The 67,924-nt window shown below is 41.8% G+C and overlaps 3 protein-coding genes across 5 annotated transcripts in view; 2 read left to right on the top strand and 1 right to left on the bottom strand.

Moving 5' to 3' along the window:
• The first annotated feature begins 8,610 nt into the window (after positions 1-8,610).
• On the top strand, positions 8,611-49,043 carry slc4a3 (solute carrier family 4 member 3). The gene is made up of 22 exons (XM_084023402.1): positions 8,611-8,763; positions 15,761-15,935; positions 17,594-17,844; positions 17,988-18,166; positions 20,213-20,439; positions 27,250-27,395; positions 28,390-28,570; positions 28,692-28,827; positions 33,495-33,678; positions 34,410-34,515; positions 34,997-35,181; positions 35,375-35,594; positions 35,991-36,206; positions 36,298-36,446; positions 36,525-36,719; positions 36,923-37,108; positions 37,764-37,853; positions 37,948-38,114; positions 38,201-38,454; positions 39,601-39,770; positions 41,546-41,719; positions 42,863-49,043. The coding sequence occupies exons 1-22, from the start codon at positions 8,710-8,712 to the stop codon at positions 42,938-42,940; spliced, it is 3,723 nt and encodes a 1,240-aa protein (XP_083879528.1). The 5' UTR covers positions 8,611-8,709; the 3' UTR covers positions 42,941-49,043.
• Positions 49,044-49,424: 381 nt separating this feature from the next.
• Positions 49,425-53,226, bottom strand: LOC311022229 (receptor activity-modifying protein 1). Its single transcript, XM_084023336.1, has 4 exons — positions 52,994-53,226; positions 52,130-52,176; positions 51,154-51,292; positions 49,425-50,064 (listed from the first exon to the last, which is right to left on the bottom strand). The coding sequence occupies exons 2-4, from the start codon at positions 52,173-52,175 to the stop codon at positions 49,809-49,811; spliced, it is 441 nt and encodes a 146-aa protein (XP_083879462.1). The 5' UTR covers position 52,176; positions 52,994-53,226; the 3' UTR covers positions 49,425-49,808.
• Positions 53,227-59,689: 6,463 nt separating this feature from the next.
• Positions 59,690-67,924, top strand: part of igfbp2b (insulin-like growth factor binding protein 2b) — a 16,972-nt gene continuing 8,737 nt past the window's right edge. The window contains exons 1-2 of one of the 3 annotated variants that reach the window (XM_084023335.1): positions 59,690-59,706; positions 60,000-60,331. In XM_084023335.1, coding sequence (XP_083879461.1) covers positions 59,705-59,706; positions 60,000-60,331 — 334 coding nt within the window. In that variant the 5' untranslated portion in view covers positions 59,690-59,704. Of the gene's footprint in view, positions 59,707-59,848; positions 60,332-67,924 lie in introns of those variants that run through there. The other 2 variants (XM_084023334.1, XM_084023333.1) reach the window with 2 other exon arrangements.

The following is a 67,924-nucleotide window of genomic DNA, read 5'->3' as shown; positions in this document are numbered from 1 at the left end:
TAACTTTTATATCATGCTGAGATCCTGTACATCTTACACAACTATTATCATTTTGATGTTTGAAGTTAGGGCACCTCCTAGTGGAGTGAACTCATGTTGCATATTTCTTGAATGTGATAATCAGGAATCAATTAAAGGGAGGAAAATTAATTATTTTTCTGCCAAAACTTAATTAGTGTCAAAACAAGAGGGAAGAGAGATGGAAATCTGCTTTAGTTGATTAATTGAGAACACTGAAAATGTGTGTAAACAAACAAAAGAAAAGGTTTACTGAACAAAGGGCAAAAAATAAAACCCAGGGATACTAACGCAGCTAAATTAAATTACAGCGGAAAAGCAACACGTTGAACAGCCTCACAGCCAAACAGGCAACTCCTCCTCTTTCCCCCCTTTTGCAGCCTCACCTCTCTGGAACGTACCACCTGCCCAGGTAAGTAGGGGGAGCTACATACAGAAGGCACACACAACAATTAACATGCACCTTCATTCAAGATCATTAAGTAATATCTGACATCTCTATGTATGTTTAGGCAACCATCTCTACAAAAGAACACGTCAAAATAATGTAGAGTCTCATTTCCTGCAGAACTATCTCACCTATCGTCCTCTATCTATACAACACCCAGTGATTCCCTGCTGAGATGAGATAATGAGACACACCTGGTCTCACTCTGCTTGATTGAGCTGCTGGTCAGCTGATCCATCACCTCCAGGAGAGCAACATAGAAATCCCATGAGTCCACAGAACACTAAACAAGTTTGTGTGGTCTATTCATTCCAATAGGTGTCAAATAAACCAAAACACCGGACTGATGAGAACAGGTTTTTAAACTGTATTCTACAAATTACAATATTAGGAAATAACAAAGCTGTCACGTAGGCTGAAATGAAAGCATTCTAGTGAACACTAATTATGTGACACAGTGAACTTAAGCCTTTAGTGGCCCCTGGGGGTCTTGGCCCTCAAAGCAATTTTCTGCTTTGCCTGCTTGATAATCCATCCTTATGTGTCTGTTCATATGCACTTCATATCTGAAGCGTTGCTGCCACACAGTGGACACTTGCCTGAAGCTCTACTACTACTACTACTACGACGACGACGACAACAACAACTACTACTACTACTACTTTAACCTTTGTGTCATGTATTAACCATATAATTTCAAATTATAATAATTCAACCAGCTCCTTCATTCTTCACTTTAAACATTAAAAGGCTTGAAGCCATTTTCCCATTAAATAAAATATGCAGCTCTATACTACTACTACTACTACTCCTACTTTTTTCATGCATGCAACAAGGCAGCAACCTCCGATTCTGAAAAGTGAAGCCAAAGCTGAAGTGCCTTTGACTTGCATTCTATCCGCTGGCCAGCAGGTGGCGATTCCTCTGGTTGCAAAATGAAGTCTGATTGCTTGGAAGTCTGAGAAAATGACTATTCTCCCCTGATTTATTACCTCAGTGCAAATACTTTGTTATTGTAGTCAAGTAGAATATTTATTTTTCTGACAGCTTTGAACTTTTATTCCCTTCCTTTTAAAACAAATATGTGTGCTTTTTACTCCTTAAATTTTCATAAAGGCACGTGCATTGCAGGGGAATTATCCCTATTAATAGCCTACAGTATATCCCTATTGGTATAGGCTATAGTACATTTCAGGGGTACTTTTTCAGTTTTACTTGAGTAAAGAAGGTGACTCAGTACTTCTACTTTTACCAATCTTCTACTTGAGTAGCCTATAGCATATCTGTACTTTTGACACCTCTGATTATTATTATTATTATTATTATTATTATTATTATTATTATTATTACTACTACTACTAATGATGGGTTGCTTCATATGACCTCCCCTACCTGACAGAACAACAAAGTGTTGAGGCAGCGTGTTATTGTTGTCCGTCCATCAGTGGGCTTCACATTGGCAGGTTTGTCCTCCAGAGTCACGTGGTCGCGCTGAGCATCCTCGCGCGGATCCGGCAGGCTGCGTGGCGCTTCTTCAATAGTAGCTCGCGGCATGGACCAGGATCGCTGCAGCCGCGTATAGTCGCAGCATCTCCCCGCGTGTCGTTCTCCTCCCGCTGGACAGTCCTCTCAAACCGCAGGTAAGGCGACGCACGCGGCGCTTTGCACATGCAAATGTTGATTGACTTTCCCGGTGGGCAACTACGCACTGGCGTCAGGAGGATGCTGCTCGCTGCCCGGGCACTTGGTATGCAACAAAGACGCGCATGTGCCACAGCAAAGGACATGACAGGATGATATTTTAGGAGCTTTTTTTTGTGTGCGTTGCAAAGACTGAAATCGATGCTGGAGGGTCTGTATTTGCAGGTGTAGTGTTCCCTTTGGGTGCAGAGCTGCACTGGGAAGCAGTGTGCATCTCATTGTGTGCAGCAGCAGCGCTCCGGAGGCGGTGGCTTACTGATGCCTGTGTGTTGATACTCGCTGTTGTGCTGCAGTGTTTTTTTTTTTTCGACTGTGCAATAGAAAGTGCATTGGCTTCTTGCTGCTAAAAAAACAAAACAATTTTTTTTTGTCATCACATGTTTGTTTGCAGGTCATCTGCAGCCATGTGAAATAGTCTGAGCTTCAAGTTCAAGCTGGAGCTGGAGGTGGATGAGGTCACATAGTAATGACTCAGCAACTATCGGTCTGCTGAGGAAACTCGACTCATGGTGCTTCGCAGTATTTCCTCAAATTGGAGACTTACAGCAGGTGGCTGTGTGGAAGCCAGATAACCGTGGTAACCTAACCTCCACAGCTCCAGTGTTTTAGAAATAAGCAGCTGGAGAATTGAGTGCACACATCGATTATTGTAGCACTTATGTTGTGAGCAAGAAAGCAGCAGAGAGCTGTTCACACTACAGTAGGGGATGGAGGGGTCATCAGGAAGAGAGTCAACTGAAGCCAAATCTTTAACTGTCATCAGACAAACATGAGTATTATTACACGTTTTACACAACGAACTCAGATAAAACCTGATGATTGGCGCTCAAAGGGTCAGATCTCCGATAGCCGCCATAATAAAGACATTTTCTCACCATACTAGTGGTACGCTGTGTCATGACGCAGTCGTATTGGTTTTAATAGTCCATGAGTCATCTGTACAATGGAGGTGACTTGAATTGTACGGCACAGCAATGAGATGTGTGGCTCAAAACACGCTCTCCTTTGAGCTACATGCTAATATCAACATGATAACAGTGATGATGCTAATATATTCCTTTTTGTTTAATTGTTTATTGTATACTTTGGCCTTGAAGTATAATTTGGGGCCTCAAGTGGCCTTGCTGGCCCCCCATTGGTGCACTTCTCTCCAACATCACAGCGTTGAAATTCGGAGCCTTTTGTAGGACTCAAGTCCCAGCCGTTGCTGCCCACTTGTCTCCAAATATAGATCTTATACATCAAGAACGTCTGGAGTGGCTTGATCTCCACGTAGTGATGGTTACCGGGCAAAGACCTGTTAATGAGGACACTGCCGGTGGCCCCCGTCCAACATTGCTGGCCAACGTGATTGCATTGTTTGCACAGATGGCATTGTTGGCAGTGCTGGCCGTCAGTTGCTAAAAGCTGTGCATATAAGGCTACGTTAAGTGCTGAGTCGTGTTAGCCTCGCTGAAGAACGCGTGCGAGTTTAACAGGTTTACTGTGGTTTTGCAGTGACTTGTGATCTGACACTCTTTCCCTCTGCACCGAATGCGAAGTCCTTCTTCCGTGTTTGTCATCGTGTACCGCGAAACTCGGCAAGATGTCCCTGCACCGATGCCAAGAGTCATTCTTGTTCAGCTTTAATCAAAGATATTCACTCTCTGGTTTCTGCAGCGCCATTATTATGCCCGGATAATATGATTGAACAACGTGAAACACGCAATCAAAGAATGGGTTGTGAATCTAGGGCAGTTGGTGAAACATATAAAGGTTGTCCTCACCACCTGAGATTTTGAAAAGTCAAAGTAAAATTTGCATTCTTTTATTATTTTCCTGACTTAATCCCTTCATCGGCGACGTCTTTAGTGTGAAGAGTTTCGGTTGAGATTGAGGATCAGCTGCTTAGTGTGCTTCCCTCTCGCCCCGTATGATCAATCATTTGGGCCATTATTTCTTTCCTGCAGTGAAACACGTGGCGGATCATTTTGAGGGGGTCTGTCCTGACTGAGTCACCCTCATCATCTGTACTGTAGCCCTGCCATTCACCGGAGGTCCGTTGGCATTCCTCGGCGGCTGTCACCCCCCCCCACCACCACCACCACCACAACGCCATCAGTGTCAGTCACTCACATACGTCAGCATCCCCTTCACGCACTCAAAGGGCGAGCTATTCAGAGCTCTCTGATTACACAGCTGGTAAGGAGAGGGCGGGACATTTGATATTACTGTAGCAGCCGGTTTGGTGGTGGTGGGCAGGAGCTGTGGCCAAGGTCACTACATGCTCCACCAGGAGCCAATCAGGATGAGACACTGGGCCCTCCGACACAGTCTAAGGCAGGGATATTTCCTCATAAATCCAAAGGCTGGTTGGAGCTGCTGAACAAATGAGGCTGCACAGGCTGTTTACTGATCCGGCGTTCAGGGTCATAATGCCACACCGTGCACTACAACGAGCTTATCTCATACTTTTTATTTGTGCAGCGCCTTGTGCATAATGGGAGCTATGAGCCAGCTGCAAATGTCTCGGAGGGAGTGAGTCAGCTGAATAAAACGGAGACAGATGTAGAGTCTCTGGTTGTGACAGTGGGGGGTGAACAGCAGCTCCCAAACAGGGCGACTTGCTGGGGATTTAACCGCTACATTCCATCAATTCCCATGACTTCTTTATATCTATGTAGGCTGGATTCATGTGGTTTTGCTTTGTCTGAGTCTCGGTTTGCCCCTCGCAACAGAATTGCAAATCTTTGGTTGTTGATTTTTTTTAATAATTGTAATGAGGAAACGGTCTAATGCATTGAAACTAAGATAGCTAAGATATTAAAATGTTATCTAACCTTTAATAACAAAGCGGATGCTTGTTGACTTTCTTAACACGCCTCTGTGAGCTTCTAAAACCTCCGTTTGAGGCCGCCTAGCCCTGAGAGACTAGATCTGTAAATGGTCCATGGTCCATGGTCTGGCTTGCCCCCAGAACCATTGCAGACTAACAATCCTGGCATGTTGACATGGATGAGAGGCACCTGTTTTCCTCCATGTGAAAACCAAAATAATCGGCTCTTTTGGCATCATCGGGATAATGAGGCGTCCCCAGTGGGCCTTTTTGTGTTCGTTCCAAATGAAGACTGTTTAATGAGAATTTAGATAAGTGAGCCGAGGCCTGTAGCAGGATATGTTACTGAAAATAAACGTGTGATTTGATCTCTGGGTCACCACAAGAAACGCCTTGCACATCTTTATAATCAGTCAGTCAATCTGACGCTAGTAAGTCACTATAATTTCATATTTGTGTGTCATAGTGAGGCGACCGCACAGGGGATTATCACCCCCTCGGCAGTATGGAGTATTTCAGCCTCTTTAACAACGTGACACCCACTTTTCCACTTGGAGCAGGCAGATACAGATCAGATAAATCCACTACACTATGCACTCTATATCAGACAGATCGTTACCAAATGAAGTACCTGGTAAATTTAGTCCTGGGACTACTTTTAAAAAGGAATTTAAAGGTTCCTTCAGGCCATTTATGTCTGCATTCAGCCACAGTCTTGTGCTGCAAACACCACCCCAGAAGTTTGTGTACATTCAGACAGTACTACCTCCCAACCAGGGCCTTTATTCCAGGTTAAATGTCCTCGGAAAATGTCCCTGCAACTTCATGTTGACCCTGTTCCCTGCAGACCAAACGCATGACTTCCTCCAAAGGTTCCAGCCTGGGGAAAGTTCACGCAGTCGAGAAGAGGCATCAGCTGGTGAACATTTCCCAGAGGAATTGGCTGAGACCAAAACAGAGCTAAAAGGACGGTGATATTGGCCATAACTGTATAGTTTAGTGGCCAAAGAATGAAATCATGCTGCTTTAACCTTTCTGTCGTGTTCGGGTCAAATCTGACCGATTTCCTTCTTTCATCAATCATAAATATTGTGTTTTACATTTTATTGTCTCAAGGCCTTATGATATCCTCCACACTAGGCATTTGAACATATACAATTGATGCTCACCACTTTCGTTGAATTTTGAGTGGTTAAATCAACTTTGTAACACCTGTGGTGTTCCCGGTCAAAAATGACCGCCATAGGAAATGAATGGGTGACCCTAGTTTGTGTTCATCCATCAGATAGTATACAACCACAAATCCACCACCGCCACTACACACACACACACAGACACACACACACACACACACACACACACACACAAACAGAGACACACACACACACACACACACACACACACACAAACACACACACACACTACACCCCACGTGAACCCCTTTCAGACTGAATAATTAGGTGTCTCCTCTTCTCACCTCTTTCCTGCGCTTATGTGCCTCTCCCCTACGTGAACCACACTTTTTGATACAAAATATATCATATCTTCACACAGACCACCTATATAAAGCTTTATTTGTGTACTGCTGTCATTTCACTCTGAACACAATGAGTAGGCGCCTGATAAGACGATTTTCTGCCAGAGAGGCTTTTGACCCTTTTTTTTCAAACTGATGAAGAAGGGATTGAAGTTGAACCGGAAATAGAGGAGGATGTCTCAGAAATAGAAGACAACATCGATCCTGATTTTGACCCAGACCATTGTGAGACCGACCAGTCAACAGATGGTGAGGAAGAGGCACCTGAGGAAGAGACAGCTGAGGAAGACACACCTGGGGAAGAGGCACCTGAGATGACATTCCAGTCCAGGGATGGCAACTTGCTCTGGTATTCATCCACCCAGGACCGAGGAGGCAGAGCAAGAGTTTAGGATATTGTTAGGATGACGCCAGGGCCAACACGGAACACAACATCTCATGTGGATGACATCAAGTCCAGCTTCCAACTCTTTTTACCAGAATCCATTATAGAAATTATACTGATGACAAACCTGGAGGGGAGGCGTGTGTTTGCAGACACATGGAAAGCATTGAACCAGGTATACCTCCAAGCCTACATGGGTCTGTTGATTTTAGCAGGAGTATATCGGTCCAACAATGGGGCTACAGAAAGTCTGTGGGATGCGGAGTCAGGGAGGCCTATATTCTGGTCAACTATGTCCCTGCAACAGTTTCATGTCCACTCACGAGTAATCTGATTTGATGACAAAACTTCACAACCTTTCCGACCTTGCCTACGTTTGCAAGGCGCATTCCGACCTGATTGCAAAATGCCAATCCTGTGTGTGAAAACACACACACACACACACACACACACACACACACACACACACACCCATCCACACACACACACACACACACACACACACACACACACACACACACACACACATTCACACATGGATGATGTGTTCATGCTGATGATGTTTTGTGAATTTGGTCTCTGTTTGGATTTTTTTTTTTTTTACAATACACGCGAATTTTGGAATAAAGTGTACAATTTCAATATTCACTGCAGTAATTCATGTAAACCAGTAGTCTGAGACATTGTTAACAGCTTAAAGGGGAGTAAAATAAAATTTGGTGATGATCAGTGTTTTTTGTGTTAATCTAAGAGCAGTTAAAACAGGCCGGTCAAATTTGACCGGGAACACTAAAGTAAGGGGGGGAGAACGAACACGACACAAAGGTTAAACTATTTGTAGATTGATAATCAGGATATAGTTACTCTAAAAACAAGGATTCTGACTTTGTGTAGCTCACAGGGATTTTTGTGTTCTGGTTCTGTTTGTTCGAGAGTTGATTAATGTTTGGCTTTCACTGTCTGAATCCAAGAAGTATGACAGCAGAGACATCGGGGAATGGGATGAAATGTCACATATTGTAAGAGGATCCCCTGGTGCGGGTAATACTCGTGGGGATGTAAAGTGGTAAATAAGTGTTATTCAGATCAATGCACAGTGTCTCACCTTTTAGACCACTGAGACAGGGATGACAACACCCTGTCCGTCGCCATGGCAGCTGATAATAACACCACAGGCAACCATAAAAATCATAAGAAATGACTTTATTCATTAAAAACTAAAATACCATCATGTGGGTGGGAAGCAGCAAAGCAATTCCATGATCTAATATATCAAAGCCGAGGTGCATTATTATATTCACACAGTTTGTTTGCATGGAATTTTACAAATTTGCAAGTAAGTCAATTTATTAGGACAACTATTAATTTGAATGTCATTATTTATTAGTCTATTTCTCAGTGATCATGTGCAGTGTTTTTTTTTTGTAAATGTGTGCTTGGTTGCTGTGCAATCTATCAATCTTGCCTCTCCTGTCCTCTCTCCTGCAGGTTATGCCACCCCAAAGGCTTCCTGGATCCCCAGCCGTGAAAGAGAAGGGCTGATCCCTGTCCTTCCTGCTGCTTTGCACCCCATCCTTCCCTCCTTCCCTCTCCGGCCTAGTCCCCTCTCCCAGCCGCACATAACCCCACACCTGACCCTGCCACCCCCGTCATCCTTTACCTTCGAGACTATTCATCCAGACCCATCCCACGCTGCTCCATACCCAGCCACCCAGGTTTCCTCCGGCCACGCCAGCTGTCTTTCCTGCAGGGCCCTGCCCTCATCATAGAGCTGTCGTTCACCCACTTGCTGCACGCCAGGCCCCATGGCTACAGGAGGTCATGTCCCAGAGATAGATGTGTTGATCAACCTACAACAGGTAAGGATGGCTTTCTCGGTTTCTCCTTCATCCCGTTGGGAATCACCAACATGTGACGTTGGCTGTTGGTTGCGTTGTCATTAAAACCTCACATTTTATGAGATAGCCACACTCTTTTGTTTTAACCCAGAGCTTGTCGGTTGTGAACTGGAGGGATTCTGTTGCCCTTCTGGCCAGCGGCCCTCTGAGGAGGAGGTGAACGATCCAGCCAGGTGTTTGAATGCCATAAACTTGGGGAAAAGCCATCAGATTTTAGACGCAGGATCTCTCTCCCAAGCAACTCAGTGATTAAGAGCACTGGAGCGTCCATGTGGCAAGTAAAGGAAAATTTGGCTCTTGAAATTTGAACACATGATGAAAAGAATTCCAGAAATAACAGACATTTTTGTCACAATATATCCTTCATTTTATTACACAGTGACAAACAAATGCATAAATGATAAAGTTGCAGCATAAAATGAGGCTTTTCTACATCCATGATCCAGAGCACGGATCCTATCAGTACGACATAGACAGACAAGACGGAGCAGCAGTAAGTTATTAAGACCATCAGAGTGAAAGTGAGACACAAATCTATTAAATTGTAAAATATGAGCAGAGTCATCTCAGTCAGCATCTCTACCTCTTCCTCTTACACCGTGTGCCCACGTGCAGGAATGACAGTTCGTTACTATGGTTACCTGCACGCTCTGCATCTCTATCGCTGCTATGTCCTATTAAATTGACTTACTTGCAGTATACCATTCTTGATGCGTAGTTGGTTTTTATAGCACCCTCAATCTAATTGTTTCTGCAGTTTCTTGACTTCATCCAAAAGTTTAAATGCTTTTCAGGAACATTGTTTTAAATTACTATATTTTTTCAGTATCCCTCCTTTTTTATACCCATTTTTAAATCATAACCAGGAAACCAGTAAGGAGAATAGATCTGTGTTATCCTACGATTTGAAGAATATGTGTAATATCTGGAGTGTGGGTCAGAAATTGTACCAAATAAACACAAATTAGCAAAAAGACAAAATGGTGTTAATACATGAGGCAAGAATAAGGGTTGAGTGTTTGAGGGAAAATGTCCTTTAGCTTTCTGAAAATTTGACCCTCTGAACAGTAAAGCTGAATAGAGACAACGCTAAATGGAAGTGCATTATTTGTTTAAATCCAAGAGGTAATTAGCTTAGCTTAGCACTTAGCTTAGCTTAACACTGAAACAATGACCTCTCCAAATTATTATGGTCTTTTTTTTTTTGCATTTTCCAAGAAGAAGAATTTGATGCCTTCTTCTTTGTGAGAATTGTACAGCAGGACAATTTCGATGCAAAACCAGACAAATAATTTGATTTGTCCTTTTCATCTGGCAGGGCTGATTTAGTTTACGAAGAAATAAGGGAAGTGAAGTAGACAGTAAATAGTTTATTTTGGAAAGCAACTGGCATCTTAAAGATGGTAAAAATGGATATGCAAATGACTGCTGAGAACTGGAGGAGAGTTTGTGGGAATGTATCTATATCTGAGGCTTGTACAATGAAGTCACTCTCAGCGAGCCAGAAAAATAGTCCCGAGAAGGTGGTCTTTTCAGTGGGAACATTAAGTCTGGCCGTGAGGCAGAAAGCTTGACATTGTGTAGTGGAGTGAGGAAAAAAGACTTCATGAGATTGACAGATAGCTATGAGTGTGTTATTTCTTAGCTGCAAAACACTTTTTCACATTTTCACATCAATCAGCTGCCAAGTAGCTTGTCTACTGAGGGCCAGGGAGCAATGCTGAAGCACCAAATATTAATTGGACTCAGTGTTTCTACTATTTCTCCTACTGGATCTGGTATTTCTAAAAGAGGCCGTTCTCTCACCCTCAGGCCAGCGCTGCCCTTTGAAACCGTGCATCGTGAATGTCACACCAATGAATGTTTAAGTTCTTTCAAATGGCACTTTTGATATTATTGCAATATATTGTAAATAAAAAAAGAAAATTTGAACTTGAGTAACCTTATGCCAGATCTCTGCCTATTGTTTGAACATTACTTTGACATTTATTGACAAGAAGTAATTGAGCTTTCCCAGATATTCCTCGGGCAGTGTAGCAGGAGGATTCCAGACTCAGAAACATTGTTCATGTCTTCCTGGGGTACATTGAGACGTATCCAGGCCACACCAGACGTATGATCTCTGCAGTGTTCTGGGTCTTCTTCTTACCAGTTGGATATACAGGAGCCTAACGCCCAAAACACCTCAGCTGGCCACTTCCTACGCGAAGGAGCAATCTCAACTGGGCCGGATCAGTAAAACCATTTTCATTATAATACAAATAACAACACCTCCAACCTTCCAACACCTTACTTATATAGTAATGAAGTACAAGTATATTCTGATGATGTTCACAATTAATTCACTTTGTGAATAATAAAGAGTATCTTGATCGGAAGAAGTGCTGAAATGCCTACAAAATGCAATTATTCCCTCAACACATGGAGGGGATTGTGGAAAATGCTCAAGTCCTGAAGAAGAATGCTTTCTGTTCTCAGGGAGAAAAAGCTGCGCCAACTACGTTGCTGATGTGTCATTACGCACAGCGGGGAACATGTCATCTACTGTTCATAGCATATTGTGACACTGGTTTGAAGGAAATAATAGGCTGAATGCTTGGCTACATAAGGGGAACCTTCAATTTCCTACCATCAATTACTTGTGCACACACACACACACACACACACACACACACACACACACACACACACACACACACACACACACACACACAGCATTTTGGTCGTTACCTCTCATAATAGACCACCATTGGCATGCAGATTAATGGTACAATAAGTCTGCAAAATATTTTTTATGGAAATGTCAAAGCTTGTCATCCACGTACCCATTTACCTCTTTCAGCCATTTGCAGTTGCATGGCCTGTAATTTAATGATTGATATTTTTTTTTCCCATTCTGCAAAGACTCGCCCTCCTCTGCCTCTGATTGGCTAATGCTTGTTGTGTTATTTGCATATATATTTTAATGTTCATTGCTCATCAACAGAAAGAAGAAGGCTGGTAAGTTTAATGAATTCAAGTCCAACGTGGATGATTTCATAAGGATGGCAGCCTTCTTCTATAGTGCTCGCATAATTCCCATGTAGGACTGGAGTACAGGAGGAAATGGGTTGTTTTTATGTTGCTATGCACGTTGCCTATATGGATGGAATACAATCACAGATGTGTTGGAGATTACACTGCTGCTTTGATGTCATAATTAAACTTAATGTCAACTTCAATTTTGATTAAATATACAATTTTTAAAAAGGCACTTCATATGAAAAAAGGTTGCTGTCCCCGCTGTTGACCTTTGACCTTTAAGGCTGTGTGAGGTTATGTGTGCATGGAGGACTTTAAAGCAAGCAGCATGCGGTCCAGCTGCGCGTGGGTTGCCACAGAAACATCACCAGCTGCAGCCGGCTTATGTGAGCCGTAGGTTTTTGAAGATATACCCCGCGTGGCGTTGGAGGCTTTGGTCATTGTGTGCTTGTGTTAAGATTAGGTGGTAAATCATGCCGCTGTAATAAATGTAAATGTGTGAATATTGAGTGTTAACATCATGACGCTTCTGTGAAGAAACATACAGAATAATGTATTATTCCCCGCTTTTATGTGCATTCTATGTGTATTTGCACTCCTTGTTAAGGACGTCTTCTTCTTAGTATTATTATTATCATTACTAGTTTTAAAAGTCTGTTTCTGCTCTGCTGAATCTGGCTTCTCTGTTTTGCTGCTGCTGTTTAATATCGCCAGATAAGGAGAGCCAAAGGATGTAACAAATATTTGTGTTAGTCATGTTTTTGTGCATGATTGGACCATATTTAAGGACAACTTGCAAACAATCCCATTCAGTAAGGCAAACATTTCCAAGTAATGGCTCGAAAACATCAGCTGTGCAGCGAAACACTGACGCTGATATTTATGTTGGTTGTGATTTGTTTGTCTGGGATGTGCGCCAGCTCCACCAATCAAAGAGGCGAAGAGATGAAGGGATCAAGGGAGTGGGAAGCCGTTTTAAACGCTGCTAAATAACAAGTGAAGGAACCGGCATAATCTGCAGAGGCGGACGCTGATTGCATATTCTTATCAGCCGGAATTTTAATAAGTGACAGTACTTACGCAATTCTCTGTGCCTGGGCCTGGAATTTAAAATATACAATGTCTGCCTGAAGAACAACAAGCATACAGTATACTACTAGGATGCTACACTGTATAGTGTGTACTACTATAGTGTAGCATCCAAGAGCCTGGTGTCGACTGTGGACTCAGCATAAAGACTCGGTCACATGCATGCATCCTTGAGTGAGTGAGTGAGTGAACACCTTTTAATTGCTTCGTTCAGAGATCTTCAACCTGGGGTCCGGGACCCCTAGGGGGTCCGCAGTGTTACTGCCGGGGGTCCCCGAAATAATTTTCTTCCAAAATGTTTAATTTGTCCAAAAATACACCTTAACGTGAAAAAAACTATTTTAAGCAAATATAAATATTCCTGTAAGTTTCATATTATTTTGAGAAATTGTAATAGAAAATAGAATTTAAATATGAATCTGAAACAATTATTATTTGAATGGCTTTGCATATGTACATCATTACAAAGTACTGTTATACCTGGCATTATAGGCTGAACTACACATTATTATTGACCCAGTTTAATAAGGAACACTATTTTATACAATATGTAACAGGGGGTCACTCCTCCAGGTCACTGTAAGCCTTGGGGGTCCTTGGCCTGAAAACGACCTCTGGCTTACTTTTATACTGCCATTGAATGCCTGCCGACTCTTCTTACACCACTCCTAGCTGAGTGATAACACAACCGTGTCCATCTTTTCAGATGAATAATTGATATATGGAAGTATGAGTGAGGTTTCGGGGTTACTTGCTCAGCATGTGTTTTTAATGATGGACCTCCAGAAGAGGCTGGTTGGTCAGATGGTCTTATGGTCTTATGTGTATGTTACACTGTGTGCAGGTTCAATATTCACACAGTAGGAAAATAGCTACTATGATTGTTGAATTCCTCTGTTTGATTGTTGAATTTAATTTCTCTTGCATTCATTTTGAGCCTATTTTGATCCCTAACTTTGATATCAAACCTGTAACACACTGTTGGCTCTAGACCTGATGTCTTGGACACACATAAGTCAAATATGCCTTCACCTCGGAGGCTTTCCTGGGAATTTGATCCTGACAAACACATAAAAGACACACCCTCCTCCATATTAGTCAGCAGCTGATGAATATTTCAGCATTCCATTAAATATGAAATATTGATGTTTGCAGTAGAGGATGGGCAGTCGGTCCGCGAGAAAAGGTTACGACATGGTTTCAACTGAACAGTGGCTTTGCTCAGATGATCAGACCTCATTGAAGCTTCTCGTCGTCTTAATTGGTTTGAAGTGTCCAAACTAGCAGCGTAGTTGGGCTTTTAATGCGTCAAATATTGTGTAATTAAAGATGGTAACCCACGGTGCTAACACTCGATATGTTCAATGTACTTCATTACAACTGTATTAATATGAGGCCATTTCCATCTCCATGTCGGAAACACAGCTGCCTGAAAATGGATTATAGAAATCCTTTGTGCATCGTACGAAATGTCAAAGAATCTGATGACTTTTGATTTGATTTCCTTCAATTAATTAGGAACCATTTGGACCGTAAGAGTAAAAAAGAATCCAAAGTGACATCATCAAATGCCGTTTTATGTCCAAGATAAATACATATTCATATTTCAACATTTTCTTTCTTTTAGGCATTTCTGCTTAAGAAGATTTAATGATTTACTCATCAATGAATACAATTGTGAAAATAACATTTGTTTACTAGTTTACTACAACTACTGTATTTGCAAGAAAACTATTCATTTTGTTGAGAACACTGGAATTAAAGCAGCCAGTTCTTAAACTTCTGCCTCGGCCTACTTTGGATAAAATATGACCTACTGTATTTTAAATCCCTGTAGTCCATTGTTGGTGATCGAAATGAGACTCTAGTGTCTCCCTACAAACCGGGCATAGGTGGCTGGGTGTCCCTCCTCCTGTGTCCCTCCAACCCCAAATTACTTCAAAGCTGACATGAAAGAGTTTTTAGGCGTTTGCACTGATGGAGCTTGAGCAAAAGCAAAAGCTGGTTTAGAGGAAATCCCCTTACTGTAATATCTGCCACAGCCGAGACCATTATTCCCTCATGCATTACATTGGGACTATTAAATTCAGAGTCTTACGCTGATAAACACTGCTTATCAGCAAGGTAAGGAGGGGAGAATGTTAGAGAGGTTGAAATTAAAGTGGAATCAGTTTGCAGGAATAAAGAGCACCTAAACTAATGAGCAAAATTAAGCCGAGCCATCCTACGAAAACAAGGCTTTTAGCGCTCACGCAATTTAAAATTCTCACTTTTATATTCCGTCCAGCTTCGTCTGCCTCGGCCTTGTGTAGATTGGTAGCTCAGATCATTAAACGTATCCTGTCCCTTCGTCCCACTGGCAATTAGGAAGTAATGGAGCCCAGGCTCGGAGAAACGGGAGACCACAGAGCAGTAGCCAGAGTGCTAACAGTGCCAGCATCAATCAGAAGCAGAGGACGCGGCCCTGGCCCAGCGATTGCACCTATCAGAGGCAGCGGACGCCTCCAGCCTCCTCTGTCTCCGGGGGATATCTAGTGCATTAGCTCTTTGCTGCTTAGCACTTTGTTGTATTGATTTGATGCCCTCCGTACATGATGTGAAAGGTGTACGGACATTATGAGCCTATTGTCCTGAAACAGAGTGTATGTTTACAATACACCACTTAGTTTTCTCTCGTGATGAATACAAAGAAAAAACAGGGGTTTTGGGGCCAACCATGGTGGGTTTGAGCTAAAATCAGTAACAATGAAAAGTTGTGCTGGCAGCAGATTTGTTTTCACTGTTTACTTACAGGGTGTTGAGGTGTTTCCAATACTGTATAATTGGTGTTGGAACTCTTTTTCTCCAGGGGAAGGTGGAGGAGGAAGATGAGGAAGGATCAGTGGAGGAACTGGACGGAGAAGAGGAGGAGGAGAACTGGGAGAAAGCGCTGTCTGTGGAGCGCTTCGGAGACATCATCAGTGACTCCGCTTCCACCAGCGGAGGAAGGATGGGCCGGCACTACACTGAGAAAGACTTTGAAAGTAAGCAGAGCTACCGTGAACTATCGATCCTCATTACTATCACAAAGCAAGCTACTCAGAGGAAGAGTGAGAACTCCTTGTACGATTTACAATTTAGTGGACTAAAATCCATCACTTTGGTCTGAAATATTTCAGCTATTAGATGGATTACCCTGAGACATTCATGATCCCATGAGGATGAATCCTACTCACTTTGATGATACCTTGAATTTTCTTCTAGCGCCATCATTAGGTTTTTGTTTTTTTATATTTTTATAACTTATTGGATAGATTTCCTTGACATTTGGTGTAGCAATACATAATACCCAGAGGATGAACCCTAATTCATTTTCCACAGACTTTTCCTTTGACAACAGGTCAGAAGTCAGAGGTTTCCACTTATCCAGTCAAGTTTCTTTGCAACTAATCAAACTGGATGACCATGAACCTTTCTACAGATATCCATGGTCTCAAGAGGGTGAACCCTTGTGACCTTATGATGATTAATTACTTTTTTCTCTACAGTCACCAGACATTGATTTTTGTTTTTAGTGAAATGTCTCCACTGCAATTGGATGGACTGCCATGAGATTTGGTATAGGCGTTCATGTCCCCCTCAGGATATATTGTAATAACGTCAGTGATCAACTTTTTATCTTGCAGGTCATCATTTCATACTTTAGTTTAGGATCAAATACATGCAAGTATTCGACTAATGATATTCCGATCAGACTCGGCTCTACTCAGTGTGTAAGCCTAATTACAAATGTTACTAACACACCTAGCGAACATAATGAGCATGTGTAATATAATTCCTGCTAAACATCAGCATGCTGTAATTAGCATATAGCACAGCTGGGCCTAAATGCAAGGCTCACATAGCTACTAGCGTGAAAATATTCCTATTAATTGTATTCCTATTATCCACTTAAATATAAAGGTGTTTATGTGTGTATTAATACACAAATCCCATCATGACCTTGTCTATCAGAGTTTGGCTTGTGTTAATATTAAAATCAGATTTAGAGCACCAGATACTGTGTAAGTATATCAGTGGATTATTATTATTTAACAGATGTGATACCACATGCTCTGGCAGGCGATTATAATGGCTAAGATTAGATAGCGCAGATTTCTTTTGATGTGTATTAAACAGTGAATTTCTCAATTATGACATGTTAATTAAAATTTAAGCCTTTGTTTGTGTTGTGTCTTTCAAGTGCTTAATAGGGAATTAGAGGGAGAGAGAGAGAGAGAGCATGCCTTCTGAGAATAGCACTTGTTTTTTTCCTTTGCATGTTCTTCTTAATGAAATCAAAAGCTAAGAAATTGATATTTGCTCCTGTCATAACAATAAGGTGATTGATGGTGTGACCTCTTCCTGTTAGTCTTGATTGGAATACATGTCATGACGACAATGCTCCTGCGTTAGAGCTCAAATTGGATAGATTGAATTACAGTGTTTGGGGAGAAATCACCAGTAGGCCCAGGAGCATTGTGTGACGGGCTGAAATGTGCGAAGTAGCTCAGAATAATAACCTCCCATGGCGATGCTACCGATGCCATCATGAGGAGCAATCACAACAGAACACAAACGCAAATCTGTTTACAGAAATATCAAAGTACATACTTCCCTCATGATGTACGTCTGATTGTATTCCGAATGTCGTTGAACACAGATCACAGACACACTTTTCACCATACGCACCACCCCTTATCCACCCACCTGCCCCTGCCCCAGCGGTTACGCAAGAGGGTGCACAGCATGGACAGGAGGCGCAAAAAGAAACGGAAGAAAAAAAAGACCTCTCTGCCTCCTTCCGACGTGACCCCCACCATCCACGAGGTAGACGAGGAAGAGGCCGAGTCCGAGACGGACGGCCAGGGAGTGGCGGCCACGCCCACGGAGCTACCTGATATTCAACCACAGGTAAACTAGGTCTGAGGAACCGCGGGGGCCGCTAGTGTGAAGGTGGTGAGAACATTCATACACCTCATTTCTTCAGGAGTGATTAGATCATAAGCACGTTAGCCACATGCTTCCCCTCTCACGAATCTTCCTCTTCCTCTCAGTTTAGTTTGGGGAGCCAAGAGGACTTGGTGGAACCCCATCCGCTCACTACTTTCTACACGGAAGATGAAGAACATCCACAAGCCTCGGCCACACTGATAAAGAAGGAGACTCGTAACGGGGCGATTGCTGTTCTTGGAGAGAATGAGGAGGTGCTCGGAGAGGAAGCTGCCTGCAACAGGTAAACTCAAGCTTGTTCTGTTAGTAATTCATAATTATCAACATTTTCACATATTAGTCAAATGACTATTTGCAATGGTGTCCCCAAACAGACACAGTCCGTCAAAGCAAAATGCCGAAGTGAGAAAGTGTTTGTCGGATGGGCTCCACACTGTACTATTTTCTTCCTCAGCCCATGCCACAGCCTTCCACCAGGTTTCATGTTGTTTCCAAAATGCTGCTGACAACCTGAAATTGGAAAATGTAACCTCCTTGGCCGATGTGTTATCACCTGACTCTGCAGTTCGTCTCGCCTCTGATCCTCCCTCGTCTGAGATTCATTCAGCTAATTGCTTTTTCTGGCTGCACATTTAATACCTTGTTCACTTTGTTTTCAGCAGCAGGAGTTATTTTCAGCCAGGAAAACTAGCTGCTAACAGCTAAATAGACAGATATTTCCCCTAAGATTTGGTGGAAACATGACTCAAGACTAGTGCTAAACCTGTCTGCTGGGTGTACACTTTTATCATGCAACCATTTTTTAACTAGTTTTCCACAAGAATTATTACATTTTTGTTGTGTTATTTGGCTGCCCCCATGTGGCTCAAACCATAGCAAGGCAATATATCCGCTGTGAATGCTGTAATCTACATAGGAGGCTATATTGCATTATCCTCAACCACTTACGTTCCAAAACATTTAAATGGGAAATGAATACGACTATTGAAACATATCCTAAAGCTAGATAAGTTGCAAACACAAGATTGATAAGTTGTTAGCACACACGTTAGCAAACGGTTGCCTATTTACACATCCAGTGGAACTGGAGCAGCATTAGCATCATTTGGATTCGTGTTTCTGTCCCGCTGATTCATGCAAGTCTAATATTTACTCTCCTTTTCGATCAGTTTTAGTCTCCACCAACGCATTATAATTGTCACATACTCCACAGCGTTTCACCAGCTAGTCGCTAACCTTCTGTGTCTGCCGTTTGGTTTATCAAGGCGTTTTGATGATAGCAATGGGAATGAAATGAAGCTGTGGGCCATACAACTTAAACAATTAGCTGAATTAGGAGCTGAAGGGAATAGAAGAGTTGGGTGATAATTCTGTTTGGGCCATTTAACATTACGCGCCGTTTTTTTATCCACTGTGATTGGATTTCCATTAAAGACCATCTCACAGGAGATTTTGTGCTGGTGATGTAAGATGAAACGTGCGTTGTGCAGAAGTCCAGTGCGTTGCTATGGTTACCTGCAGTTTTATAAACCTTGTGGACTGGTTTACTGTCGACTGGTAAAATTCACATACGAACAATGTTGGTGGTGCACTGTTTTCCAAATGTAGCAGCCAGCCAGCCAGCCAATAATTAGTATTATGTCGACCATGGCATAAGAGAGGATGCCAAAGCTGGATTAAAGAGGATTTAATTAACATTCAAAGGTTTATTTGCTTTCTAAATGTTGAACTGACCTCCTGCACCAAATGCTTCAGGTACAACAAGGATACACGCAGCACAAAGCACAATAGAGCAACACACAAGCACATAGTTGTTTCCACTCTCATTGCATGCATTTTCATTTTGCAGCGTAAATGTTTGAGAAGACCATCTAGCCTGCACACATGCATCAGAATTAATATATTTTTTATGACTTTAATTCTAAAATAATATATGGATTTTGCTCCTCGGAGGTCAGGGGCTCCATGGTGATTCAGGTATTTGTCTGTGCTTATTCCTGGTTGGATGAAAGCCCAGACGCCCCACCACGCCTGTGCCATGCAAGATTGTGTTGCTGTGTTTGAGTGAACACAGCCGAGGATGACTCAGAGGGTTGATGAGGCGATCCTGGCCTGCTGCTGTGCTGGGAAGCCCTCTACTGGTGAAGGGACAGCAATGCAACCAAAGGAGAACCACACGGCATTTTAGCAGCAGCAACATTTGAATTGATTTTTTTTTAAATGTAAACAAATCTAAATGTAAACGATTTCTACAACATGATGTTCTAATGTGACTCCGAGCTCATCGTGGCAACATTTGATAATCTTTGATCTACTGCTTTTTCCCCAGTGTCCCCTCGGGATCAGATCCCTTAAGTTCAACCACAACCCGCGGCTGGTTCCGCAGGAAGCCCGTCCATCACCGGCTGGCGGCCGCCCAGCGGAGCAACTATGACCTGCGGGAGCGGATCTGCATCGGCAGCATGACAGCGCTGGAGACGGCCGTCTACCAGCAGGTGCCCACGGATGAGGCTGAGGCCCAGATGTTGGCCAGCGCCGACCTGGACGACATGAAAAGTAAGGGAGATGTAATCCAGGGCTCTTGGGAGACGGTGGCTCCAGCTATAATTAACGTTACACAGCGGTACTGTTGCTATGGCTGCTGTATCTATTGCACAGTAAATGCCACAAAGCAGGTTGTACAATTTATTAGCATACACCAGTATACTAAAATGTTACCCATTTTCACTCACTTTTCTTCTCTGCTATGTTGTGGCACATTCTGGCCCACAAAGTCATGATACAGTTTGACCGATTTGGTAAACAGAAAACAAATCTTTGTTATTCTCTTATTGCTGTTGAGAAGTAAATACCATGGAGCAGAGGAATGGGGATGTTTCCTCTGCTGCTGAATGTCTGAGATGACTCAGCTTTACTTTTCACCCACGCTACGACGACGTGGCGGGGGGATGTTTGTGAGGTGTCTTTTCTCTGGCGTTGTTGTTATATAGCAACCAGTCACTTTGCTCCACCACGTCTCCATCAGAGCTCTGTGATAGACACACAATACAACATGCATGAAACATATTTTAATGTTCAGCATGATTTGTTAGGGCTAGACCCTAAATAATGACCAGCTCAAAAGGAGACAGTAGAGGAAATGCAGCATCAGCATCCATGCTGCCCGAGAGATAGCTAGATGCCATTATCTTGTTGTATTGAAGTTTTGATTACAAACTAAGTTAGTAAATTTAGTTATTGGCCCCAAATGTCAAAATTATCCAGAAATAATATGTTTTTTTGTTTTTTTTTCAGAAAGTGTTTTCATCTGCATTTCTGTGTTAAGGCTGGATTCATGTGTTCAGCACCCTCTCCTGGTAGTGGATATATACATCTTCCTATACAGCATGTTAATAGGACAAACCTTTTTTAACACATACATCACTCAAGAAATAATAAAAAAACACTAAAAAAAGTAAAAAAAACAACAAATAAAAGGAGCTAATATTTATTTATTTAATGTCAAATTAAAAGAAGAAAAGAGTGACCAAAATTCTGTTCATCTTCCTGCATCTGGATTATGATGACGTGTTATATAAACAAGCCTTATAGCCTATTTCATCCCAACAATATTGGAACAGTAATTAGTTAATAAATTAGTTGTTGTTATTGCCCATTCCTCTTTGAAATTGTGGTCAAACTGGAAATCCTGTTGTGACACGTATGGACTCCCCTGCTGCTCTGCTGCTGACCAGTAACCAGTTTTCTGCCTGTGAGTCGGCTCCACTGTGGGCGTCCCACACATTCTGTCCCCACTCACACGGTTAGAAACAAGTTCCCGACTGAATGACAAAGTGCAGAATATCTACCCACGACTTCTGCAAATGAATATCACATCTACAGAACGACTGAAGAAAACTCCAGAAGACTCCTGGATGGTTAGTGTTGACATGGATGCATTTCAGTCGGAGGCCGACTGCAGATAAGGATGTTACTGAGGGAATTAGTAGCTCAATGAGGCTCAAGTCTTCAAACAAAGCGCGACCAGAAAATACATTCATGTGATGGTAAGAACGAATGAAAGGAGAGCAGAGGGGAGAGAGAAACGGGGATGTAAAACCCTCTCTCTCCCACCATCCAGGCCATTAATTAACATAGAGGCTGCAGTCGATTCCCCTTCAGCAGCGACCCTGCCCCCGGCCCTCTCTGCTTTACCAGAGCAGAGTAATCATTGACTGTTTAGGGACCATCTGGAAACAACAAACAGGGCAGCCACTCTGTGAGTGATGCTTCACATTGACAGACCGTGTGTACATCACCGCCGCATGTCGGTAATCTTCAACTGGGAACGCGGCAAGTCAAAGTGACTTTGTTGGTTTTAATCGACCGCGGTCGAGGAATTTAGTCAGGCTTCAAAAATCACATTAGACTGTTAAATCTCATCCATGAAAGTAAAAAAAAAAACTCCTGCTTTCCTACAAATGCTTGTTCTGTGTCACCCGCACACACACACACACACACACACACACACACACTTTTTCATCATGTCATGCTTCAGAGAGCTGTTGAGCTCACACTGGGGCACCTGTTGACGAGTTAGACCACGACACCTCAGGGGACGGATAGTTACCATGGCGACCCAGGGAGGAGAATGGTACAGCTTGATCTAATAATTAGCGCCATGACATCTCACGAAGCAGAGCGCTGGAACCGATTCTTAGGTTTGATTCTAATAGTTTCATCATTTAGATTTTACTCGAGCAGTATTTGTGCACGTTTCAGTCTTTTTGCTGCATACTTGTGCCCTTTTTTTCCGTTTAATGCAGTCCTGACGAAACTTTACCCTTCAGCACGTCACATGGTCGGAAAGTGACGGCGGCGCTATGGAAACGCAGGGCATAACCTCGTCTGCTGCGATCCATGTTATGTTGGTTTTCAAACAGCCACCGAGATCAATGGAATGGAGACATCATTAAAAAAAAGGGCGGCACTACCGTTCAGCTGACAGGCGGGTCTCACAAAGTAGACCATCCCTCATCAATACTTCCTTTTGGAGCTGCTACCAAGGTGAACGCTGCTACCATAGATGCATCGCTCTGATTGTGGATACAGCAAAGGGGGGCTTCTGCCGAAGGGTCGAACTCCAATTTAGCATTTTGTTTGGATTTCATGCAACAAGAAGTTTTTTTGCGACATTACGGATCTTGTGATTTGTTTTTCTGGACCGAAGGCTGATTATTTTTCTTTTTTATGCTTGTTTTTTGATTCACAAAACAAGCACAGAAGTCTGACTACCTAAACAAGCTTTTTTTTTTCTTGGCTGCCTGCCGCAAAAACATCAGCTATCAGGGCTGGTTTTCAAAGTTTATGTATTTAGGTTATTTTTGCACAACCAGGGCAATACAACAGAGGTAGGCTAGTGGTCACCGCGGAGACCCCAGCTCATCGGAACAGTGACACGGGGCGAGCGACGGCATTCAAGAGTCGGAAGCATTGGATGAGCAGTGTGTCCGCTCGCAGAGAGGAGGATAGGAGGAGGAACCGACCGCGGAGATGACAGACATTGAGGGACAGGAGAAGCAGGGGCACGGGACCTCCGATAACAAGCTCGCCACTGACCACCATGGACAGGAACGGCGGTTCAGTGCCCAGAAGTGCGTTGGTACCCCAAAGCAGCACCAACATGAGCACCACGGGTCAACATCCAACGTGGAAGGGGACTTTGAAGAGTTTGTTTTGGATTTTGATGACTATGACTTGCTCGAGTCGATCCACACTCAACTGGGGTCACCAGTGGAGCCTGTCCGTAAGTTACACTCCTGCTGCGTCGCATTACACGTCAATGAAGAGCTTCCGTCAAGCTTCCGATGACGGACGTTCTGGGATCGTAGCACAGTGAGGAAGTCAGAAATTCACATGAATTATTCCACTTGTACGTTGATGATCAATGGATGGGAGCTCTCTTTTTTTCCATTGATTATGTAGCATGCTGCTTGCTTAATTAACGGCAATATAAGACTCATTCATGCCAACACACAGAGCAAAGTTGCCCATGGTATTGAGCGAATCGACGCGGTACTCAAATGCTGCCGTTTCCTGCTTTCCTATTGATCCAGTGGCACCCATTTGGCTCCGGGGAGCGCCACAGCTAGAGCGGAAAGACATTTCATTGACCAGCCATGTGTGGTTCCGCTATTTTTATCTGTATTTGGAACATGGCACATATAGCACATAGTCCTGTGATGAAGCTGGGTACCACCACAAGCAAAAGTGGATCAGCCTGTAATACCTTAGCTAATGACTATTCAACAACACATTCATTTGGAGCAGATATTTAAAACAACAAGTCTACATGGACCAGATCTTTTTCAGCAGTCTATTTAAAACCTTTTATTAAGATGGGATTTATTCATTCTCATCTAGAGCAATTCTATGCAATTATCAGAAAGTGATGACCTGCTTTGGCCTGCTAACCACACCCCTTTATGACTTTTTTCATCAACATAAAGGTCGCCTGGCAAATTGAGGCCAAACACGCCTCTTTTCAAAAACCTTGGCCATTAAGGGGAACACAGATTAAACACATCAAGTGTGTTTACAGGTGTTGGGGAGCTACATATAGCTGAATAAAGCCTTTAGCGTCTACAGAGGAAGCGGAACAAGATCTGATAAATTGCCTCAAGTGATGTCACTTGAGTCAGCATCAGTTGGGTCTGCAGAACACATGTTTTAAAAATGAATAACACAATCTGGAGGGGTGGAGTAAGAAGGAAGTGAGATTACCAGAATACGGCTCATTTCTGCTTCAGGCTAGCAGTTGAAAACTACGTTAGCTGCTATAGTAGCATAACATACCCAAATCTTCATGCTCCATAGCTGGGATTTAATAACCAAAGTAAATAACAGTCCCCATGAATGTGAACTTGATCAATCTAAGAAATAGAAAACAGGTCAAAGGTTGTGGCAAAGCTTTGAATCATAATGACTTGACATTTTCGAGGCAGATGCATGTTGACAGAGTTTATTATCTGCAGCTTCTTCTTAAAACTACACTAGTGAGTCTTCTGTTATGTATCCATGCACATATTTAGCATGTATGCTTTTGATTGACATATAGAAACATTCCTTTCAAGCACAACTTTACATTCAAAGGGTTCGTAATGACATAATGTCTAACCGGGTGTCTGTTTTTCATTTTTATGAAGCCAGATCCCATTCAAAGCTAGATTTCAGATGATTTGGTTAAAAATATGTTGCAAATCAGATTTCTGCAACAATTGGATTTCACTCTAAGAGTAAAAAGAGACAGAAAATCAGATACGTGGACAACATGGCAACTGTCAAGCAAATCATTTTTTTTTTTTCTAAAATGCACATAGATCAGTATTATCAAAATGAGATGGAAGGTTACACGAGGATGGTTTAGCTCATTTTTTTTCATAATCTAGAACATGTGTGTCTTATCATTGTCCCAAGCGAACAAACAAGACCAGTCATGATTCAGCTCATGTTGCCCATGATATGTCCCATCAGAGAAAAGGTCAATTAAAAGCCAAATAAAATAAAATCATCTAAAAAAAAGGTCTATGATTGTGCCACGTGGTTCAACACTCAGAAATAAAGGCTGTATCTAAAGTCACTCTAAATGTTAAAGTGTGTTTGAGTTAATTAGGGACACGTGTTGCCTCTACAAACGTGTGAAAAAAGGACAGCTGTGCTGCTCTCATCCTATTATCTAAGGTGCTTGGGTGGTTGCCCTCCCGCCTGCCGTTACTAAGCAACCAAGACCTACGCACTGCGATGAAGACGAAGTAGAAGTTGGGTAGCCATGCACTAAATGCATCAGCTCCTCCATATATTTCCTGAAGACTGACATTTATGGAAGGAAGAAAAGATCCGCTGTCTGTGATTTGTTGTTCCGAGTCACACGACGTTCCAGCACACTGCAACACCATCCAAGTGTCTTTATTGACGATAATGGATTTGAGGGCATTTGCTGGATTTGCTGTTCCAGTTTTTTTCAGATTCCAAAACGATGTTTGGCATCGTTGGATTCTAACAATAAAAGTAATAATGCTCACACTTACTATAGATGGTTCAAGTATATTTGTATTTTAAGAACATAGGTTTACGTTAGACTCCAGTTCAAGAGGAGAAAGAGCAACAAAATGAAGTCTTCTTCACCCAGACGTCATTTTCCCTGTCCCTGGGCTGCCCTATGGTGAAAAACATCAGCTCGCAGCAGTTCATTTAAGGACAGCTTTTAGGGCTTTTCCCTTGTGGGAGGCTACAAGACAAAATACAGCATAACATCTTGATTTCCATGTCTCTCGGTTTCCCTGAGCAAGGCATAACCTAGCAGGATGAAACACTTACGGCAGTTTTATGCGTGCACACACACACACACACACCCACACACACCCACACACACACACACACATACATACTCTCTCTCTCACCTCCACTGTGGTTACCTCCCGACCGAGCGTGAAAAAGATTGAAAAAGACAGTGTTTATTTTAAGAAATTATATTCAGCGTCTAAGTGGTCGATGGCAGCTCCAGACTAAATGCAAATATAAATACCTAAACGGTCCCCCAGATCTTTACCGTGACCTTAAAAAACACCAACAACCCATGTCTTATATAGCCAAGTATGTAGCTACCCATAATCTCTAATTGCTGCCTTGGAAAGTGGAATAAAATCAACCTAAACATAGCCTGATTCCCATTCAGGCTATGTTTTTGAAAACAGTTGACCGAAATGTAAATACAGCTGATTTGCAGTTTTTCTTTAACCATTGCAAATCCATACTGGTCTCCAAATCGTGTAAGACGTCCTTTCCCACTCTCTAAACCCATTTTCACACAGGTGGTTAGCTTTTCAACTTTCCCAGATCCTTCCGTCCAAATGAAGTGAACTCACGAGGTTCCCACTCTTTAACATGGCAAATGATAGCCAGGTCCGTGCAGTAATGAAAATACCTTCTTATTATGCTAAATTCAATAAAATATGGTTTGTGGGTGAAGGAAATTGAAAATAAAATTAGTCTTTTTGAACTGACAAATGTCTGGGGACAAAACCACCTCCTCGGTAACCGTTTCCCATGGCGCACATACTGTAGATTCCCATTCACCCAACTTTTGCCTTGTTATTGGATGTTCTTCTGTCAGCCCGAAACTTAAACAGACATACAAATTAGATTTGGGATTTTCCAGCCTCAAGCACATTTTCTGAGTTTGTCCTAAAGAAAAAAAAAAGAACAGGCTATTGCTGACAGAAATGCACCTAGTACGGTTGGTTTCTGAATTACTTCTCCAGAAAAACTAGACGTCATGACTCAGAAATGTTGACCATTTTTTGACTTCAAACACTTGTGGCTGTTCAGGTCACAGATTTGAGGACAACCCCGGGGTGAGACGCCACCTGGTGAAGAAGTCGTCACGGTGTCTGGTGAGCCGAGCCAGCAACAGTTCCTTACCACTGAGCAGTCTGAAGAAGAAGAAGAGAGCAGCAGATAAGAAAACTCATGAGGTTTGCAGCACACTTTCTTCCAGCAAATACAATAATCTGCATTCGTCCACTGGTGGAAAACTTCAAAATGCAGGTCACATAAAATCAGAGTCATAGTGAAAAGCAATCATCTTTAAAGCCACTTGTTAAGTCATTATGGGGAACCTGTCAATAATATTCACTTATATTCAACATTATCCTTGTTGCTCTGGTTTGGTCTCCACCAGCTCCTGAGGCAGATTATCTGGCTCTTTCGCTGCTAAACCTTTTGTTGTTTGTTGTGTTTTACCCACTATGCTAACCTTTGGTAGTGTTATGTTTTGTTTATGGTTTTTGCTTATGCTGCTAGAAACATGATTTATGAGAGCAATGAGAGTTAAACAAAAAGTTACAAAAACTGCAAAGGCTAAACCGCTCAAAACACTGGATGATAATCCTTTATGCAGTGACCAGCGACTCTCTGGTACCCTCACACACAGTCACTTGATCCATTGTTGATACAAGAAATATTAATTGTCGCTTACTGATGAATGTAGTAAGACTCATAATGTCTGAGAAATCGGAGATTCTAGCACATTCCTCTTCGTTGACCTGATCAGACATCAGTACAAACTCGCTGACAGCATAAACGTCCCACAAACAAAAACTCATATGGGTATTATATTCCGTCTCTCTGAGGATACTTTGCTTAAAATTAATATTATGTCGAAATCTGACTCGAATCGCCAAGCGATGTGGTTCTCCGCTCAGTCCAAACCACTCTAAGCTGGATCCAGACCACTTAGTTTCTCCCCATAAACATTTGTGTAGTCATTGGATCAGCTGTCTTTGAATGTATTTTCCTATCAGTATAATATCTTGTTTTGGTTTAGAAATGATCCAAGATAGGAAGAGCCAGATTGTGGTCTCGCTGGTGTTTTTTTGTTTGTCGGCTACAGGCCTTATTGTAGTTACGCTGTAAAAGATCCGAGTGCATCTTTAATGCGTATATGTCTACTTCATCTTTAATCACCAGTTGTTCGTGGAGCTGAACGAACTGATTGTGGAGAAGGACCATGAAATGCGTTGGAAGGAGAGGGCCCGCTGGATCAAATTTGAGGAGGATGTGGAGGAGGAGACGGACCGCTGGGGCAAACCTCATGTGGCTTCACTCTCATTCCGGAGCTTGCTGGAGCTTCGCCGCACCATTACACATGGTAAACATGCATATTTAGCGAGGTGGATGTTGACAACACTGTTTGCTTGGGTGCATGTGCAGCTGACATCAGCATTTTCTCCGGCTTTTCCTCCAATCTGTTCCTGTGCCGTCTTCCCTAGGTGCCATCCTTCTGGACCTGGAGCAGAACTCCCTGCCCGGCATCGCCCATCTGGTGGTGGAGACGATGATCATCTCTGACCAGATCAGAGCTGAGGACAGGCCCAGTGTTCTCCGGGCTCTGCTTCTCAAACACAGGTCGGCAACCAATCACCAACAATCACTTCTAGAATGTAAAAGATATCTAAGAGAACATTTGTCTCAATAGAATCAGTTAAAGACATATTTTACAGTAGCTGAAGCTGTCTTATCAAGTCACGCCCTCTTCGACGTCACCAAACCTAATTTGAACAATTCTTATAACCATAAGAAAAAGTGTGAAGAAAAGTGTGTGTGCAGGGATCGTGTACTTCAGGCCTCCACTAATGGAACCTATATTAAATACGCTGAATCAGTCGCTGTCCGAAATGCTGTAAAATAATCCCAGCTCCATTAGTATGTGACATTACTTTTAATTTATACTAACAGTGGTGACGAGGTCTGCGGTGTTTCCTAGAATACTCATAAAAATACATTATCATGGATGGTTTGAAAACTCATCACGCTGTGCTTTCAAAGCTGGAAATGATGACTATGCGTCTCCTTGCCAACAAATCCCATTGAAGGTCAAAACCGAAACATGACTACATCCCGGTAACAATGAGTGTGTGTGGATCCAAAGCCTGACAAATGTTACTACTCATCTAACTCCATGTTGTTCATGAACCATCCAAACCGCACCAGTGAGCCACGCCGTTGCACTGGGCGACCATGAACACACAATCCTAGTGTTTATTTTGAGCCGATCCCACGTACACTGCTGATTCGCACCAAATGTGTGTTAATCCGCCGCTGAAACTAGACCTTAAGAAATGCCCTATTTACAGCTATATTAGGTCGTTTTGCTATGAAACTAATAAGTGCAGTGGCCAGCTGTGTGAAAAAAAAATATTTAGACTTTTTCAAGAATATATAATGACATGTTTTCAAAGATTTACTTTACTAATATGGTAAATAACATTAAATAATATTGCCCGCTTTTTCCCGTAAGCACTCGTCGCTTTCATGTGGACACATTATATTTGACTCACGGTTGATTGATGAGGACTTTCTTCTTTTTATATGTTTTTTATACGTTTCGTCTGAAAGCCCGGACTGGAAAGAGCTGGCCGTGCCTCTTTCATCCCGCCTGCCGTTACTAAGCGACCACAACCTGCGTGCCGCGATGACGGCGGTGATAAAGTTGCGGTGATTTAACGGGAGGCCTAACTGAGTAAAAGTACCCCAAATCAAAACAAAGATACATGGATTTCCAGCACTGTAAATCCCTCACAGTAGCTTTGCTGCACGATGTGTCCTTGTCCGTTTTTGGCTGACCTTTCAAACAGTTGTGACATCGTTGTGACAGAAAGGATGGAGCGAGTAAAATAGTCCGTGGGATGGATCGTAAGGCTTTGGGAACTAAAATGATTAACTTCTCCATATATTTACCGTAGAATGATATTTACAGAGAAAGACGATATTTGCTTGCTGTATTTGCTCACTCCTGGATGGATTCGAGCGTGCAAAAAATCACGCCATGTGACTAAATGACTTTCGTTATGTATCCATGTATTAGCAGACCTGTCTGTGTATGCCAGTGTGGATGCAGCTTCGGGATCATAGCTATGGCAGCATGAATCCTCCTTCCTCCATTAATCTTTCTCCTGCAGTGGAGGTTCTTTCAAAAAGGCAAACTCTGGAGAAGTGAACAGGGGATTTCCAAACTGTGACATTTAACAACACTTGGCTCATCAGGTGGCGTACTTCCCCCGGGGTTTTACTAAGTTGCAAAAGACTGTGCAGCAGCTGTAGTCGGTCTTAGAGACGAGACCTTCGGATTAAAAGTTCAATTTTTCCGTTGTCTGAGCTATCCTGGCACTTTGATCTCCGCCTTTGTTGAGATCTTTGCATTCTCAGTCAGATTCGATTTTATGTGTCTAAAATGTTTGGTTTGAGATGAGACAGACTTGAAAATCCTGGATTTCAGATGAAAGCTGACTGGCTAAACGTCAGGTTGTTTGGGTGTCTTCATTCCAAAAGGGTTACGGTTTCTTGCCAACAGGGTCACTTGTTATTTTAGCCTTTGAGGTTTTTGGTGCTTTGTGGTTTCTGCATGAGCAGAGTTTTTTAAATGTTTTTTTTTATTTCCATCTCGCCCAGTCAACCACTGCTGGTATCAAGTTCAATGGTTATGTTAGAAATTATTGGGTGTGATGATGTTAAACCAGCACGAGTGTATGTGCGTAGATTTGGAGAGGTGAAGGTTATCATGGGACACCATACTTTTGTTTTTGTTTTTGTCAGGATCTCAATTCAAAGGAGCACTAGAACAGCTTTAAAGGTGCAAATTCAGCTGACCGTTTTCTACAAGTGCTCACAAACACCAGATGGGATAGTTACATCACATCCTGCACGCTGCTAAATATAAAGTCAAATAAACACGAGCATGTGTGTAAAACATGTAACATGTCGTCTCCTCGCCATCTCTCAAATGGTCCCCACTTATTGATCGCCACCAGTTAGACTTGCCAAACACATGTGGCTAATGGAATAGTGCGCTTCACAGTGCATGTAAAAATAAAATAAAAAACAGTTACATAACCCCGTAAGAGAAGCAAATGAACTAAATGTTGGCTGTCAAATTGAATTGGCAGAGGAAAGATAGGCTATGCTTGTCAAAAAAAATATTGATGTTGTCTTCATGCTTGCCCATTCCCCGGTTCAAATTTTTGATTAAGTGCTATCCTGCGTGACAGGAAACATATAATTTATCAGTGTGTCTCTTGGTCCGCTGGTCAACCATGAGTGTAGCCAGTGGATAGATTGGCATGACATTTTATACAGACAGGTCTCCAGATGAAATTACTGCAGTTCTCCCCTGACTTTGCCTGACGCCACCATTAGGCTGATATTTTCCTTGTTTTTTTGGTGAGTTGTCTCCACAATGTGGATGGGCTTGCCTTGAAACAAGGTCGATATAATCAAGGTGCCCTGAAGATGAATCCTAATGATAATTGGCAGAAAAGTTGGTTTGGACAATCGTAGCTGCCAGTCCAGGATTCTAAATAACCTTTGGTAAATTGGGTGAATTGCAATAGAACTGGGATGTCAAGAGGCATTCTAGCAATTGGTGATCATCTGGCCTTTGATCTAGCGCCACCATGAGGTCAAATGTTGAAATAGTTCAATACATTTTTTGTTACTCAAATTCTTCCAAATTTATAACATTGCCATCAAACCCCTGCAAATCTTCAAATCACAACTTGCACATTTACTGGATGTAATTTACATGATACCTGCTCAACATCAGCATCATGCATCCCTAGGAGTTCCCAGTTGTTATAGAATTGAAGGTGTTCAAATTTCCATTTTTTTGGCTTAAATGTTCTGAACTGTTATCGTGTGATACATCCTAGGACCTTTGTATCAAGAAGCAAAAAAAAACTTTCTGGCATACCTGTTTTCATTTTCAAAGGAACTCTTATCCTTATTTCTCTGGATACAGCTCTGACAAGCCCTGGTCCAGCGTTCTGTCTGGCTCCCCCTCCATAAGCCAGAATGTTACAGCCTGGTTTTGATCAGTAACAGCTATCATACATGGGCAATACATTGGTGTAATGACATTTCAAAAGTTTGGATTAGGCTCGCAGATCAATGCAAATAATTCACTTTTCCTGACAATGTGGTAACCGAACCTCACATTCACACGATGGATTTTGCATAATACGACACAGCGGTTGCACACAAAATAAGATGGCCGGAGGACAATCTCAGCAGTGGGCTGTCGTGTGTTTATTCCATCTTTCCACATAAAGTCCCAGCATGTCACTCTGGCTGCTTCCACAGGGGAGAAAAAAAAGAAAAAAAAACACAGTCATTAGAGTCATCGCCAGTCTGAGATATCAGATTTATGACATGGAAAAGAAAACACATTGAAGCGGTTCGAAAAAAGTTTAGCTCATCGCTTACTCAGCCCACTTTAAAGATCCTCTGGAAACGTCCTGAGCTCAATCCACTTCATTGTCACACCTCGTTCTTTTGTCTCGGGGCGCTGTCGCGTCCAATTCGGGCGCCTTCTTATTGGACCGTGTGGGCCCTAATGAGGTGATGTCACCGCTGGACTACGCGATGATGTAATCAAGTAGTGTTAAAAAATTCTTGCCCGGTGTGTGACACACTAAATACTTATCTGGAAGAGAGTGGAAACATGATACGCGTATTAGTCTCTGGCTGTTGTATGGGTGATCGAATGTAAAATATCACGATTTGAAAAATTTACTCAGACTTTCTCGTGGGAACGTTCAAATTAAAAGGTGGTTTATATTTGGAGAGGAGATTTGACAGAATATTCTTTGTAAATTCATAAGCTGCATTGCAACTGTTTTGGGTAAAGCTCTTTAACAGGTGAAATAAACATGAGGTAGGAATCACAGCTGTGCTTGTCATTGCTATAATACAAGCCTAAAGCCCTCTAAAGTGAAAAACTTCACACTCTCATATTATAATGATAACTTGATTAATGCGCAGGCTGCATCCATCTTTAGCACTAAAAGCATGTCAGTTAGTCGAGTATGCATCTTTATACCAACTGTATGGATTTGCACACAATTGGGTGCAGATATTTATGGCTCCAAGAGGTTGATAAAACTAATAATTGTACTCTGTGCTAATTAGCATGCTAACAAAGATGGTGATCCTGGTATCAGGCGGCATCATTAGCACGCTGATGTCAGCATTTAGCTCGTACTCATGCTCTGGTTTTTGTTTCTTGTTCCCCCCCGCAGCCATCCGAGTGATATGAAGCATCGTTTCATGCGCCACCACTCAACCAGCAGCCTTCACGGCTCCTTCAACCACAACAACGTTCAGGACACCAGCCTGCCCCTGGTGGCCGAGGAGCAGGAGGAGCACCCGGATAACAAAGGGCCCGTATACGACCCAAAACAAGACGTGTTCGTCAGCCTGTTTGTACGTTGCCTTGTTTTTCCTACTTGGTATTTGTCCTTCACCCTCCAGCCGCCCTGACTCTTCACACGTTAACTCGTTGTGTCTGTTTGAGTGTGCAGTGAGCGCAGCGACTACGACTTACCGAAAGCCAAAGCTGAGCGACTAAGCCGTTTTGACAGGAATCCGCCAGGATAATTGAACTCAGCTATCTAAATGGGCAGAGATAAAAGCCACTTTGAGCTGTCTTGTCCTAGTTTATGGTTTGCATTAAGTTCTGAGAATCGGCAGTAAGCGTAGATTTAAGTGTGATTACGCCGATGTGAGGCCCGTGGCTCTTGCATTGTTCTTTGAAATCCCCCTCCGTGAGGTCAGAAGTCACGTAGTTAGTACTTGAAGTCAAGCCTCTCTGTGCCACATGTGTCGAATTATGTTCTTAGTCAGCTTACAGGTGCTTCTAGTTAAAGCTTCTTGATGCATTAACTGTGAAAACTTAATGCTCCCCGTGGCTTAAAATGTTGGCAAATTTAAAACAGCCTATTAAAAATATTTCTGCTCGGACATAAAGAGCCAGTCATCCAGTTATGTGTTTCAAAAAATGTATTCTGCGGGGCCATTAGAAGATGATAATCCACACATACATCCCCTTTCCCACAATAAATTCACATTATTGGTCCCATCGCTATCTCATGTTGTCACATCGCGCTGGTCGGTGCAACAGCGTGGATAATCTTGGGTTCTATTCTCCCTCCAAGAAATCCCTCCACCCTTTGCCTCCCGAGAGCCATCCAGCTGCAGCCAGATCGATGAAGCTCCTCGCCAAGATTCCCAAAGATGCCGAGGCTGTCATTGTTTTAGTTGGTAAGATGTGCGATTTTCAAAAAAAGCAGATCAGTTCAAGGAATGATGTCTTTTCTTCTGTTTTCAGAAACTGAAAAGAGATGAATCTGCTTCTTGTGATGATTATGCTTAAAGGCAAACTCTAAATTTCAACAGTATAATGCTTGAATCATATTGTACTCACAGTTTTGTCTTAAGTGTATTGTGTTACACTGCTGTTGATGTTAAGTCAACACCTCTGCAGCTGCTTTGCTACGCCCCCTGAGGGACTCTAGCTGTAAAGCTGCAGGATGTCTTGATTTGGCCTTGACAGCAAATTAGCGCTCCAAAAAATGTCAATGAAGAAGAGATTCATTTGGAGATATTTGAGGACAAACAGGTGATGAATGAACGAATAGCCGAAGCACAATCACTTATCCTGTCACTAAAATGTCTCCCCTTAGGCAGAGATGTGAAACATCTCAAATTACTAAACCTGCTGTGGTTTGTTGTTCCCTGTCAGGCTCGATGGACTTTCTGGAGCAGCCAGCCATGGCGTTTGTCAGGTTGAGTGAGGCGGTCCTCCTGGAGTCCGTGTTGGAGGTCCCGGTTCCCGTTCGCTTTCTTTTCGTCCTGCTCGGCCCCAGTCAGTCCAACGTGGACTATCATGAGATCGGACGCTCCTTCTCCACTCTCATGTCTGACAAGGTAGATATGAAAAGTAAAGGATGTAAAACCACCTGAACACCAATCAGATGATTAACCTGTATGCAACACTAAGGACATGTTTGGCTAGCCCCTAGTATTTTGTGTCGCCAAACTACTGCTGCTAATTATCCCCCCCAAAATAATTTATGAAACAGCCTTTGTGTTTATGAAAGTCAATTGTATTTCGTTGCAGAACTTCCACGAGGTGGCCTATTTTGCTGATGATAGACAGGACCTCCTGAATGGTATCAATGAATTCTTGGACTGCAGCATCGTCATTCCACCCTCAGACGTGGAGGGCAAAGACCTCCTGAAGACGGTGGCCGACTTCCAGAAGCAGATGCTGCGCAAGAGGAAGGAAAGAGAAGTCAAGAGGCATCAGTCCTCATCTGGATTGGAGCTGAACAACAAAGGTACTCTGTCAAAAGTCTCTTTTCTGAGCCAAATCCTCAATTACTTGGTTTGCAGGAGGTGCCACCGTTATAAAGACCCTTGTTAGTGATGCGATGCAAACACAGCTCGATACCCAACGTCAGAAAAAGTTAGAAACGTGGATGTGAAACTTTTTACAGATAAAAAACAAAAAGCAGAAACGCTGTTTCAGGCGTTTAATAGAACATTAGATGATACATCCCATCACGTCAGTAACAAAAGTCAATTGATTGTATTGATGGTATTTCCAAATTTTGAATCAGGTCTTCAAGTTAATTAATGATTATCCATTCAATTCCAAAATGAGGAGTATAGGACAGTGTATGCGTGATTATTGTCTCATCATCATGTAATGGAGCCTGTATCAAACCCCCTAGAGGTGAGTCCAGATGAGGAGGAGGAAGGAGACCAGGAGGTGGACCCGTTAAAGCGCTCAGGGATCCCTTTCGGAGGCCTGATCCACGACATCCGCCGCCGCTACCCACAATACGTCAGCGACATGAAAGATGCCTTGGACATGCAGTGTGTTGCCGCCGTCATCTTCATCTATTTTGCCGCGCTGTCGCCCACCATTACCTTCGGAGGCCTGCTGGGTAAACGGGAGAAACAAGAAATGTGGATTCCATGTCAGTTAAATACCTGTGCTCTGAAGGTGTGTGTTTTTTTGGCTGTTTTCACATACAGGAGAAAAAACAGAGGGCTTGATGGGAGTGACTGAGCTTATTGTGTCAACTGCAACTCTTGGAGTTATATTCTCGCTGCTGGGTGGTCAGCCTCTCCTCATCATAGGCTTCTCAGGGCCTTTACTGGTGTTTGAAGAAGCCTACTACAAGGTAAAACTGCCTTGTTCTATGATTCCCATGTTGTTTTCCCTGAACATGTGTTACTAACAGCTCTGTGTGTTTTCACAGTTCTGCCAGGCCCATGACATCGAGTACCTGACCGGCCGTGTGTGGATTGGTTTATGGCTCATCGTCATCGTCCTGGTGATGGTGGCAGCGGAGGGCAGCTTCCTGGTTCGCTACATCTCACCGTTCACCCAGGAGATCTTCGCTTTCCTCATCTCCCTCATCTTCATCTATGAGACTTTCTCCAAGCTCTTCAAGGTAACTCGAGATAATAATGACATAATCTCATGTATATGTCCCATTTCAACAACGACCTCATACATCACACAGTACAATGAGCTCAATAGGAATTTGGAAGGATATTTCTTCACAACAAGGAACCATTTTTAAGGATTAATAGTAGAACACGTATTAGATGATACCATGATCCTGTTACGACCCGACTCTCTTCTTGTTTCCAGGTGTTTAAGGAACATCCCCTGATGGCGATTTACCCCGGTGTTCACCTTCCAGTTGCTGACCATCACGACGATCACGTCGTCAACCAGCCCAACACTGCTCTTCTGTCTCTGGTCCTAATGATGGGCACTTTCTTCGTCGCTTTCTTCCTCAGGAAATTCCGAAACAGTCGGTTTTTAGGCGGCAAGGTACCTCTAACGTTCAGTTAATCCTAGCGCTAGCTATGGTGCTCAGGCGTCACATTGGCATTTGAACACACAGCGGAGCTCTCTTGTATGTGAACTCAGGGATGTTGACATCATGGGCTAATGTGTCACTTCTTCTCGCTCCATTTCTACCTTACTTGGCACATTCCTACCAGCCTCTATTCAGTGGAATAACATGAAGCAGGTCTTACTTGTGCATGCTTCCTTATTCAGGCAGTCGAGAGACAAACAAAATGGGACTTTTAAGGCCTTGCTCCATAGCGCTACTAGTGGTCAAAAACTAAAACTAAAAAAAAAAAAATTGATAGATTATTTTTACATGATGCTGTGTCTGATAAATATCACAGCAATATGTGCATCTTAGAAGCAGATCATACAATGATCAATATTGCATTATACAGGGGAAAGTGGGCAATAATGTAATTCACACTTTTTCATGAATGACCTTGCAGGTTGTGTTTAACACAGTTTAAAAACAGTAATATTGATTTAAATTGAATTTGAAGATGAAATGCTCTGACTCCTTCCTGGTTAATCTGTCTTGTGGTGAAGTGAGCTTTGCACACATCTGTATTTGATGAGAAGTGTGCTGCATGTTGACTTTGATTCATGTTTGCTTATTCGACAACCCAAACAGGCCAGAAGAATCATCGGTGACTTTGGCATACCCATCTCAATTTTAGTGTCGGTGTTGGTGGATTACTCCATCTCTGACACTTTCACACAGGTAATGTCACTCACTTCACAGCAACAGATAACGTCTATTTTTTCTACTTAGGGTAGTTTCTCAGTACCAAAAATGAGTGTTATTTTGCTTTTAGAAACTTAATGTGCCGTCGGGCTTCACCGTCACCTCCCCTAACAAGAGGAACTGGTTCATCAGTCCCTTCGGTGACAAGCATCCCTTTCCCACCTGGATGATGGGAGCGTCAATCGTACCTGCCATTCTGGTCTTCATCCTCATTTTCATGGAAACTCAAATCACTTCGTACGTACAGTGTTATCTTCAGTGATAACGTTCTGCGTTTGGAGTCTGTGTGTTATAATAATAAAACATTTCCTTCAATCTACCAGACTGATAGTCAGTAAGAAGGAGCGTCGCCTGGTCAAAGGCTCCGGCTTCCACCTGGATCTCCTGCTCATCGTCATTCTGGGTTCCATCTGTCCTCTGTTCGGCCTGCCGTGGCTCACCGCCGCCACCGTGCGCTCCGTCACTCACGTCAACGCCCTCACCGTCATGAGCAAAGCCACGGCGCCCGGCGAGAAGCCCATGATCCAGGAGGTGAAGGAACAGAGGCTGACCGGCCTCCTCGTGGCTGTTCTTGTTGGTAAGAGAGAAGGGAAGGCTGGGATGCTAAGTGATTGTTCGTTAAACCCCACCCCCCCAAACAGAGATTGTCCAATCAGAGCTTAGCAGCTGGAGCTGAGCACAAAGGCCTGTCAAGCATTGGATTCTCTCATACTATCTCAAGAGTCTTTATTTAGTCTACGAAAACACAGGAACAAGTTTCCAAAGAATGTGTTTATCTACTACAACATGAGCTGCAAGAATTGGATCTCCTTTGTTGTGACTTGAGAACAGGTGAAAAAAATTGTTTTGCCAGGATACGTTCCTTGTATTTTTGTTTTTTTCATCTGTGAAAACGGGGAATGGGAAATAAAACTTGGGATTGGGGTGCACTTCAGCCTCTATGGATTAAAACAACAACAACAAAAATCTGCAACAGAAACCATGAGGTTCAGCAAATGATCAATCGGTTAATGGAATGTTTCTATTGAGTACCATAAGGAATTTTCTTATTGAATACATTTGTATTATAAAACCTTTAAACCTAATTAAAATACATCAACACACAACAACAACATCTGTAAGGAGCTGGAGGAAAAGAGGAAACTGAACTTCTGACCACTTTCAGAACTTTTTATTCAGGTTTTTTTCTCCATCTGTGGGTTTTTTTTATTTCTCTTACGCTGCTGGAATTTCCCGGCAATTATTCGTCTTGAAAGAAAACATGAGCTTAAAAAGGTAGTACTTCTGCAACGTCTTCATGCTGAGACATTCGTGAAGTATGAATCAGCCGGTACAATGATTTTTACAACCCGTTCATAAATTGTCCTCAAAATGGGCCGAAACTCTGTTTTTTTCCCGCAAATGAAACGTTTGGACTGAAAGCGCTCCGTCTTACATTACAATATTTTCTTGATTCAATTAAGGTAGGGTTCCCAAAGTAGTCTTAGTTTGATCCAGTTTGGATATCCAAGCATAATGAGTCATCGTGATTGTTGGGCCTTTGTTTGATTGAGGAATGAGACTTTTGAGATTAGCCTAAAGGAGCGTTTCATACAAAAGGCTTAAAAATGTTTCAAATCATCATGTTTGTCATGAGGGCCGTTCCCTCGTTGAATGAATAATCCTCTCCATGGTTGGGAAATATTGATTTATGTCTAAAAATAATAACTGTTCTCCCCATCAGGTATGTCCATCGTGATGACCAACGTGCTCCGCCTCATCCCTCTGGCGGTCCTCTTTGGCATCTTCCTCTACATGGGAGTCACCTCTCTGACAGGCATCCAACTGTATGAACGCATCACCCTCATGGTCACGCCCGCCAAGCATCACCCCGACCACATCTACGTCACCAAGGTAACGCACGCAATGCGAGCGTCGACCCGCGCTCCTCTTCTGTTATTAGTGGTGAGCCGGAGAAGCCAGAACCCGGCGGAGCGGCGGCTGCAGCCGAGGAGAGGCCGGCTTGGCTTCGTCAGCTGGGCTTGATAGAGAGACCTGATCGTTCAGAACACTGTGTACGTGACATGTGAACGGCATCCAGGGCTTCGGTCTTGGACTCCTCCACGTCCTGCAAATCTGTCAGTTCTTTAACCAGCAGAGTTACAAGCAAAGCGGGGATTTCACATTCTTCCAAGAGAAAGGAAAATGTTGCTGTTTTGACCCCAGATAACAGTTGAGGATTAACACAGTTTGGTTTTCGGCTGCTGGATTTAGCTCCTGCAACTGATCATCATTACTGGAAGATTACAATGAATGTGTCTCTCTGCATTACTGCTGTCAGACGTGAACTTTCATTTCAGTGCGTAGGTCCTCATTGGATCGTGTGTCATATTTTGTGTTTTACAAATTAACTGCTATGCAGCTCATCTCAGAAAGCACCTTCACACGTAGCAGGGAATGATCAGAAACCTGGACAAGGTCTTTACACATGGATGGATTACTGAACGGACCTACACAGGCCTAGAGGTCCAAAGTATCAGGAATCGCCCTGGCCTCCGCCTACAAAATGTCAAAATGACTCTTACTAACCAGGAAAAACTCAAATTGACCACAAAGAAACAAAAAACGAACAAAGATACACAAGAAGACTAAAAATAGACACGAGGCAACTGCAAAAAGACTTTAAATGATTACAAAGAGACACGGTTATTACAAAGAAACACAAAGCAACAATGAAACTCCAAATTATAAAAAAAAAAACACAAAAACAACTATAAAAAGATGCAAAACTAACAAAAAGTTCAAGTAAGAGTATGTGTGCCGTGCAGCCTTTTGGATAGGGAACTGAATGTAAACATACTCAGTGATGTATTTCAACAGACGTCATGTGATATTAAAGGATCGGCTGCCCGATTAAAACAACATTAGCTGACGTGACCATTGAAACTTGCTGTAATTATTCCTCCCCTCATACGGGCAATTAAAGGGTCTCTCTCTCACAGACTTCCAGTGATGAAAATCTGCAGGCCCCTGTTCCGTGGAAAAATAAATTCCATAGTTTATTTGAAGATAATACGATTAATCTTTTTGTTATGAAATGCCCCTCTTTGTGTTTCCAATGTTTCCTTCAGTGGAGGGAGAGTCAAACAAAGAAGGAATTTGATAATACAAACTCTGTAACTGTACCCACTCGGTCCGTCTAACTCGATTTGCTGAAGCCGTGTTTTGACCTCGGATAAACATAAAAGTATAGTTTTTCACAGAACAAGAACAGTAGATCTGATCCCCCATTACTTACGAAAATGAAAATATAATAATGATAAAAATAACATCAACAGGAATGTCTTTGGCTATTACGTACCCTGAAGTATGCTAATGATTGTACTTTGACTTTACCAGTGTTTGTATCACAAGTCTCGTCCTGAATTGAACATTGTGATACTTTTATAAGGAAAAAGCAGCAATTAGAGTATCCAGTTTGTCTTGCATACTTTACACAAATCATTAGATGGTACATTGTCCACTAGATGGAGCCAGAAACTTTGTGGAAAAAAAAGATTGTGTTTGTGCAGGGGAGCAGTTTAGGATCCAGTGTGTTAAATGTGTCTGGATCTCTCTGAGAGTACCGCTGTGTGTACATCTGTACTGCGGTCTGCTGGTTTTTAACCACCGCATGTGTGTTGCTGCAGGTGAAGACATGGCGTATGAACATGTTCACCATCATCCAGCTGGCGTGCATCGTGGCCTTGTGGGTAGTGAAGTCCACCGAGGCGTCCCTGGCGTTCCCCTTCGTCCTCATCATGACGGTGCCGCTGCGCCGCCTCATCCTCTCCAGGATTTTCGAGGAACGTGAGCTCCAGGCGGTAGGTTGGGCAGGAATGTTTGCCACAATAATCCGATCCCACACAGCCACAGGATACTTATTTTACAGCAAACGTAACACTATATGGATGTTGGCATGGCTTATCTGTTTTAACACTAACGCCTCTGGAAGAAATCCTACAGATGAACTCCAGAGGATTTTTCATCCTCGGGTGATCACCGGGCAGCTTTTCTCATGCATATATTTTCAGATGATATGCAAATATTTCTTTTCTAACCACAGCAAGATTCACAGTACCTCCTGAAGCCGGGCTCCGTGTTTTCTTGGTTAAAGCCCTTAAACCCATACATGTCAACACTGTCAGATTAAAACCTTCCATTTTCCAAAATGTCAACTTTTTCAGGAGCTAGTGAAAACATCTTTGTTCTCGACGTGACCACCGTTCGCGTTGTGTTCATCCAAAGTTCTCATGAACCCAAGGCACCGTAGAATACGACTACAGAGGAGCCTGAAATGGAGTTAAAACTTGGAAATTACCAAAATTAGACTTCCATGATGTCAGATCCTTTACCCATCTAACCCCCACCTTTAGGTCAACCACATTAGACAACGTTTTATATCATATTGTTTGCTTTGTTCTTCTCTACCAAACAAGTTTGTCGTTTCATCGGAAGTGAAAAGTCCGCTTCGTAGTCAAACTGTCGGTTTACAAACAAAGCATCTCACAATTTAGGACATTTTGGGCCTTCTTGCAAAGATTTAGATGAAAAGATCACACGTATGCTAAAAATGGTCAGCTTAGCATAGCTTAGCATGAAGATTGAAAATAGTCTGGCACACAGCCATGAATTCAATTGTTTATTGTTTTTATATAGATTAGACTAATACAATAAATACTAACTAATACAATAAGTAAGTAGTTCTTATGAGGCACAATGTAGGATTTGAAACCAGGTTTGGTGTCCTGAATTTGGACAGAGACAGGCTAGCTGTTTCTCCCCATCTTCAGTTTTTATGCTAAGCTAAGTTAGCCAGCTGCTGGCTGTATCTTCATACTTACAAAGCGCGTATATATGTGATTCATATCAAACTTGATGAGTCAATGTGGTGTGAATGCATCCTAAGTTGCCTCATTTTAACCTTTGAATGACAACAACTGAAGATCATCTGTCTTTCTTCACAGCTGGATTGCGACGAGGATTCTCCCAACTTTGATGAAGACGGAAGAGACGAGTACAACGAGATACACATGCTCGTATAAATTTAAATTGGACCCAGCCAGTATGACTTCCTCCACCCCTCCAGCTCTGACCAATCAGAGCGAGCCTCTTCTGGAACCTCAGTGTCTCTGACAACAATAAGAGAGAGAGGAGCTACCGTCATGATGTTTGTAAAATAGCCAAAAAGCTATAGCTGGGTGATCACTTCTTACCTTTCCAGTTGCTTTTAAAAAAAAGGCAGACCTGGTGTTAGATCTCTGTTGGTGGTGTTGTGTTAAAACTCCCTGAAGCCAGACAGTGCAACTTATAATAATTTAACGTACATGAACACTTTATCCACCTTTTTATTCCATCTATCCCTTTAATTACTCTGCAGGTTCTGGGCATAAGTGCAATGATGATGTTGACCTCTAAGACTAAGGCTGGCTGGATGGTTTAGACTTATTTTTGTCCTGAAAGCGGGGAAAAAGGGGTCAATTAGCTTTCATTACATTTTCACCCAGGAAGTGGATTTTCATCCAAATCCATAAATAAGCACTGACCCTAAATCTCTAAGCCCTGAATTCCACTGACTGTAATTGCCTTTTTTTCCCTTTATACCACTGCCATTGCCTATATGTTGCAATGATGTGCAAACAAAGAGTTAAATAGTCCTTTTCCTTTCTGTACAGACTTTTAGTAATGAGCACTTTGACTGGGCAAAAGTTCACTTTTATCGCTGCCAACCGAGCTCCCTGGCAAAAAGCCTCCTCCCTGTATGTAGTCTCCCCTCCAAGCCAAAGTCTTCATGGAGACTTTGCAAGCCCCTCCAAGGGGCGTTACTGGACTCTGTTAGGTTTTTAATGCCCGACATACCAGTCCAATGACCCTTTTGTTGTGACCTTGGATGTATAAGTTAATAGCCAACATGGTCTCAACCTTATTTTTCTACTGTGTTGTATCTATTTATTTTATGACCTTTGGACTCAACGCTATGCCAGATTCTCAGTGAGGTTTAGACTCCAAACAGCTCAAGCTGCTACAAGAATTAGCATAAAAACAAAAGAAGAGTGTGGAGGTGGGCACGTTCGGCCATTATTCTCTCGTCTTCTCTGCAGTATTTCCACGCCGTGGGTGCATTTTTCGGAGATTTCATGAATAATATAATAACACACTTGACTGGAAAAGCATAGGAACTAAGCAAACACACAAGCAGGGAGAACACTGGGGAACAGTTGAGCGTTGGCAGGATGTATGAATGATGCATTGTACAGTAAAGACCGTGAGCTCGCAATTACAATGTACCATCTGTGTTCAGAGTCGTTTTCAAATATCCAGAGATTTTTCATTTTTTCACCTCCTATTGCGAAGCCCACTATAGAATGTTAATAACCACTCAGCCGTGACACCTGTAATCAGAAACCTCACTTCTGCCACACAGAAACACCAGTTGTTCGAGCTACTGTAAATATAGAAATGAGATACATTTTCATGATTATACAGACGTACGTTGTGCACAGATGTGTGTGACGCTCTTATTTAGGAAGGAGAAATTGATGTGATTTTGTTCAAAAAGGTGAGTTAGTCTCCAATCTGACAAACCTTTCACTCAAAATACTTTATTTTGGAGTATTCTATCAATGTTGTATGTGCTGGATGAACCAATTTAAAACAGAAGAAGGTTTCTGCATACTATCACCGTTCCCAGATTCACCATTTTCACTTTGAACATGACATTTTAGAATATTTACCCTCGGTCCTTTCATGTTTGTGCGTGTTCACCTCTACATTGTATCTGCTGCAATAGATAAAATACGTTTAAGGTGGTATCAGAAGAGAGACACTGTGTGGCAGCTAAACAGGTTTCTGTAAATAACTATTAAATATGAAAAATAGAAAAATATATATACATGTTTTCTTGTGTTCACCTGCTGCAGGCATACAGTCAACTAAAAACAAACTCCTAAGTGCTTAAAAGTGGAGGACAAATTATGACATTTGACACACATACACACACACAGACACACACACACACACACACACTTCAGGGTCAGCGATGTATTTCAGTGTTTGCTCACCACAATAATTAGTATATCCCATTTTACATAACCATGTCCGAGCCATGCAAGAATTCTGTCTCAGGGGAAACTGACCTTCGATCTGTAAATATAGCTTCCCAACCTTTAGTCTGTTGTCTCTTGTGTGTACATAAAGCGGTCAAGGCAATCCAACACTTGCAATGTAAAAAAATATATAGCGTTGTGTCGAGGCTTCTGTGTCGTTCAATAGAGAGAAAAAGAGGTCAAGTGAAGAGAATACTGCGTTTACTTGCCGATGTGACATGGAATCAGACTGTAAATCAATCCTCCATTGTTCTCTCAAGGCCTCCGCCTGAAGTTTCACTTTGATGTGAAGTATACACCTGCTGTGGTCTGTATTCAATCCTGCAGCCCCCCCCCAAGTTAATGAGTTACTAAATGTGCTTTACATTAGGACTCTTTAGGCGTTTCAACCACGTGTTTTATGTTTCAGCGTTTACACTGGGAAAGGCGAACTGAGAGCAAAGACGCTGATAAGTTATCTCCATTGTACTCCGTTATTCTCGGCCTCACTGTGTTCACGACGTTATTGAATGTAAATGTTTGGCCGCCTGTATTTTCAAGCACGTGATTTTTTTCGCTTGTCAGATTGAGCGACGGCGATTCCATTTTATGGAGCTCCATAGATGACAAAGCCATGAAGCGACCACAAATCATTTTTAGTGACTGTTGTGCACACAAGTTCTCTAGCCATACTTTCAGATAGACTGAAGCTAAGCAAAATCAAGTATTATTAAGAAATGTGTAAATCCCCTTTTTATTGATTTAAAACAATTATACGTAAAATATCTGATTCTCCAAAATCTGATTGTCTAAGAGCATTATACCTGCCGCCAGAAATTAAATTCTAGTCAGGACATATTTCGTCATTCTTCTTGGCCTGAAAATATGGAAATTTAAAAGAAAAAAGAATCAGCCTTTAAAACCATCTGCACATTCCAACACTACCATACACTTTAGTATCCCCAAAAAAGTTATGACGAAATTATGACAAAGTAGTCCCAGATGAGTACATACTACATGCACAACCCTCTCCTATAAAATGATGTTCCCATACAACTTAACAGCACACTCAATTGCGTTTCCATGGAAACCAAAACCACTTCAGTTTGAAGCATCCAGCTAACGAACAAAACAAAATAAAACGGGCTACAAAACGACACTTTGGCTTCTACTTTGTTATGTTTGGGCAAAAAGTCGTTCTTGGTTCCCAAAAGGACACAAACGGCAGTCTCCTGTGCTTTTTGACCTCCTATGTACACGGACTTTGGACTTGGAGCAAAAGTAATTTCAGACAAATTCCGTTTCCCTAGAAACGGAATTCACAACGCAGTTTTGTCGCGTGGGAACATCATTATTCGACCCGGCTGGCATGCAACAGTTCCTACTTCGTAAAAGGCAGTTGCAGTTTTGACTCCAAATTGAATGATGACTCCAATTTCAAATTCTTAGACCAAAAATAACAGAGGACATGGCCTCTGTGTATAGTAGCTTCCTCTGCACTCACCAGAAAATGACCTGGAGGATCATCTGGTCTGACAATTTCTTATTGTGACCTTAATAGCTGGACGCGTGCATGTCTTGTTTAGGCCTGTTTGCCAACAATTATTGGCAAGCGGTTGGATGTTCTCAAGAGCTCAGACTGCTGAATTAGCCTGAGAGGAGTGAGAGTAGATTTTTTAAACAGGGTTTTATACAAAACTTGTGTTTAAAGCTTATAAATCTGTCCGTGACGATCAGCTTTGATAGATTTATGTTGATGATCTATAGTTTTGTTATTTATTAACTTCCATACGTAACCATTACAGACAAATATTCACATAACACAAGTGAAATGCTATGAGAAACAAAGATTAGATGAAGACCAAATAACATATTGGGGATTTTTTTTAAGATCTGGTGGCAGACCAATAACTTTTTGACAAATAGTTTTGGCCAATTAGTTAGGAGTTCCCATCTGGATCCAGTGGAAGTTAATTATTTGGAGTGCTGGTTGACCTCCGGTGGTAAAAGAGTCCTTTGTTGACAACAGAAGTCTGCTCGACTGCTCCAAACATCCACGTGCTCTTGTTATGGAACGAACTGGTGTGTGTCAGTATGTGTGGAGCTGCCACAGCCGAGGCATACGCTTAACAAAACATCCTTTCAGTGTTTACACAAGAGGAAAAAGTGGAATTCTGGGTATTATTAAAGATAATAAAAGGCGCGGTGCTGCCACTCTGTCCCGCCCGGCGCTAGATGTTGAAACACACAAGATGAAAAGAAAAATATATATTTTTTTGTCCCTCAAAAAAAAAAAAAAAAAGTTCTGCCTTGTCAATGCTCTCAGTTCACCACATTTAGTCGCCTCGTACCACCGTGGTAGCAGGGCAGACCACCCACCCGAATCTAAGACTTGGCTCTGTTGTTTTTGAATCTCTTTTAATTTCAACGTTTTTGGTTTGAGAAAAGACGTCTGGCAATCTTGGATTTCTAGCATATGGAATTGTGCGTTTCGTTCAATTTAACTATGAATCCGTGTGTGTGTGTGTGTGTGTGTGTGAGAGTGAAACTAGATCCGCTATAAAAGGAAGGTTGTTCACACTGCTTTAAGAGCACAGAAATAAAGTGGATAGTTTATTTTGGATACTGAAGGAAAGCCATTATTTTTTCCTTAATTGGACTGCAGGGTTAGTTTCCTAATTTCGGTTTTCATTGTCACATTTTGTCAATTGTAGGTTATATATTTAAAACCTATCCTTGTGAATACTCATTTTTTTATTCATTGAAATGCTCTCTATAACATAAAAAGTTGGATTTCAGTGTTATTTCCTTTAAGGAACACCTATAATTTATACAACCATACCGCTCACTTAAAGCCTTGATTTCCAAAAAGTAAAAAGTTTATCTCAAAGCACTGTTAAAGCTGCATTGAGTGATTGGCTAATCCACTGGATTGCTATATGCACGACTCTACAATGGCCTCTTGTTTACTTCATGGCTTTGCAGACAGAGTGGATTCTCCGATTGGAAATATTGATTTCACATTCGCATTACCGTCATTACATTCAAAGTGGACATTGAAAACATTGCTGAATGGAGCTTTGCATTGTTTTGCTGACACACAGCGAGCGGCTCTCCATGAGGACGACGCAACAATCCTATGTTGTACACCGATCTGATGACAAAATTATGAAATGCAGTATTTTTGCATTCCTAGACACTTGGTTCATGTGGATACTTCAATAGCAGGTCCATTTTGCTGTAAAAAAAAAAGTTTTCTGTAAAACATTATTTTTTGTCTGAAATAAATATTTATTATGTGTTTCAAATACAATCAGAACCATTCTGTCTTTTTTTCCAGCTTAAAAAAATGAAAATATAGATTATTCAAGTACAGTATAGACTTCTGGAATGAAGGTGGTGTCAAACAGTGCAGTAAATCATCAAGGTTTTGATTTCCTCTACTTACTAAAGGTGCCAGATGGGTGGAGTTCACCATATGACAGAATAATGACTTCCAGAAAGTTAAGTCTTCAGACAGACAAGTAAAAAGTTCTCCCAACAGAATACATGATATACTTATAAGGCACAGTGTGTAAGGTTTAAAGGAATCTAATGGATTATAATATTCATAACTATGTTTTCCAAATTACCAGAAATTAAGAATTGGTGTGTTTTGTTGTTGTGTTGTTCGCTTCATATCTACGTTCTCTTCACCGAGTCCGCCATGTCCAGAACGGACAAACCAAACATTGGCTCTAAAGAGTGCCTTTTGCATTTTTATTGTACCTGAAGGTCACCGTGGTTCCCCAACACGCTTGTGAAAGTGCAGTAACGTGAGCCACAAAGTGCAAAGCTGCGGTTCCACCAGCTGTCGTCTGACTTCCGTTGCTCCTGAAGTAATGAAATAGTGTTATGTGCGAGGCCATACCGCGGTTTTGCACTCGGTAGCTCACGTGACAGCAGGCTTGGGAAAGTTAGGAGTGAGTGTTCAGTTGGTTTCAATCTGCAACCGCACCGCTAGATGCCACCAAATCCTACACACTGTCCCTTTAATGCTCAACAGAAAACACTACATTAGCAAGAAATAAATATTAATGTAATATGTTGTCATGTGGTGCAAATTTCATATCTTGCAATTTAATATTTTTATTGTGAAGATGAAAAGAACAAATTTAATATGTTATATAATTTGCTTGTAATTGGACACTTTTATTAAAATATAGTCCAGATCGAAAATGACTTGAAATAGATTGAAATAGTGGAGTGGTCTGTGTTGTGTACGTGTATCTATGACATTAAGGAATATTGCAGTACTATTTTACCTGAGTCTTATTTATATTTACATTACTTGTGGTCATGCCCATAATGTGAATTCAAACAAACCTGCTTGGTTCGGTTCAGTAGAAGATCATAGTTTGGATTAAAAGCACTTTGATTTTGTGCACCTATTTAACAATAAAAGTTACCCCAAAGCTTTTAAATCTGTCCGTGACGACCCCAAAGAAGTAATTTCTTCATAGTTTCTATATCAAAATGCAATTATCTTTTCTTCTTGCAAAAGAAAATATGAAGTGTGGTTACATTCGGTAGTACCCACCATTTTCCACCAATAATCTTGATATTTATCCATCAATCAATCTTGAACTTTTAACAAATGGAACAACAAGCCTCTTCAGCTCCATATCGCTCTACATTATTAGACCGCCTATATACTTAATATATAAAATTTGTTAAGGATATGATTTAACTGACCACTAACTAAGCTGCCGTAAATGTTGGATGTGAGTTTGCATGACCCGCTGTCAGAAAGGCCACACATTTTCACAAACTTTCCATTTTCAGCACATCAGAGCCCAAACCCGGGCATTTCTGTTTCCCAGGTGGCGAGACGAACACAGACGATTGGTAGGAAGAGTGTGACGATGATACCAGGCGCTATGAGCATAATGAGAGTGGTGAACGGGGGGTCTTGGACCTGTCCACAGAGTTTAAAGTACATCTCATGAACTTCCAAGAAGACCGTGTCTATCAGAGATCCTCGACCTTTACACCAAGACACATTTGCCAATTGGTCCACGCAGGTCTTGAGTTTGTAGTAGGTGCTGCAAAGGAAGAGAGCAAGGCAGAGCACGCAGTTAAAATGCTTTTAAATGCTTCAGAAAATTACGATATTACAGTTGAATAGTGAAGCAAACTCATATTAATACACACTTACAGATAACAGCATTGCCATGCAACAAATGCATGTGCATTGTTATACTACCAAACTCTACTTTTCAAGTCTGTATTAGCTTACATTTCTTATGGAAATTAACAGAACAAAATGTCTTCAAGGTAAAAAAAAGTTTGAAAAGTGGCCATTAATATGATACAAAGTTAATCAGCAAAGTTTAAAGCTGCGACTTTAACATTCAAATATTCGCCTCACTAAAGCAGCAGAAATCACACCCGTGGTTGCCATTACAAGAATATAGTGTGGAAAACATCACAGCCGTTATGGGAGCGTAGCCAAGATCCATGTTTACAGTAAAATATGGATTATTACTGCCATAATTAAAAAGTCTGCTGCAGTCTGTTGCAGGTAAGAATGAAAGTCTTCGCAAACAACTGCTGTCTGGAAATATGAGCCCAGGAGCGACAGACTAGCATTTTATATAAAAAAGTTGAGTAATTCACTGAAACTTGTAATGTAATCAGGAAACAGGAAATGTCTGACTTTAAAAAACAAAAGCCATAAAAACATGTGTAATATGCCACTTTATCCAGGCTTCAGTTTTCAGGCTTCCTGTAACACATGCACGACCAGGCTGAAACAGCAAACATTAACAGAGATGGGGAATATTCAAAACAATATGTGTATATATTCTTATTTACACTGAACTTATCATATAAGCAGGCATGTCCTGATTATGTTTTTTTGGCCCAAATCCTGATCCGAGTCCTTTAATACTGGGAATCTCCAATACCGAGTCAGACCTGATACTTGTATTAACTTAAATGGCGATTAAATATTGAAACAGCTGTATCTGCTTTATCTGGCACCTTATTTTTGTAGAGCCGATCGAAATACTGGAGGTGCAGGTTCAATTATAAAAGCCTAAATTGTTGATATTGACATGAATGATTCCCTTTAACCCTACATTTGTTAAATACATAATAATAATATTATATATACTTGGAATAAAATGTACCGTTTTACAGTCGGCCACGGGCAGCTGTACTGATACCCACTGGTCTCCATGCTGCTGTTGAAGTCTGACAGGCAGATGTCGACGTAGCTATGAAACATGTGATCGTCACACGGTGGAACGACACATTTCACGGACGTTCCTGGAGGAAACAGACACTTAACATGAGTGAACGCTCCAAACTCAAAACAAAACAGCAAACAACAATGTAGAAATGTGGCGTCCACATGTTTTCATGAAGAACTTGTCCATACAGAAATGCCGTTCTCATCTCTCAGTCGAATCAATGTATCAGAGCTTGAACCCAGCTCTCTGGATTCACCTACATGTGTTTTAATTTATCAAAAACTATACATCCTATTAATTTTGTTGTGTTTTTTTTCTGTTCCTCCTGTCAGATTTTGGTTTTGGTACCACCTAAGTCGAGGTTCCAATTCAAGGCGGAGTTAAACCACTGTGACCTCTGATTGGATCAGGCTGGAATCCTCATTTGTGTAAAATAAAAACAAAATATCCAAGCTCCTGTTAATAATGGCCACATTTTTTTTATTCAATGCTAAAAAAAAAGTGTCCACAAAAGTTTGCTATACAGTTGATGAAGTGCAGACATTCCTCCATTTGACTGCTGCTTTTCCTTTTAAAATAGCTAGCACTAGCTACAAAAGCCACTAAAACTTCCCAGATTACAATATAAGCTAATTTGCAAATCGGTGAAAGCAGCACAAATAATTTGCGTAAATAATAAGCACTCTGAGCAGCATGCATGAGAATGAATTACAAGATATTTTTGACTGAAAGGTGAAAAATAGGTGCTAACGTTTTGCTAGTCGCTTTTTAGAAATACAGTTGCTAAGAGGGGCTGAAAAGTCACTAAACTCGGTATATGATGATGCTTTAGAGCTTGTTAACATTTCAATCATTTTTGACCAACATTCTGCTACCAAGCTAAGTACTAAATTATGTAGAAATTCTGTCTTACCTGTGCCGATCAAGATAAGTGCCATTAAGTATGCAGTCAACATCATCTATTTAAAAAAAACAACAACAACAATGGCATTCGCATAAATTGATTTCTACGTCATTGAGGACGAGCTTTTACTGCAAATTGCACACAACTTTTCTTTTCTTTTTTTTTTTTTATTCTGTCTCAATTTGAGATGTCCGTCATGTCCAGGAGCACAGGCACACTTTCTGCAGCTGCAGAATGCGTTTTCTCCCATCTCTTCTTGAGTGATAATGTGCAAGACAGTACTTTGATAAAACACATAACCGGATCACAGAGACAATGCGTGACCTCTACAGCAACGAGTTGCTCCTGGACCTGTCACAGCATAGTTTAAAACCATTACCCTTACAAGCTCTATTACTTCCCGAGCAGAGAGTTGAACGTTTTGAAAAGTCCAGCTACACATGTTGTACAGGGAAAAAAACAATAAGCTCTGTATGAAACAGACGTAGGGCCATCTGCTTCCTGGACAATCCCACAAAATTAATGAATTTATCTCATGGGAGGCAGATACTGAAAACAGATGTTACCAGGGAATGTAGTGAGAGGAAGGTTCCCTCTCTCTCTCTTTTTTTGTTTTTTTTTTGTTGATAATCACGTCTGTGCTTGTATGTAACACATGCAATGCAAATGTTGGGAATTCTAAAATGTTCAAGTTAGTTGGAGATCCAAACAAAAATTTAAGGACAGATGCATTAAAATTCCATGAATGATATGTATTCTGTAGCTTTTATCTAAATTAAACAGAAGCATCAGCAATATATCAAAAGTAGGTTTCAAATCTTGAAAGTACAGATTGATAAGCAATGAAAAAAAAGAAAAAAAAACTCCATACCCCCGGCTGTTATGTTGCTGTTTGAAGTAAAAGTGGTTCCTTGTGGATCCCTGGTAAACAGCTGGATTAGAACCTAGGATGCTTCTTATGGTTTAACCGCCAACTAACAGATGCACAACTGGTCACACCAAGCCTCCATGTGATCTGGTCCAGTTGCCTTATCATTGCAACTCAGAGCTAATTGGATTGTGCAACAGCAACGGACAGCCTGCTTCCTTTCCCAGACCAGAGTCGGCCGTTCCCATGCTACCACAGACATGTTCCACTCCAAGCCTCCGCAGAGACATGTGAACTAGGAGGCCTCGGTGTCATCTACTTTTTTTATGTCATTGTTTATTTTTTGTGGTCTTATTCCAACATAAAGGTCAGAGGGGTGGGGGTTAGAAATCAGGGAGTGGACAGCATTCTGCTAATCCACCATGCACCAAGCAAAAGGTTTAGGAACATTGGGGATAAAGTTTTGATAAAGACTGTCATTGTGGAGCTTCAAACACACAAACAGAAAGTCACACATTGAGGTGTTTTACTGTTTCCATTTCACCTAAGTCTCACATCTGTGGACTGTGAGACGCAGGCAGAGCCCCTGGTGTAAACACAGGATATTCCCATCCACGCTGAGCACTTTCACTACTGGATGGAAATGCATGTATTCAGATGTGGACACACACAAACTTTGGTTTTTGCAATTTAGGAAACTTTTAACATTTAATTACATCAATTACAAGTCATTTATCTATGCCCAATGAAGCTGAAATCAAGCCAGAATGAAATAATTCCCCCCTTCAAAATCTGCTGGAGTTTAGAAAATCATAAAATACACAAATACAAACATCTTGATTTTGGGGCTTTCATCAGTTTTAACATTGTCTATCCTCAAAGATTTTGGTGCAAACTTGACTATCAGAGAGAATGCTACAGAAAGCAGGAAGTGGCATGTAGGTGGTTAGAGAGAATCTTGATGCAGAGCGCTGATATGCTGGTGAATTCATCAAGAGTTTATTGCTCAAGGTAAGTAGTGGACGTGGTTGGATGGAGAGGAATGGAGCCCCGGGTTGGTGGTGGTCCAAGTGCACAGAAGCATGGGTTAGTTCTGGAGTCAACCACAACAATATGACTTGGACCTCAAGATACAAGAGGTGGAAGAACTGCATGGTACCAAACAGGTAGAAGCACAATGTGGTGGATGAAGACCCAGGGTTTAAGTACTGCAGACTGATGGGCTGATGAATGGCAGGTGAGCAGGCAATCAGGTAATCAGGAGAGAATGCCACTCCCACTACACACACACACACACACACACAGGAAGAGGACAAAACACACCAAGCAAAGAAAAATTAGACTGAGGCAGTGACAGTAGGGGATCTACTGGCAGAAATTTAATTTAAAGTACACGTACACTTAAAATCATCTGGAACTAAGAATCGTTGAGTTTTCATGACCTCAGAATGAGCCTTTTTTATCCAAATATATGGACATGGAGTGGGTCCGCCATGTGTTTTTACAGAAGCCCAGAACGGACAAACCGAACACTGGTTTTCACATCAGCCACTGTAATTCTCATACATGCTTGGCACACCTCACCACTAAATTGTTGGTGGTTGGTTCACAATATATTGTCAGTATGATTCACAGAAACATCCGTCAAAAAATAAATACACAAAATACACTATCAAACTTGCCTTAGAGTCCAAAAATGAGTCTGCAAAATATTTCAAGCATATCTGGTAACGTCAATACACAGGTTAGCAAAAGTTTTGTTAACCTGCTTTTAAGCTTAAACAGTACTGAGTCCACGAAAACTCCATAGCATTAGTTTTTGATATTTTAGAGCATCATTTTTTTCTTTTGCGACTGAGGTGTTGGGAAGGTTTCTCTAAATCCAAAAATCAAATCTAGTTTTTCGTGGGGCTATAGCGGAGACTCTTGCTGCCACAGTTCAATGTGTAAAAAAAAAACGACGCAGAAATGTCCTTCATATTAAAATGATACATTGGCCCATATTTGTATTGAGTGTAGAAAGAGCCAGGCATCCACAGAGATGACTGTGATGGTCTCCTGTTACATCCAGGCTAAGGGGACCTCTGGACATTGGATCACGTTCATTAGCTCTTCATGTACAGCCGCTGTTAACAATAAGGCTGGACAGGGTTCTGACCGCGGGGCTCTTTGGTGTTCTATGGAGAAATTACATACTAATCTGCTTCCACAGATCTACTGCTGAGCCCACTTCCCCCATGTATGCAAACACTGCAGATACTTTTTTTTTACTTACATAAGAGTAAGATAAATGTGTTGAATCTATTAGAAAGCATAAGTGTTCCCCTGGGTGGAGAATATTAATAAATACTGCTTCTTGTACCAACCCTGCTTTTTTGAAAATCAGTCTTTTTCCCCCTTAATCCTAAAACTGTATTAATCTCGTGTTTAGTGCCCAAATATAGGCCTCATTTTCCCTCTTCTCCTTTGAATTATATCAACGACTGAAGAAAATGACTGACTGTGGAAAATGTGACCACCTTTCTGTGGTATTCCATTTGTCTTGACTAAATGACTCTTTGAAAGACAGATCTTTCAGGAGCCGCGTCAAAATATCTCTCAGCACTACGCTATCAGGTCGTTCCGCTAAAGTGTAAAATTAAACGTTCCAACATTGTTTGGCTATTGCCCACTCGCTCCCGGTTGCCTAGCAACCCGTACACATAACATAATCATAATGCGTTTGTGAGCGGAGAAATGTTGAGGAGTGGTCATAAGAAAACATTTCCATTTCCCTTAATTGAAGGCATAACGGTGTAAAGTGACAGAGCAAACAGAGTACACAACGGATAGACACTGTCTGGTAAATGCTATGTGAATATGAAAGGCAACACACGCGCTGTTTGGACAGCGTCTCTCATTTAGAGTCATGGAAAGTATTTAGTCAGGTAGGAACAAGCGTATAACATAGAGGCCATATACCGTGATCTTGATATTTGCCTTAGAAAGTTGGAGGGAAACATTAATCCTGAGTGAGTAGGAATTTCCCAAAAATAATGTATGGAAATAATCCCACTCAATCATCAGTCATGACCCAGTAGACGTGAGCAGCATCGTCTGAATCGACAGAGTCTCCGCCCTCCGTCTGTTTTTTTTAATTCATGCTGTGTCCGAGACATTAACTCAAACTCTATAAAACACTTCATGACCAGGTGCCGGATCGTAAGCACGCATCCAAGAGGAAGCTACCAATATACAGTCCCGGACTGGGGTAAGGGTGTGGTTCGGGTGTCGGCGAGCCGGGAAGGAGGGACCAACTTTGAATGTTCTGTTTAGAAATATATAAATCCTGATTCTGCCACAAACTCTTTTTTGTTATATGCATACACCAGCCTTTTTATGCATCTTTATGGTTCAGTAATTAACAGTATTTGTACTTCCCTGCTTTGCATTGGAGGAGATACAACAATTCACAGGTTTAGGTAGTAGCCTATGGATAAAAGTAAACATGCTTTACATGAATTCTTGGTCGTGTCTAGATAGTAATTTCCAAAACTCTGAAACTAGAATAGTTAATTGACCTCAGAAATAGATTTATCAAATATATTTTGAAGACCAGCTGCTGCTTCAGTTGTGGTGTCAGTAATCTGCTGACATCGTCAGAATTTAAAAGGTGATTTCAGAATCAGCTTTATTGCTGTAAGTGTGAACACATACAAGGAATTTGACACATACAAGGAATTTGAAAGCAACACTTTGGCAAGAAGCCAACAAACCAACTCAATGGTATTTTCCCTCTTCTTTACCTTTTATTGTCTTCCTTAAAGAAGATAATAAAAGTTGTTGTGTTGTTGTTGTGTAAAGTCTGCAAACAAACCATGCGCTCGCATCACGCCGCATCAGCCTCCTGCTGAGCGAGATCTTCCTGGCTGAAGACCGGAGCGTGTTGCTACGGAGATGCAATCTGGATGCAATGGGAGAAAGATGATTAACGGAGAGAAGGTAGGTAAGTCCTCTCCGGGAACCATCACCTTACCGTGGTGGAGAGGTTTGTGTGTCCCTATGACCCCGAGGGCTGTGTTGTCTGGAGATGTGTGCTCCTGGTAGGTTTTCCTATGGCAAATTGGTCTCAGGTGAGGGGCCAGACTAAGAATGGTTCAAAAGACCCCATGAAAAATCAAGAAAAAAGAGGAGTGACCCTGTCCGGAGGATCTTGCCACGGAGCCCGGCCGGGCACAGCCCGAAGAAGAGACGTGGCAACCCCAACTGTATAATGTTTTCTGTTTCCACAACCGGAGAGATGTTATGTAAGTGGCAGAATCAGACAAAGTGAGGATAGACGGCCCTGACAGACATTACTTCATACTCCAACACCAGCGAACTCGAAGTGTGTCACACAGCGAGCTGCAGTGACATCAACGGGGCTGGAAACCCGAGTGTTCATCCCGGGGTCGGTCACAGATGAGGAAATACCTTCCTCACGTAATGGGCGAGAAGTTTCCTCATAGTGCACAGTGTCCAACAGGTGCAGCACATTATTTGTCATATGACTGTGTTAGTTCATCGTTACATCACATGTCACGACCTAATCATCCATGTTGCTCCCCATTAGTAGGACCAACAGTGTAATCCTTTAATCCGAAGATTTCTGTTTCAAGTAATGGAGCAAATTCAAATATTAATATTGTGTGTAACTATATTTGCTAATTGTAGACATTCAGTAAGTACTAATAGAAAAATAAAGTGACCAGAATCCATAAGTGACTGCAATGTAAACTCATCTGCATCGATGAAAGAAGTATAAAAAATGTTTGATTTTCCATCTCATAGTCGACTAGACTTACACTGGAAGCTAACATGCTGTATTTACTGTAGCGAGTGATAAATCCATATTAATGTAGTTTAAACTGGAATTTAAATTTACTGTTACAAAACGACTATTGCTGTTGACAGCAGCGTCGCCGTCTCGGATGCTCCCGTCGTCTGCAGAGAATTGTATAAGTTGAACTCTTTGGTGGTTCAGATTGTTGGGTCAACCTATGACACGCTTCACATTAACCTCATTTTGAGGCAAGAACATCGTTTCTCATGCACTCGTCAATTTTGACAGTTTGGGCTATTTGTCTTCCTGAACACATCTTCTTTCAGACTAGTGGAATGAAAACATCCAAAGTACACATGTAGGAGTTTATTTTACAAACCTGTCAATTTTCAAATCAGCAGATTTCTCATTCAACAAAGGTTAGCATTAGATAATGCCTCATTTGCAAATTCAAACATAACATTTCAGAAAACTTATCATATAAATAAATGTCTTAATGTAGGCAATCAAAATACATGTCTTCAAAGTAATGTTATTCTGAAGGATTTGTTCATACATCACTTATTGCCTGATTTATAGAACATTTGTTGACAGTATTTTCAGATTTATGGAGTAATAAACAGAGGTATCTAAAATTCCCTCTGCAAGAACATTTCACTTCAATATGTGAACAAAATGTTTTTGTTTTTTGTTGTTGTTGTTGTTTTTTTAGCATGGCTTGATCCAATGTTCAGATTTCTGTTTTGGAAATGTATACAAATTAGCACATATTTGATGAGATAATACCTGACATTTAAACGTAAAATTTAACAAAATTTGTGCTACAAAAAATTGTCTTAAGATAAAAAATAGACTGTTTATCTTTCATTGAGTTTAATCATTAACTTTGCAAAGTAAAAACGTTGAAAGCCTCTTATCGAAGAGGCGAAATGTCTAGGAAACCCTAAAGCAAGTCTACTTGCCTACGACAACGTTTTCATGGACTGCCATGACTCGGATGACTGAGAACCTTTACACACAAAGACAGTGGTCCAAAAAATGGGAGCTGAAAGCAGACATGTAAGGAAATCCTTCTGCCTCCAGCAAGGCCTCGAATGTCAAATTATCTTCTTCGTGAATCACAGTTTTAATCCCGTTAGTGTTAGGACAACTTTACTGCAGACTAGTGATTCATCCTTTAAAACTATGATTTCTGGTGATGAATCCACAGCTCAAACTGAGCTATCTTTAAAACAAGCAGTAAGCTGTGCTGTGAGTCACTTCCTCAGAAGCTCAAGCCACCACAACGACAGCTGGAAAGCAAACACCAAAGAAGAAGAGTAACTGGAGGCGTAGAATCTTTGACCACGGAAGAGCAAGTTCCAGACAACGGTTCAGGGCATTAACCACAAACACGTCTGCACTTGTACATTACTGAAAGGAGAAGTCGATCAAAAATCAGCTAAAGAATCACGATCTGTTTCTTCCTCCATGTTGCAGCCCTTTCAACATTACCAGTGGTGGAGTGTGTAGATCCCACTGAAGAAGAGGAAGAAGCTGCCCATTCGTATTGCTTTTAGTGGCCCAGACTGTGTGCCAGATTGCCAAATCCAGCTCAGATCTGCTATATGACCTTCCAGCCTCCAGAGCCTCCTCACACTGATGATGAACCCAGATATATGAGCTAACAGAAGGAGGCATGGAGTTCAGTGCCGGAGGCTTAGCCGATCAGATACGATCACACCAATGACCCCCACAAACTCCCGGGCTTCTCTTGGTTCAAGAGGGCCCTCGTGAGTTTCAAGAATTTGACCTGGCTGATGCAGGAAGTTGCTGCATGGAAAAAAGCTACACATGCCATATGGAAGACAAACTGGTGGCCAAGGTGCACAAATGCTGCTCTAACTTAAGAGGTCGATGTCAATTCACATAGCCTATGTAAGTGAGATCAAGTTGGCACGATCCGAATGGACATTTTTTTCGGGGGGATTCCAATTCGACTTACAATGTACTTTAACTTTTATGTTTGCCTGTATAAACAAAACAAACCCTTCCAGGCAGTAATATGAGAGCAGATAGGACCCTGTCACTGGCATCACAATGTTTACCCACACACAGTTGACTTTCGGGGAACTGAGGCTCATATTTGTATCTCCCAAGGTTCATTTTGACTTTCAGTAGTCACTAATAAACCCAGGAAGCGTTAGAATGGTCGTATTTTTTACTTACAGGTTGCTTTTTGCGTACTTCATCCTGCCTGGGATCTTACTTGGGGATTTGGCTTTCCGATGCCCGAGCTGCACCGCGGAGCGCCAAGCTGCTTGTTCCACGGCAACATGCACAGAAATAGTGAGGGCGCCGGGCTGCGGCTGCTGTCCGCTGTGCGCCAGGCTGGAGGGGGAGCCCTGCGGGGTCTACACGCCGCGGTGCTCCAGCAGCCTGAGGTGCTACCCGAGCACAGAGGCCGACTTACCGCTCCAACAGCTCATCCACGGTTTAGGGCGGTGTGGACAGAAAGTGGACTTGGATGTCACAACAAGTCTGGACAACCTGGATACAAATGGTAAGAAAAAAATGTTGTAAGGGTTGAAGTTAAAGATTAAAGTTGCACTGTAATTACATTAACAATGGATCAAATGGTGAAGTGTAACAAATAAGGGAACATTCAGTGATGAACTCACACCAGACTACAGCTCTATAGAGCATTTTAGAGACTGCTATGCTTATACCAAAAGCTTGTAAACTTAGCTGATTGACATTTAGTAGCTAAAGACACAAGACACAAGATCACAATGCTTTTGGTGCATGTGAGGCTGTGTAAAAGAATACTTCAAAACCCTATGGTTTCAGTGCGTTCAGTCCTTCAGATGCTCAGATCTTAATATGAAATGATGAACACCCAAAGGCTACGCAGAATCTAACATCCTGTTCCCTGCTTTGGGGCCATTCATTTATGGATCATGATGCAATGTTATTATGCAACAGTGCAGCCGCACCTAAGAGGTTCTATATGATCCTTTCTCGGAGATGGATTGAGTGGTCCACTGCCAGTAATTACTGTAATTTAATTCAAAGCCTTTCAGTATTCACCTGGCAGTGCAACATATTTATTAATGTTCTGCATGTGTGCCAGCATCACCAAGCCAGCTAGTCTTGACCTGTCATCATACCTGTGCATGATGTCAAAACAGTTACCTTAAAGTTTTCGCTGAGAAGCTGCACACTGACTCCAGAACAACATATTCACCACAGGAACCTTTTAAAGTCTGAAAAACCACAGCTACATCCAACGTATTCGCTCACAATTACTACCCAGAATCCCCAAATTCTGCAGGGACACAGAAATCTCCCACATTACAGTTATTGGGGACAAAAGGTCACCAATGCTTCCTGAAAAGGAATGTTGACGATATGCTTGGCAGGTAGTGGCAGGCCCACATCTGTGAGCGCAATCCCCCCCCGACGAACCCATAACATGTAACCCACACATCCTCAAAGCTCTCCTATTGGGAGTGCCTTATATGTAATAGCATGTTTTATGGTACTTTAGCGGAAGCGATTATATAGATGTATTTAAATGTTTAAACTTTTTTTTACTTCACGTAACATGCTGCAAATATGGAAGTCACACCTCTGAAGCCTTTAAGGACAGTGTTGGGAAGGTGGCAGATCTCCACGGTAACAGGTGCTACCTAATTTCTCATTCCTCTATTTAAATATCATAGGACTTCTCTCTGAGGTAGTACCTGGACTTAAATATTTTAAGACAATAAAACACTCAACGGAGGTGATTTATTTTTCTGCAGGAATCTTCAGTTGTTTTTAAGGCTCTTTGAGGTTTCTTTGGGAGAGGGTAGTGAAAACAAACCCAATCCAAGCCCCTGTAACTTTAGCTACGCGTGATGGACTCGCCTGCACTCTCCGCTGTGATTTACCGTCTCTGGTGTTCAAACCAGTCAGAACACATAAAGGAAAAGCTGAAAATGAGCATCAGATCAGACTGCGGTTTGCCCTCCTTTCGCTGTGTTATGCTTGGCTTTTTCAAGCATGAGCAACTGCACGGCTATCAGATGTCAACATCTGTGTCCTTTGTCCCCATTAAAATGCACATTTTGGGGTCAGTTCCCGTAGTTGGTTGGGATTACGTTCTCACTCCTAAATAACCTCGCTGCTGTTCACTTGAAAAGAGAACGGAGACCTGCAATTTTTAGGGATTTTGGTTGTGGTTATTAAGTGTGATCCTGAGTTCAAATGGTTCTTTATTCTCACCTGCTGGGACTAAAACCAAAGTAAACAGCATGACGGCCTGAGTAAACAGTCCATAGTTCAAACCGCTCCTCCCCTGGTAAGAGCGCCTTTCATATCCCCAATTTATCTCACAATTTTGACATCGTTTAGCTCTTTTACACCGTTGATGTCATTAATATGGCATTTACCGCCTCTACCTCTCCTACTCCTCTGCACTCTGCCGCAAAAGTACCTTTTGCAAAATTTCCACATTGCAAAGGTGGAAGAAAATGGAAACACAGATGATTCGAATCCATGGTTTTTTGAATTCTTCCAATCCAAAAAAGCGTGTAATATTAAAAAGTGGCACGTCATCTTCAGTGTTTCCACTTGAACTATTTTTGCAATGGGAGTCGACTTGGAAACGTCCTTTCAGTCATGGTCCACAAAGGTTTCACTCCAGTGATGAGTGTTCGTATGAGCTTCAGTCTCAGAATATTTTCCTGCGTTTTTATGAACGCGGACAAAGAGTCCACGGCAGGTGTGAGGCCTCCATCAGTGACATGGATGCATCATTAAATGATTTAGACATGTCAACATGTGCTTTATCGCAGGGGAGATCTGTTGAGTAATCTTTGTTCAGCACAACTTCATGTGCTTGTAAGCAGAGACCCAGTGCTTCTATTTCAAGACCATAGGATCCTCAAAGTCTTCCGAGTATGTAAAGAAATAGAATGTTTCCATTGACAGATTGGGATTGGGTGGATACTGGGCTCTAACTGCTACCCCAGTGGTCTCTACTTGATATCACTGACAGAAGCTCCTCAAAATAGAAACGCAGATTGCTTTTTAATAGTATATCTTGTTTCATTCCAGCAAACCAGCCAGAGTGCATGGCATTAAAGACATCACTATAACAAACAGGAACTTTCAACAAAAACTCAGAACAAAACTTTTTCCACAGCTGACCTGTCAGTGCAGGAAATGCGAAGGTCTTACTAAAAACCTGAATGATGATTTTCAAGTGTCCCAGTAAGCCATAGCAGTGTGACAGTGAGCCAGCATGCACAACACCAACCGAAGCAGTACACGAATTTGCTACAGTTTAATGTGAAACAAGTCAACTGGGAAGTTTTGGAAGCAGGCTTAAAGGTTCTCCATACAATATTCATTGCATTAATATAGTAGCAAACACATTTTTGCTTGGTGAAGATGGATATAGTGGAGTAACTTCTCGCCTGCAACGTTGTCTTGAGGTAAGGAAGGGTAGCGCCCACCCTGAGCTGCAAGCTGCCGGCTCAGCTGCCATGTTGAGAGCCACGTAGAGCTAATGGATATGCTCTCAATTACTTTTAAGTTGGAAATAACTTTCTAACAAGCTCAGTAAGTCTGGCCTTATTTTAATGAATGATATTGATTAGGCAATGTTGCCAAGGAATCATGGAATGGTAGCTGTTTTACAGCAACTTTGAATAGTCCAAATGTGCATGATGGCACTTTTATCAATATGTGTATTTTCTCTGCACATAGTCTATCTACAGACCAGTCCTGTGACTGTTTCTCCTTGCGGCAAATCCACATCCTCAAAGCTCCTCAGAATGATCCATTTTCTCGAATCCTAGAAGACAATGTTGGATGTGCACTGACAGGTTTCCACGTATGGATGTTTATAAGAGGCAAGACACACTGTCATTGCAAAAATCACATGTTACCGTACAGCCTTTTTTTCTCAGTTCCAAAGCACTATCTGTTAATAGAAGGGCATGTGTGTGTTATTTGCTGTCTAAACTACACAGACCCCTTTCCCAGCCAATAGGAAAGCCCTGCACAATCCATGTTTGCACTTTCCCATTTTTCTCCTGGAGTCGGTGGTCCATGGCTGCCCTTGTTGCCCCGAAGGCGATCCTCTGCTGAGACACGCTCCTTCACTCGCACTCTCGGCTCTTTAATTACTCGACAGTATGTCGATGTGTTTGCACACAGATTGCAGGTCACACAGCCACAGGAAAAGGTGAAGACATAAGAGATCACTTTGGGTGGGAGCTGCGTGTTGGTGCCTGCGATTCCGCGAAAACTCCCCCCGAGGTGTTAATAGGAAGTCCTCCCTCCTTTGTGCTAACCTCCGAACAGTTCACGTTGGAAAGTTACACGTTGCATAATGTGATTACAACATTAATGAGCTAGAATTTACTATCCCAACAAGAGGGGTACATTTACGTAAGTACTCTAATTAAGGACAATTATGAAGCACTTACACTTTAAATGGCAGTGTTTTATGCTACTTTACACTCCAATAGATTTCAGACGATAATATGTAAATATTTACATAATAATAATAACTTTACTTGTATAGCACTAAATTTAGTTGCAAACTACTTTACAAAAACAAATATTTACCCCACAATGATAAGTTAGTCCAAAAAGAAAATATCTCAATACCCGTGTATATTTTTTGGTCAAATTAAATGAATATGCAAGCAATTAAAATATATATCTATTAGATTTATTGTATGTTGTAAGATACTTAAGTTAAGTAAAGTTAAAAAAAATAATAATAATGATAATAATAAAATATATGTATGACTGAGGATTGGATCATGGAGAAGCAGTAGGATTAAATAAGTGTATACTTCTTCCCACTCCTTTTCAGACACGTAAAAAAAAGGCATAGATATATTTTCATATATCTTGATGCCTTCTAGTTGTGTAATATTTTGTTTTCTGTATGACACTTTCTGTATTCATTTTGACATGTTTGAAATAAAAACCCTCTACTCTACTCTACTCTAAAACCAAAACAATGAGCTGAAAGATGCTAAATTGTTGGACGATAATTCTCTGTGTTTTTTTTTGTTTTTTTTGTCACGACTGGGACTTTTCCATTGTGTGAAAAGAAGTTATAAGAAAAGAAATATTGATATGTGCAGTTAAAGGCCTGAATATACCACTGACAACAGGATATTGGTTCCCTGCAGCCCTGGACAGTTGCTTGACATCCTGTGTCAATCTCCACTCTGAACACTTGTGTTGATGGTTAAAAAGCATACATTTTGTAACAGAAAACCACTTTGACCCGAGAGTGCACTTATTGTCTTTTAAGTCTGACAGACACTGAAGCAGCGCCACTTGGCAACGGTTTTGGGTTAAAACTACAAAGGCAGCTTCATTTGGTTTGGATGACACACGAGGGCCACATGGACGCGGAGCAACATCAAGAGTTGAAAGAAGTAGCTGACCGTAAAAGGTTTGAAGGGGATCTTTTGGCGAGGCAAAAAAAAAAAACCTTCTTCATTATTCAATCGCTTTTTTGTCTGTTTGCCAGCTGTAGAGTGTTTGAAGTGGCCCGAGGCCTTGAGAGGAACCATTTACACCGACGATGGTTTGAAGCACTGTGAGGACGAATCTCTTGGCTGTGGGAGCACGGTTATGTTTTCGAGACATCACTGTATACAATAACAGGGCAAATGCATTAATGCTAAGCAACTCGGGAAAGACATTACTCATGCCGTGCTATGAGAGGGCCGTGGAGGCATTGCTTAAAGGCAATACCCAAAGCCAACACTCCCAACAGCTCAAGACAGGTAGTTTCTATGGCACTGAAGACAGAATCAACAACACAGTGTTTAGATGACAGCTGTTGGCTAAAGACATGTTTTTGGTTTTTCATCCTCATTGGAACATGCTGTCATGAGCGTCAATATAAAACACATCAGCAGAATATTTAAAGTGAATTGTGATTTTATACCTTTCCAGCCTGCCTGTAGTTGCAGCTCAGATATCTTTCAACATTCCTGCTCCACTGGGTGTTACCTTGTGATATATAAGCGCCAGTGTGCTGCCTAGTATCACACAACGGGGGGGAAAGGAAATCTATATAATTTTCCAGCATGTTTTCTTTTTTTTTTTCAGAGTAATGGAGTTAAATTAAATCATTAAATCATGCTCTCTGGAATAAAGTTAATGTGTTCTGCAGAAGCTCTCACTACATGTGAGAGATTCTTCCACTGCTTGAGAATATCTGAGCTAAGCTAAGCTTGTATGCTCAGCTTGAGGTTGGAATTTATGACTTTTGGCCATCGCTCACACACTGTAGTGAATGTAATTTGACTTCTTCAAACACTAAGGTCTTGTTTGTGGCCACACAGTTTTAACTGTTTGCCTAGGGCAAGTGTTGCCTTTCTAATTGGATTATCAGATTGGAAAGATTTAACTGTGTGGCTCAAGTCACATGAAAACATACAAGGAATGGAACAGAGATGTTATAATCTTAGGTCAATTTTTGGGTTTGTCGGCTCAATCCACCTCTCGGAGAGATATTTCTCATGAAATATTGCTTTCCATGACATTTGGAGCAAACTTTCTTGGTCCAAAGAGGAGGAAACTTCTGTCCAATATTTGTGGGACAGACCCCTGGTGGAAGTAAGACGGTACTGCACTCCAGGTGGGCACTGCTCTGATGGAGAGCAGGTGCTTGTGAGACCGTTGTCGTTTATGTTGATGTTGTTTGTTCTCACCACGACATCTCTGAGGGGGGTGGGGTTAGCAGAGGAGCCCAAAAACAAGCAAGTGATTCCTTCAGCACCGTGGACAGCTCCAGTCAGTTTATGTGGAGAAATAGGGGTAATAGGGGATTCTTCCATTACCCACCTCCTACTTGGACTAGCTCATCTCACCAATCTAGAGAGGAACGTGTCTGTACACACTGATATGTGTGATGCAGCCCACAATGACGGAGCAGCCCAGTATGCCAGGTGTGACTGCAGTGAAGAAGAGATGGTCATCAGTTTTGCACCATGAAGTCCTCCGCTCGATGCTGTAGCTCCTACGAAGTCAAGTGAGCAAAGACAGGCGTTTTCTTTTTTCAGTAATGTCATCAATATAAACTGCAACTTCACCCGACAGCTTCAAAAATGTTACACTTGGCGCGCAGGTGGCGGAGTGGTTAGAGCGCATGCCATGTACGAATTTACGCACATACGCAGCCAACCCGGGTTCGAATCCCGGCCGGAAGTCCTTTGCTGCATGTCACACCCCCTCTCTCTCCTATGTTTCCTATCTGTCCACTTCTAATAAAAGGTGTCTATGCCTCAAAAAAATCTTAAAAAATGAAACAAAATGAAATGATGCATCTTGTACAATATGGGAATGTTTCTGTTCCTTAGGGGGGGGGGGGGGGGGGTTATATTATCACCTAAGTCTGCTGTCCAAAATAACTCATGTCTACGGATGTAACAGTGCTGATATTTATTTTTTTAACAATATTCAAACTGCAAATTAAATTCTCAACTCATCAGTAAAATTGACAAAAATGAATAATAATAAAAAAAGAAATGGTTAAGGCTGAACGTGAAGACACATATCTTTTTCAGTGTATAAGCCACACTTACTTTGACACCTGGCAGATATCAGAGTTTTTCAGAAGTTCCCGTAGCATGTGTAAGGAGCTCTGAAGATCCACTGGGGGGCCTTTCCCTCTCGGCCGTGATTTACAACCTCACAGTTCTGCTCCTGTTTTTATAGCGCTAATTACAGACACACACACTCACACATACACACACATACACACAGCCCCCTGGCAGTTAGAATAGGCATCCAAAAAATCCTTACTCAGCATGAAAAGCCTTAATCAGAAGTGCTTCCTTTTCGAGTCTGGACTCACCACATATGACTGTCAAGCTCAGCTCTTTAATTCAGTCGCCGCTTTCCTGTTGAAATGTGTCAGACAATCTCAGATCATTATGTCTGTGATGACTATTACTATGCTGACAAATGTCTATACAGTGTTCGAGCCTGCTCGTATTTGTGTTTTACAAATCACAGTCATTGGTGGCAAAGAGTAGGTCTCAGTCTTTTTCGGACTGGCGTTCTGTATTCGTTTGCCATAATTCTTCAAGTCTGTTTTGAATCACGTCAGCTTGTTTGTGTTTTG

The sequence above is a fragment of the Eutrigla gurnardus genome (assembly GCF_963514095.1).
Source record: "Eutrigla gurnardus genome assembly, chromosome: 12".
NCBI lineage: Eukaryota > Metazoa > Chordata > Actinopteri > Perciformes > Triglidae > Eutrigla > Eutrigla gurnardus.
The sequence above is the reverse complement of the archived record's forward strand: the minus strand, read 5'-3'. Positions and strand labels throughout refer to the sequence as shown.

What these genes read in the sequence shown, in the direction of transcription:
- slc4a3 (XM_084023402.1), top strand. Translation starts at nt 8,710, where the DNA reads ATGGCTACAGGAGGTCATGTCCCAGAGATAGATGTGTTGATCAACCTA. An exon ending in TACCTTCGGAGGCCTGCTGG is followed by an intron (nt 36,207 to 36,297) that starts GTAAACGGGAGA and finishes TTTCACATACAG; the next exon opens with GAGAAAAAACAGAGGGCTTG. An exon ending in CCTCGTGGCTGTTCTTGTTG is followed by an intron (nt 38,455 to 39,600) that starts GTAAGAGAGAAG and finishes TCTCCCCATCAG; the next exon opens with GTATGTCCATCGTGATGACC.
- LOC311022229 (XM_084023336.1), bottom strand. Translation starts at nt 52,175, where the DNA reads ATGATGTTGACTGCATACTTAATGGCACTTATCTTGATCGGCACAG. An exon ending in ACTTATCTTGATCGGCACAG is followed by an intron (nt 51,293 to 52,129) that starts GTAAGACAGAAT and finishes TGTTTCCTCCAG; the next exon opens with GAACGTCCGTGAAATGTGTC. An exon ending in CCGTGGCCGACTGTAAAACG is followed by an intron (nt 50,065 to 51,153) that starts GTACATTTTATT and finishes CTTCCTTTGCAG; the next exon opens with CACCTACTACAAACTCAAGA.